General features: G+C 47.9%; 1 long non-coding RNA gene across 1 annotated transcript; it reads left to right on the plus strand.

The window, feature by feature from the left end:
• The first annotated feature begins 1,349 nt into the window (after nt 1-1,349).
• LOC147710042 (uncharacterized) lies at nt 1,350-46,787 on the plus strand. Its single transcript, XR_015295606.1, has 2 exons — nt 1,350-1,383; nt 44,636-46,787. It is a non-coding gene; the product is annotated as an uncharacterized LOC147710042 (long non-coding RNA).
• Nucleotides 46,788-72,089: the final 25,302 nt, after the last annotated feature.

Here is a 72,089-nt window from a genome sequence, read left to right on the forward strand (position 1 = left end):
GTACCCATGGGCAAATCCAGGGGAATATTTACAAAGAAGTGGCTGAGCGTGGCGTTTGGCCTCCTTGGTTTAACGCCGCACTCCACCACTTTTGAAGCGTAGGACTGCACCGTATTTACAATAATACTGTGCAGCCTTGCGTTTCCTCCTGTGCTGGCACTAAATTTAGCTGCCTAACGCCATCGCAGGCAACCTTGCACCATAGTGCAAGGAAGCTTACATAGTGGGAATGATTGTTTATGTGCAGGAAGGTATCCCTTCTTTGGTTTGGGGAAAACTTAAGGTTTGAAGAACACATTAAAAAACTTACCGGAGTATGCTTTGGTACCCTCAAGGCTCTTCGAAGGTTTTTTCCTTTGCTTCCGAGGGAGGCCAAAGAAATGGTTGTGCGTGCCCTCATCCTCTCTCACCTTGACTATGCCAATGCTTTGTTCATTGGCATGCCGGCTTATCTGGTCAGGCGACTCCAGATCATACAGAATGCCATGGCTAGACTCCTATTTAACATCTCGCGGAGATCTAGTGTCCGGCAGTATCTGCGGGATCTGCACTGGCTCCCAGTGGCCCAGCGGGTGCTATTTCAGGCCCTCATTTTATCTCACAGGGCCATTGATGGTCAAGGGCCAATGTATTTGAGGAGACGCTTTGTCTTGTATATGCCGAACCGCCCCCTTCGCTCTGCCACTCAGTGCTGGCTTGTCATCCCTCGGTTTCGAAGGTGCGTTTAGGTGGCCAGTCCATCTCTGTGAAAGCTGCGGCTGCCTGGAACGCCCTTCATGTGGAGCTTCAGCACACTCAGGATTTCAAGCTCTTTAAAAAAGCTCTTAAAACTCACCTCTTCAAAATGGTTAAGTAATTTTTCTTCCTTTCTGCCCACTTTCACACTGTTTGTGCATGCGCCAGGACACTCTTCAGTATTTGAGCGCGCTACAAAACCCTCTATAACATAACATAAAATAACATAACATAACATAAATGGTAATTTGCAACCTCTATGTGTGCTGCTTTGTGCAAATCGTCATTTTTAAAATGATTGTTTATGTGCATATGTGGAGGGGGGTGTACAGGAACCACTTTCCTAGTTTGTGCCTTGGCACACGACCTGAAATCCTTCCCCTGGAGGCAGGCAGTAGGTGAATCTTGAGAGCGCTTGTAGGGAGATCTGATGTTATTGGAAAGGTGAGTGGATCAAGCGTGTGCTCATGAGGCTGTAACACGGAGCAGGCTGAGCATCCCACCCCTCCCTGCTGCAACCTGCTAATATAAAAAAAATCATGTGAGATCACACAGTGAGAGTATAGACTGAGTGACCTCTGTGACCTTAAAACTTATGAGACCTGTTTTATTTTTCAGGAAGCTGTACCTATACTGCGGCAAACCAAGGTGAGTGACCCCTGACTTGTATGTGGTGAGTTTTGCTGGTTCTCTGAGAGCGAGTAAGGGAAGACACAGAAGGTTCTCATGGTTGTTAAATGACAGAATGAAGAAAACATTGGCAGAGAAAAAAGAATATCTTCAGTGAAACCAGAAAGTGTTTCTATTCCAGAAACTGTCTTTGTTGTCAGTAAAATATCCCTGGAGTGAAAGGGCATGGTTTGCAAGTTAAAAGGTGGTTTAAAGAAGGTTTCTCGTCCTACTGGTACCAGAACTAGTTATCGAGGATCACAGAACCTGGGCGTGGGTTCTGTTGCTGACCGCAGAGCCTGCTTCCACAGGTGTTAACCAGACTGGCACATGGCCATGAAGTGCGTCATGGACACAAGTGAACATCACATGAGCCATACACAAACTCAACAGTGTCCTCCTTCCTACCATCAGAACATGCTTCCCTGGCACTTACCACTTCCTGCTCCAAGGCCTCTGCCTCAATTCTGATAGGAATGTTTGCGATTTGCCAGCTCCACCCATGCATCGAAGCTAAGGATCAACACTGCAGGTTTCAGCCATGCCTGTTGTGCCACTGGCTGCTTGTCCCCACTGACCCACATGCCACCAGTGCCCACAGCTTGGATAACACTCACTGACTGCTTGTAGAGCTGACCCACATGCCACCAGTGCCCTCTGCTTGGATAACACTCACTGACTGCTTGTAGAGCTGACCCACATGCCACCAGTGCCCTCTGCTTGGATAACACTCACTGACTGCTTGTAGAGCTGACCCACATGCCACCAGTGCCCTCTGCTTGGATAACACTCACTGACTGCTTGTAGAGCTGACCCACATGCCACCAGTGCCCTCTGCTTGGATAACACTCACTGACTGCTTGTAGAGCTGACCCACATGCCACCAGTGCCCTCTGCTTGGATAACACTCACTGACTGCTTGTAGAGCTGACCCACATGCCACCAGTGCCCTCTGCTTGGATAACACTCACTGACTGCTTGTAGAGCTGACCCACATGCCACCAGTGCCCTCTGCTTGGATAACACTCACTGACTGCTTGTAGAGCTGACCCACATGCCACCAGTGCCCTCTGCTTGGATAACACTCACTGACTGCTTGTAGAGCTGACCCACATGCCACCAGTGCCCTCTGCTTGGATAACACTCACTGACTGCTTGTAGAGCTGACCCACACGCCACCAGTGCCCTCTGCTTGGATAACACTCACTGACTGCTTGCAGAGCTGACCCACATGCCACCAGTGCCCTCTGCTTGGATAACACTCACTGACTGCTTGTAGAGCTGACCCACATGCCACCAGTGCCCTCTGCTTGGATAACACTCACTGACTGCTTGTAGAGCTGACCCACATGCCACCAGTGCCCTCTGCTTGGATAACACTCACTGACTGCTTGTAGAGCTGACCCACATGCCACCAGTGCCCTCTGCTTGGATAACACTCACTGACTGCTTGTAGAGCTGACCCACATGCCACCAGTGCCCTCTGCTTGGATAATACTCACTGACTGCTTAAAGTGCTGACACAAATGCCACCTCTGCCCTCTGCTTGGACACACTCAGTGGAAGCTTGTAGCGCTGACCAACATGCCGCCAGTGCCCTCTGCTTTGATAACACTCACTGACTGCTTGTAGCACTGAACCACATGCCACTAGTGCCCTCTGCTTGGAAAACACTCACTGACTGCTTAAAGTGCTGACCAACATGCCACCAGTGCCCTCTGCTTTGATAACACTCACTTTCAGCGTGTAGCGGTGACCCACATGCCTCCAGTGCCATCTGCTTGGATAACACTCACTGACTGCTTGGAGTGCTGACCCACATGGCACCAGTGCCCTCTGCTTGGATAACACTCACTGAAAGCTGGTAGCACTGACCCACATGCCACCAGTGTCCTCTGCTGGGACACACTCAGTGACTGCTTGTAGTGCTGACCCACATGCCACCAGTGTCCTCTGCTGGGACACACTCAGTGACTGCTTGTAGTGCTGACCCACATGCCACCTATGCCCTCTGCTTGGACACACTCAGTGGCTGCTTGTAGCGCTGACCCACATGCCACTAGTGCCCTCTGCTTGGAAAACACTCACTTTCAGCGTGTAGCGGTGACCTACATGCCTCCAGTGCCATCTGCGTGGATAACACTCACTGACTGCTTGTAGTGCTGACCCACATGCCACTAATGCCCTCTGCTTGGAAAACACTCACTTTCAGCATGTAGCGGTGACCTACATGCCACCAGTGCCGTCTGCTTGGACACACTCAGTGACTGCTTGTAGCGTTGACCCCTTAGTCTTGCTCCGGGGGCCTGGCGCTCAAGCAGCTCAGACGGAGGAGCAGCGAGGAACTGGAACCAGTGGTCAGAGAAGGAAAGTCATCGGTAAGCCACCACTGGGGCCAGAGGAGGCGGTGAATGATGTTGAGACATTTCTTGAGACACCACAGGGGGCAATACATGAGACACTGCCTGTACTATCCCCAGAGTTAAAGGGGGATGAGGGAGTCGTAGGAGAGATAGTTGCTTCAGAAGAAGAAACCCAGGGGAATGCCATAAAGGTTTGCATTGTTGAGCCTGCTATAGGTGAAACTAGTGCTTCTGCGTCTAATGCGCTTCATGTAGGGGGCTCCGGGGGCAGTGAGCCTCAACAGGAGGGACAAATCCATCTTCCCAAGCGGACCCGGCAGGCCTGGGAGATGCCACCAATGAGGGGGAGGCCCCGGGAGTTGACAGGAGGAGCCCAAACGAGCAATCAGGTGGGACTGGGCAACGTCCTAAAGGGCAAGAGTCAAGGATAAAAGGGACTGAGAAAGGGATGGAGAAAGAACCCTTAGGGTCTGCAAGGGTATATAGGATCCTAGGGGAGAAGGACATTGATTCGGAAGCGAACAATTTTCACTCCCTTTCAGATGCCACTTGGTCAGGCCTGGGATCAGATACGGGATCTAATTTATAATCAAGCGAGGAGGACAGTGGCTTTGACAAAGGAATTAGCGGCAGGCAAAACCCTCCAGCTACCCGAAAGACAAGCTCCAGAGCCCCTAGAGTAGAGAATTCTAGACAGAATGAGCTGAGGTGTGTCTTCCCTCAGGGATCAATTGGTGGGGATCCGCAAACAACCAATTAAGAAAGCAGAAGCAACCCAGGCACCCCCTGTAGGAAGGTAGATACCTGACTATGGTTACCCCCAATTTTTTTCCTGGTGTTTTGCTGGTTTTCTGACTTAGTTGACCTGGGGCCCTGCTATTCAGGACCCCAGGACCACTGCTCTCTCTCTAAAATGGATTCCATGTACCTTAGGTACATTTCCAATTGGGACTGGACCACCTTATCAGACCCTGTAACTCAGCGCATAGGTGTACCCAGGGCCTACCAGGGGCTGAAGCATGTATTATGCCACCCCTGGATGGCCATCTAAATCTGACACAACTGGCTGCACGACAGCTGGGGCAAGGTGGTGTAGTCACCCTTTGCTGTAGATATAGTATACCTATATCTAACCCTAAAAATGGACACACAGATTCCTATCAGTCCCTCCTATGGCAGGCCTTGACAATCCTGAAGGCAGAATGCTTGGAATCGTGTGAGATGGTGCTCTGGCATGAGCTGAGCCCGTCTGCAGCTTGCGGAACCAAGTCCTAATAGCTGTTCCATGATAACGCATACCATATACTCTTAAGTGCATTATAATCCTCGCGGTTAAATGCTATCTCTGGTATTGCTTTATCAAAACATGTCGAGTAAGGTGTCATACGAATTGGAATACTAACCCCTCGCCAATTCTGGCGACGGGGTTACGATTCCACCCTTCTAAAGGGACACGACATGTATGTAACTGTGAACCCCGGTTAAAGTTAACTGAAGCCTCAGCTCCACAAAATGGATGCTGCCACCACAGACACGAGTCTGACCTCCTGCTGCTGGGAGTCCTTCCAGCGAGGAGAGCTTGGACAAAGGGTTTCCTGTCAGGGGCGGTGCTAGCACCATCCCAGACAGGGTTTTGTGTATCCTGGGTAGGCAGGGCTTTACAGGAAGGTGACTGCGGAGTGGCACCCCGGTGCTCACTACGCATCTGCCGGCTAGAACCAGTTCCAGGGGCACACCAGCCCCTGACCTGGGGAAAGTCCGGCATGGGAGAGGGGTGTAACCACCCCCCTTCCTGATCCCACCCCTAGGGCAGGACCTAGTCGCGTACCCACCCCTTTCTTTAGGATAAAGGCAGGAGCGGGGACCCTTCCAAATTAGATCATCTTTGAATCAAGAAACTACTTTCTACGAAAGGAACTCTCGACTTCTTCTCAAGATTTCTCCCTTGTGGCTAACGAGTAGTCACCCTGCATCCGCAGGCACCATCTAAGAACTCTGCGGTTTGCTGCACGTCCTTCCTCAGGAATACGACTGACCAGCACGACGAGACCTGGCTTCCCTGGCACCTCTGACCTCTACCTACCTCTACAGCTAAGCTGAGAACCGTAGGTGCGACGAGACCTCGAGGGACCGGCCATCATCAGAACTGCACGACTTCGATCCAGCACGACCGCCGAGGGATCCTCTGGTGAGTGCTTTGGGGTCCGAGAAGCCCCGACCCTGAGCAGCTCCAGCACTGAAGTCCAGCCTCCCAGCATCTCCACGATCTGCGTGGGGCCCTTCTGCTTTTTGCTGCTCACCGCGTTGTTTGGCTACTAGCCCGCTGGCTTGTGGCCTTCTTAACGACGCCCGACGACATCACTGCTGCTGGTCTGGTTGCTCCAGACTGGCCCTTGCTCCCTTCCAAAAGAGGAGCACCCCGGACCCTCCTGGTCCACTCCAGACGCCATTTTAGGTCCACCGCGTGGGCTTGAACTTGCCAAGACTTGTTGCCCCAATCCTGGGTCCAGCGACGTCGACAGCATCATCCATCGTGGGACAGCTCGCACCTCCATCCTGGTCGCCGACAACGCCTCCTGGTCCGTGAGACTGCAGAGCCCAGTGTCGCCCACTCACCTAGTCGAGGTGACTACCATCCGGTGCCCTCCTGGTGCCACCTGACTACTGGCTAGTAGTCACGAACTTGGTCCCCTCTGCTTTCAGGTGTCATCCATCTTCGATCCAGGCGTGGATCACTCGAACAATCTTCACTGGTCACCTGCCAGCAACTTCTTTCTTCAGGCTCCTGGTTAGTCTACGAGGATTCCCGACGACTTTTGAGACCTATGTAGCTGCAGCCCCTGGGCTAGGTAACTTCGGCATTTCGGTGCCCCAGCATAGCCTCACTATCCAAGGGTCAGGAGCCACTTTCGTTTTCGATCTACCTAGTCGGGTTCGCCCGAGAACACTAACTTTGTCTTTACTAGCCACCATAGACTTTGTCCCGCATCCCGCGTGAGAGCGCACACTCTGCACCCGAGTCCCCTAGGCCTCCTATTAGTAATCAGAAGGTTCAGTAGTCAAGTCCTAGCGATTCCAAAGCCTATTAGTCCAGTACTTACCTGCTAGTAATTTCGCATTCCACTTTCAGAGTATATGGTTTTTCGTGCCCCTCGGGCATTTGTGTAAATTGTGCAACTTAAAGTATTTTCGTAAGAGTTTTGTTGTGTGCTTAGTACCCTGTCCTCATAAAGAGTACAGGGCTGTTGTGATCTAAATAAATACACTGTTTATTTTCATAACACTTGTGTGGTGTCCTTTCACTTGGTGTTCAAGGGGTATATGTGATGGTATAACAGCTGGCTTAACACGCCCTCTAGAGTTTAGCCCGAAGACTGCTCGTATCCACGCTACTAGGATAGCTGGTCTATAAGGTTGACTTACAACCAATCATCAATAAGGGTTGTTTGGACTGATACAAAGTGCTCACTAGAATAGTGAACATTATATATCAGGCCAACTTCTCACATTGGTGAGCAGCGGTTGGGATTTGAGCTTGCTGTTGTTTTACCACACGTATCCTAAGAATATCTTGTGAAAGATCACATATGTACTCCAGGTACATATAACTTAGCTTAGAATACTCTGAGTTCTACTGAACCAGCTGTTGTAGCTCCTCAAGGCTTAGCACACCTTGGCTACAACTCTTAGCAAGGGATCAGTAGGCAAACAAATAGTGTAGGTAGGTGCATCACTTACACCACACTAGAATCAGCATGTCAGACAAAGGAGGAAACTCTGAGTCTCCCCTTGTGTCAGTGGACTTTCCACAGGTCACTTCCAGATATGCTGCTCTTAGCTTCCAGGAGATGAGACAAGTGTGTACCTCCAGGAAGCTAAAACAGGGTTCTAACCCTACCATTCCATTTCTGATTGGTCTCTTAGAGACTTATGATGCCAGGAGGTCTGCCAACACAGATCCTTCTCATCCAGATGGGAATATGCCCCCCTTACAGGGTCCCTTTGATAACCATGACTATCCCCTCCAGGAGGCAGATGATGCTGAGGATGAGGATGAGGATGAGTTATCAGGGGAGGAGGCAGACAAGGGACAGGTAAAAGTCAGAAGACTAACCAGGTCCAACTTAAGCAGGCATGAGAATGGTACTAGGAGACCCCTGGGGCCCCTCTCAGGCAGACTTAACATTGGGAGTGGACGAGTTAGGTCTCTGTCTAGAGGCTCTAACAGATCCATTCGAACCAATGGCTCTCAGACCTCTTCTCACAGAGGGATGACATCCCCTCAGAGAAGAGTCTATGAAGCTAAGATGATTGAAGTCAATCTGAGGATTGAAAGGGAAGAACTTGCCCTGGCCAAAGAGAGACTTGCCTTTGCTAGAGAGCAGGAATTGAGTGGGGCAAACCCCACTGGTGGCAGCATTCTCCCAAGAGAAAAAGACAGGAGTTTAGACACTAGACACCTGAGTAAGATAGTGCCCCCCTTTAAACAAGGGGATGATATCCACAAATGGATGACTGCTTTGGAGAGGGCTTGCACTGTACAGTGTGTCCCCCAGAGTCAGTTGGCAGCTATCTTGTGGCTCTCCTTTGAAGGCAAAGGTAGAGATAAGCTCCTCACTACTAGAGCTGAGGATGCTAACAATTACCAAGTCCTGAAAAATACACTGGTTGATGGGTTTGGTTTAACCACTGAACAGTACAGGTTGATGTTCAGAGATACCCAGAAAACTCAGTCTCAGGATTGGACTGACTTTGTTGATTGTGCCACTAAGGCTTTTGAAGGCTGGCTACTGGGAAGTAAGGTTACTGATTTTAAAGGATTGTACAATCTAATTATGAGAGAGCAAATCTTAAGTAATTGTCAGAACCAGTTATTACACCAGCACCCGGTAGACTCTGATCTGACCTCTCCACAGGAATTGGGTAAGAGGGCAGACAAATGGGTCAGAACCAGGGTCAGGCCTAAGAACCAGGGTGGTGACCAAAAGAAGGAATCAACCAAGCCTCAAGAGAAGGGTGGGAATAAATCTTCTGATCAAAGCACAGGGCCCCAAAATTCCTCTGAAAGGGTGGGTCCCAAACTTCTCCCAAAACCCAAAAGAAACCTTATTGTCACACCTACAAACAGGTGGGCCATTATAAAAGTGACAACAGTTGTCCCAAGGCCAACAACAATAAGGAGAACATACCCCCAGGTAATACTCCCAGACCTCCTGTTACCACTAGTGGTAATCCCCCAGGTGGTGGGAGTGCCCCCAAGAATGTGGTGGGCATTACTTTGGGAAACCAGGTGGACTATGGCCTAGCCAGGTCCCCTAACACCACTCTTGTCTGTGAGACTGGCATGGGGTTTGCCAACTTCACTACTGGTTCCCACATTTTGGGAAAGTATAGACAAGAGCCCCTTATCAATGGTCAGAAAGTTGAGGCATACAGAGACACAGGGGCCAGCATCACCATGGTGATTGACCATCTGGTCCTCTCTGCTCAACTGACCCCTGGTTTCACTTATCAGGTGACAGACGTTCATGGAGTGAACAGAAGGCATCCCATGGCAGTAGTCGAGCTCAGCTGGGGTAATGTCACAGGGCCCATGAGAGTGGCAGTGACAGACAACCTACCTGTAGATTGCTTACTGGGGAATGACCTGGAAATCTCAGCATGGGCTGAGGTGGAGCAAGAAACTCACTCCAGAATGATAGGCCTACCCAGAAAGGTTAGTGGGGCAGTAATAGCTACAGCCCCAGTCCAAGCACCATTCCCCCCTGAAAAGGTTGGAAGGGCAGTGGTAGCCACTGCCCAGGCTCAGACAGACTTTCCAGAACAGGATAGGAGGGCTGTGACAGTCACAGCCCAAACACAAACTGAGTACCCTCCTGAAAATGTTGGCAAGGCTGTAATGGTCTCAGCCTCTACTCAAACAGATAGTGAGGTTGTGAAGCCTGAAACAATGGATCACTCCACTCAGACAGAGAGTATTGAGGAGGAAGAGTAATCTCCCTCCCACCAGACTCTAGGAAAGGATCAGCCTCCTCAGGGAACTGATCTGACCCCTTGTGAAGGTACTGCCCCAGAGGCAGTCAGGCCTAGCCTGGCAGAGCCCCTGATGTCAGTGGACCCTTCCAAGGTGGGACCCAGTCTGGAGCAGGTAACCTGCCCCTCTCTACCCTGCCTCAGTCAGCCCAGGGCTGTAGAGGTCAGGGAGGCCAGTGGTGGACCCCAAAGGGCCCCCTGTCCAAAAGAACTCCCCAATCAACAGATTAGGATCACTGAAGCTAGTAGACCTAGCCAAGTGAAAATAAAACAGACTCCTGAGGGATCCCCCTTAAACCTAGTTAGGGAAACCCCACAGCTGGACACTGCTGGGCACAGCCAAACCTGGGGCCTAAAAACCCCAAACCTGACCTGTCCCTCCAGTAAGCCAAACAGAGGGACTCAGCCTCCAGCTTTAGGTAGCCAGAGGTTGACCCTGAGAGCTCATAGCAACTCAGTACTGGAAAGAAAGGCACATATGGTGGATAGTGATTGGAGGAAGTTGAGCCCAACAGCAGTGGAGTCTCACTTCAGTGCTCCATTCCCACACCAGCCTTTTACTTTGCCAAAGCACCCCACAGGTAGTGATTCCCTATGGTGGAGACCCTCAGATACCCTTAGGGTGAGGGATTGCTTAGTGGACCATGATACAGGGGGTAACCATGCCAGTGCATGTACCACCTCATATGGCCACTCAGGCAATATAGGCTTACCTGGACGAGGATAGCCTTATCTCCTTTCGTTTGGGGGGGGGGGGTTGTGTAGGAAGGTAGATCCCTGACTATGGTTACCCCCAACTTTTTTCCTGGTGTTTTGCTGGTTTTCTGACTTAGTTGACCTGGGGCCCTGCTATTCAGGACCCCAGGACCACTGCTCTCTCTCTAAAATGGATTCCATGTACCTTAGGTACATTTCCAATTGGGACTGGACCACCTTATCAGACCCTGTAACTCAGGGCGTAGGTGTACCCAGGGCCTACCAGGGGCTGAAGCATGTATTATGCCACCCCTGGATGGCCATCTAAATCTGACACAACTGGCTGCACGACAGCTGGGGCAAGGTGGTGTAATCACCCTTTGCTGTAGATATAGTATACCTATATCTAACCCTAAAAATGGACACACAGATTCCTATCAGTCACTCCTATGGCAGGCCTTGACAATCCTGCAGGCAGATTGCTTGGAATCGTGTGAGATGGTGCTCTGGCATGAGCTGAGCCCGTCTGCAGCTTGTGGAACCAAGTCCTAATAGCTGTTCCATGATAACGCATACCATATACTCTTAAATGCATTATAATCCTCGCGGTTAAATGCTATCTCTGGTATTGCTTTATCAAAACATGTCGAGTAAGGTATCATACGAATTGGAATACTAACCCCTCGCCAATTCTGGCGACGGGGTTAGCATTCCACCCTTCTAAAGGGACACGACATGTATGTAACTGTGAACCCCGGTTAAAGTTAACTGAAGCCTCAGCTCCACAAAATGGATGCTGCCACCACAGACACGAGTCTGACCTCCTGCTGCTGGGAGTCCTTCCAGCGAGGAGAGCTTGTACAAAGGGTTTCCTGTCAGGGGCGGTGCTAGCACCATCCCAGACAGGGTTTTGTGTATCCTGGGTAGGCAGGGCTTTACAGGAAGGTGACTGCGGAGTGGCATCCCGGTGCTCACTACGCATCTGCCGGCTAGAACCAGTTCCAGGGGCACACCAGCCCCTGACCTGGGGAAAGTCCGGCATGGGAGAGGGGTGTAACCACCCCCCTTCCTGGTCCCACCCCTAGGGCAGGACCTAGTCGCGTACCCACCCCTTTCTTTAGGATAAAGGCAGGAGCGGGGACCCTTTTAAATTAGATCATCTTTGAATCAAGAAACTACTTTCTACGAAAGGAACTCTCGACTTCTTCTCAAGATTTCTCCCTTGTGGCTAAGTAGTAGTCACCCTGCATCCGCAGGCACCATCTAAGAACTCTGCGGTTTGCTGCACGTCCTTCCTCAGGAATCCGACCGACCAGCACGACGAGACCCGGCTTCCCTGGCACCTCTGACCTCTACCTACCTCTACAGCTAAGCTGAGAACCGTAGGTGCGACGAGACCTCGAGGGACAGGCCATCATCAGAACTGCACGACTTCGATCCAGCACGACCGCCGAGGGATCCTCTGGTGAGTGAGTTATAAAATTCAGCCCTATTCATACCCTCTCCGGTATACTTATATACCGTCCGCCAGGACCCCAGGGCCCTTTCCTTTCAAAACTCGCCCCTACAATTGCGGACCTGGTGCTCAGCTCTGCTAACTACACAATCATGGGAGATCTTAACATCCATCTGGATGACCCGACCGACCCCTCTGCCAGAGAACTTACATCAAGCCTACAAGCCTTGGAGCTACATCAACTTGTCCTCGGGCCCACACATCAAAAAGGGCATCTCCTAGATCCCATTTTCAGTAACTGTCCCAACCTTCTTACCAAATACCCCTCCCCACTGCCCTGGTCTGATCATTTCCTCATCCCATTCACTTGGACCCCCCACTACCTCCCTCCTTCAAAACCCCCGACGACTCTGCTATCAAGGAACTGGCAAAAAATCCCCCTACCCGAATGGCAAACCTCTTTACAATGTTCGAAACCCCCTAACTCATCGCACCCTATTCAGGGGAACGATAACTATAACAGGTGGATCACCAACTCCTTAAATCTGGTACTCCCCATGAAAAGTCTTCGTCCCAAGCGGGGCAATCCAACTGCCCCATGGTACACAGACGATCTACGGAAGGCCAAACGCGCCTGTAAGCAGATGGAAAGAAAATGGCGCCTTCACTACTGCCCTGCAGATAAAATCAGTTACAGAGCAGCTATTACAAATTATAAAGCAGACATCCAACAAGCTCAGGCCTCATTCTACGAACAAAAAATAGACAATGCGGCGAATAAACCCAAGGAGATTTACCGTATTGCCAAAACCCTCCTGCGACTTCCTGAGACTCCTAAAGTCCACAACAACACCCAGAACCATTGCGAGGAAATAGCGGAATTCTTCCATCAAAAAATAGAATTGATCAATTCCTCCTTCCCCCATCCCACCTCCCCGCCCAGAGACCCTACCAACATTGACCCTATGGTAGCCCCACCCAGTGTTCTCAACAACTTCCCAGCTCTTGACAAAATCAATCTGGAAAAGTATATGAGAATGGTAAAATCTGGATCCCCAACTGACCCAGCCCCTCCTAGGGTTCTCACCCAAATAACCAGCCAGATTTCACCCACCATCCAAGCTCTGCTCAATTCCTCCCTCAATACTGGCATCGTTCCCCCCCCTATTGAAGAGAGCCATGGTCAAAGCACTGTTAAAGAAACCTACTCTTGACCAATCAAACCCTTCCAACTACCGACCCATCTCCCTTCTACCCTGGCTCAGCAAAATTCTGGAAAAACATGTCAATTCTATTCTGACAGACTTTCTAGAATCCAACAACATACTGGACCCCACCCAGACAGGTTTCAGGCCCCGCCACGGAACTGAGACTGCCCTGATTGCAGTGACGGAGGAGGCAAGAAGGATCCTGGACGGTGGCGGCTCCACGGCCATCGTCCTACTTGACCTGAGTGCCGCCTTCAACACTGTAAATCACAGCATCCTAATCCATCGCCTCAGTAGGATTGGAGTGTCAGGAATGGCGCTCACCTGGCTGGAATCATTCCTCACAGACAGATCCTTCCAGGTATTCGAAAAGGAGTTTACCTCCTCTAGTAAACCTCTTAACTGTGGAGTGCCTCAGGGCTCCTCCCTGAGTCCCACCCTTTTTAATGTTTACCTCCGTCCCCTAGCTGATGTCGTCCGCCCTTTTGGGGTGAAAATTGTCATCTACGCGGACGACACTCAGCTGGTGGTAGCACTGGACCCCCCTCTCAACTCAAACCACAGCCTACACAACTGCCTGGAAGCTGTTGCGTCCTGGATGTCGGTCTCCCATCTAAAACTTAACGGGGACAAGACAGAGGTAATGCTCCTTGGAAACAACATCTCCAAATCCATCGATACCATCTGGCCCCTCTGTTTAGGTAGCCCCCCCCAACCTAAGGATCAAATTAAGAGCCTTGGGATCTGGCTCGGCCGCAATCTCACCTTCAACTACCAAGCCACCAAACTAGCCGCCATCTGCTTTGGGCTGATGAGATTGCTCCGCAAGATTCTCCCCTTCTCCCGTTTCACTCCAGACGAATCATGGTCCAAGGACTAATCCTGTCACGCCTCGACTGCGGTAACGCCCTATACCTAGGCGCCCCACAGTCCACAATGTCCAAACTGCAAGTTGTCCAAAACTGCGCAGCAAGAATCCTCTTGAACCTCCCTCGCCGATCCTCAGTAAAAGCCAGATTGAAGGACCTTCACTGGCTACCCATGAAAGCTAGAATAGAATTCAAGAGCATGTGCATCGCGCACCGCTCCTACTGGGGAACAGGCCCCGCCATAAATCAACATTTGGTTGAAGCATACCATCCTCCTCGAGCCCTCAGATCCGCGACCTCCCACCTAACCTCCGTACCACGTATAAAAAGAGCCAGATGCGGAGGCCGCTCGCTTTCCTACAACTTGGCCAGGATCTGGAACACTCTACCACTCACAATCAGGTCAGAATCCAACCTGCTCACATTTCGAAAACTCCTAAAAACTTGGCTTTTTAATAAATCTCACACTTAACCCACCCTCTGCTCCCCCCACCCCCGCCCTACAGTTCAACCCTTCAGTTTGTCTACAGCGCTGGGACGCCTTTGGGTAGCCATCGCGCTTTACAAATTTTCATTCCATTCCATTCCATTCCATTCCAGTGCTTTGGGGTCCGAGAAGCCCCGACCCTGAGCAGCTCCAGCACCGAAGTCCAGCCTCCCAGCATCTCCACGATCTGCGTGGGGCCCTTCTTCTTTTTGCTGCTCACCGCGTTGTTTGGCTACTAGCCCGCGGGCTTGTGGCCTTCTTAACGACGACCGACGACATCACTGCTGCTGGTCTGGTTGCTCCAGACTGGCCCTTGCTCCCTTCCAAAAGAGGAGCACCCCGGACCCTCCTGGTCCACTCCAGACGCCATTTTAGGTCCACCGCGTGGGCTTGAACTTGCCAAGACTTGTTGCCCCAATCCTGGGTCCAATCCTGGGTCCAGCGACGTCGACAGCATCATCCATCGTGGGACAGCTCGCACCTTCATCCTGGTCGCCGACAACGCCTCCTGGTCCGTGAGACTGCAGAGCCCAGCGTCGCCCACTCACCTAGTCGAGGTGACTACCATCCTCCTGGTGCCACCTGACTACTGGCTAGTAGTCACGAACTTGGTCCCCTCTGCTTTCAGGTAAGCATGGGCGAATTTTGCGGATCTCGCGTTCGCGGATTTTGCGGATTTGCGAACTCGCAATCCGCAAAATCCGCGAATTCTCGCGAATTTGCGGATTTTTTTTTATGTTCGCACGGGTTTCTGCAAGTTTGCGAGGGTTTTGTACAATTTCGCAAATTGCGAAATTGTACAAAACGCGTGCGAACTTGCAGCAACCCGTGCGAACACAATAATATGAAGAGAAAGAAGCTCCTGGTCACAGGAACAGCACAGGGATTGCGCTCATGAAAGTCAAGGATGCAAAGGCCTCTACCCAGCATCACAGCTGACTTTCCACGGTAGATTTGGGAAGAGGCACACCTGTCCAGCCTCGAAGACGCTCATGATTGTTTTTGGGCTAATGAATGAGTCACTGAATTTGAGCATCAACTAGTTCGAGCGACCATGTGTGTGTTACTATGCAATCGCCCCGAAGGGCGCAGGGGTCCCTTGAGTGAGCTGTCCATCATAGTGGGTGAATGGCGGGAAGACGGTGCAAACCGCGAGTGTGTGCGCGGGGCCAAACGTGCGGGGCTTCCATGCGAGTTCACATGCCTCTTGTGTGCATAAAAGGTCAGAGAAAGATCAGTTCAGCAGATGAAGAGAAAAAGCTCCTGGTCACAGGAACAGCACGGGTATTGCGCTCGTGAAAGTCAAGGATGCAAAAGCCTCTATCCAGCATCACAGCTGATTTTCCACGGTAGATTTGGGAAGAAGGCACACCTGCCTCGACGACGAATGAGTCACAGGAAGGGTCACAGGAAGGGCATGTTGTAACTATTTTAGGATGGCGCCGGCAAGCTGCCAGCGCCATCCTAAAATACTTACTAAATTAGCTTCAACAGGAAGTTCTAATAGATAAAATAAAGCAGGTGCGAGCACCTGCTTTATTTTATCTATTAGAGCTTCCTGTTGAAGCTAATTTAGTAAGTATTTTAGGATGGCGCTGGCAGCTTGCCGGCGCCATCCTAAAATAGTTACAACAGGCCAGGCTTGAACTTTTGCCCCCGGAAAAATCCGCCGCTCGCGGATTTTCGGATTTTCGGTAAATTCGCGGGAGTTCGTGGATTGCAAATTTACCGAAAATCCGCAAAATCCGCGAGCGGAACGGATTTTCCACCCATGCTTACTTTCAGGTGTCATCTATCTTCGATCCAGGCTTGGATCACTCGAACAATCTTCACTGGTCGCCTGCCAGCAACTTCTTTCTTCAGGCTCCTGGTTCGTCTACGAGGATTCCCGATGATTTTTGAGACCTATGCAGCTGCAGCCCCTGGGCTAGGTAACTTCGGCATTTCGGTGCCCCAGCATAGCCTCACTATCCAAGGGTCAGGATCCACTTTCGTTTTCGATCTACCTAGTCGGGTTCGCCCGAGAACACTAACTTTGTCTTTACTAGCCACCATAGACTTTGTCCCGCATCCCGCGTGAGAGTGCACACTCTGCACCCGAGTTCCCTAGGCCTCCTATTAGTAATCAGAAGGTTCAGTAGTCAAGTCCTAGCGATTCCAAAGTCTATTAGTCCAGTACTTACCTGCTAGTAATTTCGCATTCCACTTTCAGAGTATATGGTTTTTCGTGCCCCTCGGGCATTTGTGTAAATTGTGCAACTTAAAGTATTTTCGTAAGAGTTTTGTTGTGTGCTTAGTACCCTGTCCTCATAAAGAGTACAGGGCTGTTGTGATCTAAATAAATACACTGTTTATTTTCATAACACTTGTGTGGTGTCCTTTCACTTGGTGTTCAAGGGGTATATGTGATGGTATAACAGCTGGCTTAACACGCCCTCTAGAGTTTAGCCCGAAGACTGCTCGTATCCACGCTACTAGGATAGCTGGTCTATAAGGTTGACTTATAACCAATCATCAATAAGGGTTGTTTGGACTGATACAAAGTGCTCACTAGAATAGTGAACATTATATATCAGGCCAACTTCTCACACCCCCCACATTGGAATCAATTCTGCAGTGCATTGTAGCACACCGTGAGGGAGGCCGAATGGAGAGCAAACGCACACAAAATGTAGCACAGAAACTTCAGGGGGCTGTCAGAAAAATTGGAAGAACTTGTAATAACATCTGCGACCGGAAGGCCGAAGTAGAGTCAAGAACTGCTACGTTGGAGGTGCATCTCGCTAGTTCAAAGGGGCAAGTGGAAGCGCATGAGGCACAACTTGCAGATATTCAAGTAACAACAAAAGAGTGATGTGAACACAGAGTGTAGATAAATTCACACCATCACACCTCAAATGGGGAATCAGTAGAAAACGGACATCAGCCACTAAACCAAGTGAAAGGAACAACAAAAGTTATTCATGAAAAGAACCCTCACTCACCAACCTAGTGGTGACATGCTTCATCATGGGGTTCCCACTGGAAGGACCGAATGTCCTCCCAGTGTGCTACTACGCCTGTTTACAGTGGAGCTGGTTCTTTTGTGTGTTGAGAGAGCGAGAAACCAAAAAGTGTTAAATGTGTGAAAAAATAAAAAAATGCATAGTTGTGACTATCAACCACTTTATTAAGAGTCCAACCTGCATTGGTTAAAAACAAGTGAAATTGGGACTTTTAAGTAGGTTTTGTAATTGAAAACCCCTAGTCCTCTGAACAATCGGTCAACATGTTTCTGCTTATGAGCCAAAGTCGCTCAGCATTCGTCAGGACCTTGATGTTGATCTTCCGACGGTGTGCACACACTAAGGCGCACCCAACCGTGAAGATATTAGTGTGAATTTTTTTTATTAAAACTGTAGTGATTTACTCACGGATTTACCCGTGGGGGCACGCTCAGTATTTACTGGGGCCCGCTATATAATGAGCGTTGTTTTCGCATGTCATGGGCAAACACGGCAGGGGTTTACTTCACGCCGTGCAACTTTTTAGCCGGCGGCTCCCCGTAGGAAACCTATCTTGCTGCACTTCCGTGGCCTGAATCGTTCATTCACAACTATGCATTTTTTTATTTTTTCACACATTTAACACTTTTTGGTTTCTCACTGTCTCAACACACAAAAGAACCAGCTCCGCTGTAAACAGGCGTAGTAGCACACTGGGAGGACATTCGGTCCTTCCAGTGGGAACCCCATGATGAAGCATGTCACCACTAGGTTGGTGAGTGAGGGTTCTTTTCACGAATAACTTTTGTTGTTCCTTTCACTTGGTTTAGTGGCTGATTCCCCATTTGAGGTGTAATGGTGTGAATTTATCTACACTCTGTGTTCACAGCACTCTTTTGTTGTTACTTGAATACTGATATTAGGGGTAAAAGAGTGACTGTCTATACCCTGCCTCTCCTGTTGTTTGAAGTACAACTTGCAGATATCCAATGGAAGCTCGAAGAGAGTGAGAATCGTCAAAGAAGGAACAACTTACGATTCCTCTGGATCCTGGAAGGAAAGGAGGGATCAGTTGCAAGAGAATTTATGGTACTGCTGCTGCAAATTGCCTTCCCAGATCTAGAAGGTTGGAGGTGGTCCCAGGAAATCCAGAGGGCTCACTGAGTTCCATTTAATATTCGTCAGCCAATTTTCCCTGATGCCAAACCTCGGGCAACACTGGTTTACTTCGGGAACTACCTATTGAGGCAAAACGTGTTCGAGAAGGCAGGACCAGATGCACAACAGGCGGTTAATGGGTTTTCTTTCTTCACCAAGCCAGATTTTTGCCACATCACAGTGGAACGAAGATGGCGCTTACGACAAATGATTACTCAGTGCCAGGAAAAGGGGGCACAAGCCTTCTTACTAAATCCGGCCTGGCTGAAAGTTGTATGGAATGATCGTGTTAGAGTCTTCACCTCAGAGATCAAGGCTGAGGAGTTTTTAGACGGCGGGGGCAAATGACTCTCGAGGTGTGCCTCTGATAAGATATGTGTCGGAATGACTGAAGCCAGGGGACAGTATCTAATCAAGACTAATCAGAACTTCACAGGATACCATCTCCTGGTCGCAAGACTGTTCCTTCTCTCTTTTTTTACTGCTGGGTTGTAAAATGTTGACGCAGTGGGGCGTTCTAGTAAATGTACGTGAATAGAATGTGGGGGAATGAGAGAAGTGGGGGGGAAATATCTGTTCTTTTTCTTCATATGCCACCCTAGCAAGGAAACACCCCCAATCATCACCCAGAGACCTAGTCAGGTCTATTGCTTCACGACACAGGGAGGGGAGAGGGGGGAGGGTGGATATGGGAGGTGAAGTGGGAGGGGGGCAGTGAAAAAAAATTTCAGGAAAGTAGAACACTGTTTTATAAATAAGATTTGGGCTTCACGTAATCTGAAGGAATGGCTTAAAAAGCAAAGCAGGCAAAGTAGGTACCAAGGAAAGTGCCGGGATGGGTAAGCTAACTTTTTGCACGATTAACATCGGGGGGCTGAATGATCGAGTGAAGAGAGGTAGGACTGTAGAAGTATTGCGAACTTTGGGTTTCGGATTTTTTATGTCAGCAGGAGACTCACATCCCTTGGCAGAAGACAGGTCTTAATTATATCCCAGGTTATACACAATCAATCTGTTCATCACTGACCTCTAACAGCAGAGGGGTTGCAATTCATATATCTAACCGGCTGCCACCCATCAAACGGACATTATCAGATAAATGGGGTAGGTGGGCAATTGCCAGAATTCCTAGCTTTGGTACACTCTGCACTATTTATGGGTCGAATTTAGATGAAGCAGATCTTCTGGTAGGATTAGAAATTGAGCTTGCCTCCCGGCCAGCCCCATTGATTATCTGTGGGGATTTTAATATTCATATTGATGCAAGCAGGGTGGGTAGGGGTGGGTACCAAGGTAGGAAGCCGCAAGTCTTTCAAGCCTTACAGGCATTAGCTGATAGTCACGGGTTGGTAGACATTTGGCCTATTAAAAAACATAGGAGACCCAGGTTATACTTATTACTCATGCCCACATAGAAAATACGTAAGACTAGATCATTTTTTATCCCCATTTCGTTAGTAAAAATCGCACAGATTAGAAAGCTACCTAAGGTTCTATCGCACCATAGCCCTTTGGTTTTGGATATTGAAATTCCGGGGTATATAAAAGCCACTGTAAAATGGACCTTTGAAAGGAAACTATTAGCTACTAATAGCTTTATCAATCATATTAGGGGCTGGAGTACCAAGTTTTTTTTATGCCAATAGGTATAGTACCTCAAAGGAAAACGTATGGGATGCTTATAAAGCAGGGCTTAGGGGGGAGGTAATTAGCTTTGTAGGATTCCATAGGAAAAAACAGCAAGAGGTAATATGCACACTTTTGCAGGAGCTGAGTAGATACGAGACTGAGCATGCTGTCCCACAAAAACAGACTCAGTTGCAATTGAATGTTGAATTAAATGTAACTAGTGGGAAACAACCGTTACAACGCAACTATTACCACGGACTACTTTTACAACGCAACCACTACAACGCAGGATCCTTTACAACGTATGCCTTTACAATGCATGACATTACATCGCAGATGCTATTACAACGCATGCCATTACATCGTAAGTATAGGTAAGTTTATCTTTTTTTTTTAAAATGTATTTATTTTTTTAAAAAATAATTAATTAATTTAATAAATATTAAAAATAAATTAAATACAATAATTTAAGTAATTTTCAAAAGTAAGTATGAGTATAGGAGTATATGTTTTGGGGTACAGGGGTATTTTTAGGGTTCAGGGCTAGGTTTGGGTTATGGGGTACAGGGGTATTTTTAGGGTTCAGGGCTAGGTTTGTGTTATGGGGTACAGGGGTATTTTTAGGGTTCAGGGCTAGGTTTGGGTTTTGGGGTACAGGGGTATTTTTAGGGTTCAGGGCTAGGTTTGGGTTATGGGTTACAGGGGTATTTTTAGGGTTCAGGGCTAGGTTTGGGTTATGGGGTACAGGGGTATTTTTAGGGTTCAGGGCTAGATTTGGGTTATGGGGTACTGGGGTAGCTTTAGGGTTTAGGGATAGGTTTGGGTTTTGGGGTACAGGGGTATTTTAAGGGTTTTATTTTTTTAAAAGTACTTTAAATAAATTAAATACATTTTAAGTAATTTTAATATTTATAAAAAAAGTTCTTATAAAATAAAATAAAAAGTAATTTTTACCTCTACATTATCCTGCACGTACCCTACTATTACACCCCCCTGAAGTTAGAATATTATTTTTAAACACCTACACTATTTTTTAAAAATATATATATATATATATATTTACAAATACATTAATTTAATAATTAAAATTAATTATTTATTAATTTCATTTGTTAAAAAATTATATACTTACCTATACTTACGTTGTAATGGCATGCGTTGTAATAGCATCTGCGATGTAATGTCTTGCGTTGTTATGGTATTCGTTGTAAAAGATCCTGCGTTGTAAAAATTGCGTTGTAATTGTATGCGTTGTTAAAGTATGCGTGGTAACGTCATACATCCGTAATTAGTACCAAGGCTAAAAAAATGGGGTGTATAATAAAATAATAGCTGAAAGGTTTCAAACTGGTTGGCAAGATCATTATGAATATGGAGAAATGACAGGGAAGCATCTCGCACTTCAGATCAGACAAAGGGCAACCGCAAGTTGTATCACAAAGCTGAAAAGGAAGGATGGTACAATTTCTAATGATCCTCAAGAGATAGTGGAAATATTTCAAGATTTTTATCAAGACCTTTATAATTCTAGGCTTAGAGTCCCAGCAGTAGCGGGCGCTGATATCGGAACATCACCTCTCACTCAAGAACTAGAAGCAGATATTACATTGGAGGAGGTTAATGAGGCATTATTGTCAATGGCTTCAGGGAAGGCGGCAAGCCCAGATGGGTTACCAATGGAGATTTATAAAGTTTTGCACAGGGAACTAGCCCCCCTCTTGTTAGATCTGTTTTTATCAGTTCTGCAGAAAGAAATTCCACCTAAATCATGGCAGGAGACTAGTATAGTCATATTCTTAAAGAAGGGGAATGTTGCGGAACATCCAGCCTCCTATAGACCAATCGCGCTGATAAATTCTGATGAAAAGCTTTACTCTAAAATCCTAGCGCGGAGGCTATCTAAGATAATTGACTCTCTGGTAAGTCCGTGGCAACACGGTTTTATTCCGGGCAGAGGCACGACTGACCATATTCAAAGGGCAATATCATTATTTAATATTGAAGAGATCTCAGGGCAACAGATGTCATTAATATTATTGGACGCCCAAAAAGTGTGTGGGTTTATCTTTGGCAGAACTTAAGGTCAAATGGCTTTGGTCCACGTATTTTAACCGCCCTCAGAACCATGTATATTCAATCACATGCAAAAATACAACTGATGGGGTAGGAGTCGAGGAAGGTTAAGATTGCCAGGGGTACAAGGCAGGACTGCCCATGCTCCCCTATCCTCTTCGCAATATATATAGACCCGTTTATTAGAGCAATATTAAAAGATACGGTAATTAAGCCCGTAGTGGTCAAGGGGTACAGCACTAAGGGTTTAGCTTACGCAGATAGCATCGCGGTGGTCACCCCTGACCCTCAGGTGGCGATAGGAAGTATTGAAAATTTGGCTTGGGAGTTTGGGAAGCAATCTGGGTATGAGCTAAATACCGATAAAACTAAGATTGTTTGCTCTAAGTCGGTTACCTGGCAGGACTCTAGGAGGAGGGAGGTAGCGACCTACTTAGGGATCTCCATTGCAGCAGATGTCAGGACAATCTGGAATATTAATGCAGACCCTCTCATTAGTAAAATAGGGGCTGACTTAAAAAGAATGGATAATCTGCATTTATCTATTAGAGCACTGGAGCACTCTATTAAACACTTAGAGCAGCTTGAAGTGTTTGGCAGAAAACTAGTAAACTGCTAAAAAATTCCGAAAATCCAACGCTACCTGCCACTATGGCGCTCATCAATCTTCTCAGCCTCCCTGTATCAAAAAATTGGTAGCAAGTGGGAGCAGGCGGGAATTAACTATGTCAGAGACATTGTTATTTCAAACGCCATCATGGCATTTGTAGAGATTCAGGATCGATTCGGGATAGATCCCCGATTTTTATTCAAATGTATACAGGTTAGGGAGGCAATTAATTTAGTTACCACACAACTTACTAGCCAGCCCCGTTTCCCACTTTTAGACATTTTAGTTCATAATCAGCCCCAAGTGAAGGAAATGTATGCTTTGATGATGGAAGCTAGTGATGACGATATAGTTAAAATGGAAAGCGGGTGGGCAGTTAAACTAGGAAATCAAGATGTGGCTCTATGTAGGTCTCTAGAACTGTCTAAGAAGGTTATCTTATCTGCCAACCTCAAGGCTCAACATTTTCAAACAATTTTTAGATTATACTTCACACCAGCTAAACTTTGTGCATGGGGGAAAAGGGAGACTAATAAATGCCAAGATGTGGCAAGGTCCGGCCGATATGGCCCATATGTTTGCCGAGTGCTGTAAACTGGGCGCGGTAAAGCAAGGGATTAAAACTTTCTTGTATAAGGTTATAGGGCGAGTGGCCCTATTAACTTCAACTTTAATTGTATTTGGTTTGGGTTTAATCCATCACCGTTCTTTAGCCCACTCTGCCACCCCAGTTCAGACATGGCTATATGCAAATCAGTCTGACCCTGTGCCTCATGGGAACAGTCCAGCCCGAACTGCCAAGCCATGTCTTCCCTGGACCGGAAACAAGCTTCCGAGGACCGGTTTCTGGCATTCCAGTCGTCTTCAGCCCGGCTTGCTTGAATCCAGTGGCAAAGTGAGCAAGGGACTCATGTCTGAGCATACCCTGCCAAACCCAGATCTTCTGACTGGGTGTGAGTGTTTGATTGATTCAGATGCTCCGTCCATCACCACCCCCTTTTGTACCGCTTTTGGCCGCCATAAGTGTGGCAGGGTATGCTCAGACGTGAGTCTGAGCATACCCTGCCACACTTATGGCGGCCAAATCTGCATCAAGAATTCTCTTAAGGGTTTAGTCAGCTCCGTACCTTGGTAATAGAATGTGGGAGGTCTGGTATCTCTTTCCTCAGGACTCGATATCCCAGGAACCCGCAAGGGTAGGCTGGAAACACCGGAGTTGGATTTTCTCGGCTGGAGAAAAAGACAGCGTCTCTCTCAGTGAGTCAAACGGGAGGGGCGGCTTCCTTGGGCTCTCGCATCAGCTGGGCTCTCGGGCAAGTAGATGGCCGCTCTGCTCCAAACCACCGTGTTTTTGCTTAAGGCAACTGTTGGTATTTTATACCTGAAAGGTGCCGGGTTTGACGTAAGGTTGGACATAAGACGTCACTAAGAACTAACAGTTCTTGCTGGACTCCAGGAGTTCTTGTTCAAATCAAAACAATAGCAGGGGGGGGATTTCCTGAGCTGCTGGAGGCTTGGTTTGTTTAAAAAACGTGTTGTGCTTTCTAGGAGTCTAAGGGAGTAGCCGTGCTGTGCTTTGGACTGCATGGGCTATTACTGAATATGGATCTGATTCTTATGCCTTTATCAGGATATTATTGATTATAACCTCACAAGGGCATAAATCGGGAATATCGAATTAGGGTCCTAGACATAAACACGACAACATCAGGACATGCAGAAGTCTCCCTGTACTCATAGTTCACCTTTCCCTACACCCCGTGCTCTTCACCCATTTCTGCCGGTGGCTGCCTGACAAAACCCCACCCGGCCCCCAGACATGGGTGCTGGAGGAAGGCTGAATTGCGTGGGCTGTGACCGGGGTGGGGGCGTGGTATGCACACAGCAGGCTGCCCGCTCGCCACCCGTGCCCCACACCTGATACCCCGTTACCGCCCGTGCCCAGCACTGCTCAGACACCAAGGGTGGGACACAGCAGAGAAACATGTTGCGCTACCAGTGAAGTGTTTCATTGCAGAACGTAAAAGCACTCACTGGCCCAGTACCATTGCACTCGGGATCACCGTTGCTTTGCTTTGCGTTATAGCGCTAGTTCTACCACAGTAACACAAGGAGGCAGGGGTGGGACATGCAACGCGAACTCCCTTCTCCGGAGGAAGGTAGCACTGTTCTTATTGACGCTAGCCTCTAGACATCTGAACCCAGCATGGCAGAGTATGCTACAGGCGAGTGCCTAAGAAAAGAAAGGCAGGGGCGTACAGGAGTTAAAAGCGCTCCCACCCAGAGACGCACTTTTACCGAGACATGTCGCTTATGTATTACCCCAGTTCCCGAAACCACAATGAGCCCGGCGACCGCAAGGATCCCAGAAAAACAGCCCGGGCTGAAACAACGTGTGACTGGAGAAGTCATAGCTGGCTACACATGCCTCCCATATGGAAGCTGTCCCGCCAGTCACCACGCCAGCAGTAGCTCAGTGGGCAAACGGGCGGGTTGGGTTGTTTGGGAGTGGGGGGGGGGGCTCACGACTAAACCTTTCCAAACAAAGTACCCGGTCAGCTAGGTCTCCCCTTCCCTGCAGCAAGAGAGAGGCCACGGTTTAACAATTAAAAGTCCTTGAATCCAGTATATAAAAATAGGTTTGATTTATTGAAGCTTAGTTCCAGGTTAAGTTAATAATAAAGAGATATGTAGATGTAATTGTAACACCACCAGGAGCAGTTCTCCTGTCTTGTGTGTGTACTGGCAGTTGATGGCAGGCAGGCTGAGTGACTAGCTAAGCAACAGGGAAATCTAAGAAAGGGAAATGAAAGACATAAGACAGACATAACACGCAGCGACACCTCTCGGCTGTGACCAGGCTCTGCTAACACTGCGATATCTAACCTGATGCGTGGCCCACGTGAGGCCTCTCCAGGGGTAAACTTGTGGACATTATGGGGCGCGAAGCAGGGGCATTGTGCACCTGAACTTTGTCGCCCTACGCTCACCTACTAGCATGCGATCTGCGGGCCTCTGCACCCCTGATGTCCACCGCTTCAAACCGATCGTGACCAGACGGCGTGTGCGGTGATCAAAAGAGGTCGCCAAAATAGTGGGGGGAGATATATACCCTCCCCCAAGTCCTGGGCACCCAGGAAGTGATGCCACTTGTGCGCCGCAACCAGGCTGGAGAGAGGGGACTCCAACCAGAGTGCCTTGGCCAGCAGCACTCCCTGTAATCTCAGTTAGTGGGGAGCCCAGCAGCAGTATTTCACTATTACCCATCCCCAGACAGACAGACAGACAGACAAGACAGACACACACAGATGAATGGGGTCCAATTAGAGCTAGTTGTCTGCTGCATTTTATCAGCATAATTGTTGGTTGACCCCAGTGTGAACTACTCTAACTTTTCAGTAGCCTGGCTAAAGATGTTCTTTATTGTGCAAGACTGTTTCAATGAAAAAAAATCATAAGAGCTACAGAAAATAAGAACTGAAATGGCGTATATTACGAAGGTAGAAATGGGAGGAAAGGTACATCCTTGTAAGCTGAGTGTAGTCAGTCTGGCCCAGTTGAAGTATCGGTCTCAAGATAGATGGACGTGAGGGGTTTGCAGATCTCGCTTCCACTGATTAATCTTTTGCAAGACATTGACCATGTACAGGCAGGCCTGATATCCAGGCAGAGCCAGACATTTGCCTGGGGTCACACCAGATAAAGGGCTTAAAAATTCTTCTGTCCAAGGACACACACTTTCATCTCAAGACGAAAGCTTTTTATGCGGGGTCTGGTTTGCTAACGAAAGCTTCCCAGGAAATGCATTATGCCCATTGCTTACCAATGGCTTTGTGGGTTGTAACTTACATTTCCTTGCTTTCTATTTGCTATCTCTGCTTGTTTTAGGCTGTCCAGCTTGAGTTCGTCCCTTCGCTGCTCAAACCTTATTTGCTGTATTCTTCCATCAAACCACCAGGTGAATCAATAAGACTAGCACTGGTTCTGAGCTTTGGCAAAGCGCCCAGCACCTCCCTAGAAGTGAAAAAAGTATTGGCATAGTCAATAGGTCTCGCCTTTGGGACCTTATAAGTGTTTAGACATGCTACAGTTGATGTTGTTGCACCAAGGATATAGTGCTGCATAAGTAAATACTTATAATGTCCCAAAAGCGAGACCTATATGCTATGCCAATGCGTGTTCAAGATTGTAGGGTCCTCTCCAGGTTTTTTTAGGAGCAGGATTAAACCACAGCCTACTTAAAGGGGTGAGGGACATTGCTCTGACTCAGGAATAGGTTACGGAGAGAGATAGCTGTATCAGGAAGGACAGAGAACATATTGTTTAGGATCCAAGGGGGGGCAAATGTCTTTTGGGGATCCTGACTTTACTTCGGCCATCAGCTCCATGAGACGGTCTTTGCTGATGTCGTGAAAATGCCGAAAGTGTAATGGGGTTCCGGGCTTCAGGTAGGGTCACATTGGCTAATGATCTGGGGGGATGCTGTCTTTAATCATCTTTATTTTGCCTATAAAATTTAGTTCAGAGCATCACATAGATTTTGGGTGGGAACAACTGGTAAGGTTACTCTGTCCAGATTGGATAATTTTTTAACTATTTCAAAAATATTCTTTGTTTTATTATCTGAATTTAGAAATGTTTTGAAAAAAGATTGATTTAGCCTGCAAGATTATTTTTTTGTAGGCTTTTAAACATTGGACAAAAATGTCCTATTTTCGGGCAGATATGCTTGACAGTTGACAGCTTTCAATGATCTGTCCGAAGACTGCAATGTTATCTTAGCAACCTGGCATCCCTCCACAAGACTGTATTTGCCTGCTGTTGGGGCAAGTTTGTTGCATGGTGTGCAGAGAAACAGGATGGCCCTCTTTCTTCTCCCCACTCTCAGGTCCATCTCTTTATCCTTTCTCTTGCCCAGCTGGGCTCTGCTCTGAGCACTCTAGAGGGCTATCTTTAAGACATCTCAGCCTGTTTGTGGTCACCAGACTAGCCATCCCTCTTCTAATCCCTATTGTAAATAGGTTCTTGAAAGGTTTGCAACACGTTTCCACCTTCGCCCATCATCATGCCTCAGTGGAACCTTAATCTGGTCTTAACTTTTCTAATGTGCACTTCCTTTGGACCATTAAACAGTTGTCCTCTCAGGCTCATCAAGACAGCCTTCCTGGTGGCAATAACATCTGCTTGGAGGGTCAGTGAGCCTCAGGCTTTGTCACCCAAGTCTCCTTACCTGAATATCTACCCAGACAAGCTGGTTCTTCACACTAGAGCTTCCTTTCTACTGAAAGTTGTCACTCCCTTTCATGTAGGCCAGTTCATTACCCTGCCTACATTTTACACTCTGCCACATCCGTCTAAGTGAGTGGAGCGACTTTACCTTCTGGACTCAAAAAGAGCATTGTCGCTGTACCTTGACCGCACAAGAAAGTTCCGGATGGACGACCAACTCTTCGTGGGGTATGTCGTAGTGAAGAAGGGAAAGGTTCTGCAGTAACAGACCATCTCCTGATGGATCATACCCTGCATTAAAATTTGCTATGCATTAGCCAAGATGCAACCCCCAGAGGGCTTGTGTGCTCATTCCACCAGAGCCAAGGCCAAGACCACTGTATTAGCACATGGAGTTCCTGTCCTGGACATCTGCTAGGCAGCAACAAGGGCCTTGCTGCACACTTTTACAAAGCACTACATCCAACACTGTCAAGTTTGTCTGGTCTGGCACTTTGCTCGCTCAGTCCTGCAGGACTTTTTAGAGTGAAACAGCTTCACAGACCCGCCTCCAGGGAGGTATTTCTTTCTTGGGTATCTAGTCTAAGTTAAGGCATCTGCAGCAAGAAGTCTCTATCAGATGAGCAAGTTACTTAAATTCAGTAACACCTTATCTGGTAGAGACTCTATCTGACTGCAGATTCCTTACCGATCCGTCCTGCTCTACAAACGGATTTCTAGGGACAGTGTTGTTCCCCTTCCATGTCCCTAGTTTTCCACACCATTGGTCAGTGTTTTTGTGGCTCTCGCTTCTGGCGTAGAAAGTCACGAAAAGGAGCTGACGTCAGCATGCTCGGCTGGCGCTTGTATAGGCATGGCGCGCGTCACTTCCGGCGTGGACAACACCACATAAACCTGAATGATGCCACCTACCGGCACACAGGGGTACTGCTCATGAAACATTTCTGGATCCATTCTCATGCCTGGAGTTAATTCTAAGGTAAGGAATCTGCAGCTAGATAGAGTCTCTACCAGATTAGGCGTTACCGTAAGTGAGCAACTTGTTCATTTGTGACTATCAAGGTGGATTCACTCTACACATGTAAGTCACGAGGCAAGAAAAGCTCCATCTCTTCCTTTGGTTGATTCCAACTGTCTCGTCTTTACAACGGGGATCTGTGCATATAAAGTTTAATGTCCTGACCTATTAAACATAGTTTCTGTCGTAGTATCTGGGATCTGTGTCTCCTGCAGAAATTAGTCCAGTAAGGCCAGAACTAAGAATGGGTCAGCTGATGTTGGAAGAGTAACTTGTATTAAGTAATAGAACTTACTGCAGGCTGTGAACAAAGAGAGACGCCTGTTCCTGGCGTGTCGCTCACATCTGCGCTATCTAGTTTTCCTTTAGGGAAGGCAATTTTGTATAAGCCCCTGCTTTTCAAAGTTTATTCAAAGTCTGCTCCCGCCTTTCATTCTCTTCCATTGGTAATATAAGATGAACCTTACCAATTTACATAGGTTCTTGAACTGATGTTGTGGAATTGGCTGCATTTGAAGACACCCATGCTAAGGGATGTCCCAATATGTCCCTTCTTTTTTTTCTGCAGAGTTTGATATAGCGAAAACTTGACCCGAATCGGGTATCAGAGCGCTTATATAGCACCAGTTACGTTACATGTGGACACGCATTCCTTTTAGTTAGGCACAGGGAGGTTACGTGATTTGCCCAGAATCACAGGATGTTTACCGTCGTAACCGAGACTAGAACCCAGATCCCCAGGTCCGAGGTTGAGCGCCCTTGCCCTTAGGCCAACTCATCTCCTCTCTTCTCAGTGCCCTTTGTTGTTTCTGTTGAGCTTCTATTTCTAGCGCTAGATCTAAGACGACCCATGGTAGTCATGGAGCAGTTGACCACTGTGGAGCGTCTAAAACCCAGATAGAATGCTGCGGCTGCTTCTGTCCATCCTGCTCAAATTAGTTGAAATTCATGATTTAGTTGATAATATTCAGAGAACCCTGTCTAGGTGGGAACTTTTTGTGACTGTATGATACATTTCTTACAGTTGCTCGACCACAGATACAATTGATATTCAACGACATGGCTTGCAATCTATCACTTTTGTCAGGTGGGACGTGACGAAGCAACCTTGACATTGCCTGACGGAAATTGCTGTTTGTGTGGCCAAGACATTTAACTGGCATTGGACTCAAAAGACTTGATATTATTGAGGTTCACTGGAGTCAATGGGGTGATCTGGGACCGTACAGGTTTCAAAGGGACCATCAGAGATACTATGGATAGACTGATCCTTATAGGACTAAAGGCTGAGAGAACTGCTAAAGCACCGATCCCCGGTGAAGCTTTTGGGGCTAATTGACAGCAAGGCAGAGGTAACGCTTAGCAGCCTGCTATGCTGCGTTAGTACTTTGCTTTATTTGCTTTGGTTTTAAATTCATGAAAACTGTTTTTAATTCACTTTTGACCATTTGTGAACCTTACCGCACTCTCATTTTGCCTCCTCCGTACTCGCCAACGCCCCGGTCTGCCGCAGCAATCCCTATGCTGATTGAGTGGAGGGAGAATACAGAGCTTGAGGTAAAAAAGATTGACCCTCAGTACTTCCTGGTTGGGACATTTATGGGCGGCCATCTTGGCAGGGTGACGCTCTAGCCTCCCATCTGTGCCTGACTATTTCAGGGTTTAATGGCGCCAACGCGCAGCGGACGCGCACAGCTGGCGTGGCACTAGCGCGCTGCTGGTACACCAAAAGCAAGCCCGTCTGCGCCCGTCCGGGGCTGGACACTGGCAAGGGCCAGTGATGCTGCCCAAATCCCCAGGGATTGTCTACATACGTGGAGTTGTGAGGAGATACTTGCCCTCTGACCCCCACCCCCTTGCTGCAACCCACCTTTTGTGGCACCAAGGGGTCCAATACGGAGCTATTCATGCCCTTGTTGTGGGTTTGCCCCTACTACTAGGTGCATCACAAAGCGATGTAAGGTTGACAGACACAATCTTGCTAAACCCCCATGGGTGTGGAGCTAAAAGCTTGCTTGATCAGCTGCAGATCTCTGCCGAAGCACACCTTGGACATACATCAGTCCCTTGTAGATAGCAACTGGGACCGCATGTTCTTGACTGAGATGTGGCTACGGGATGATTTGAATCCCGAGCTGACAGTAGCTAAACCTAGGATTATGGCATCTGTGTCAATAGGCAAAGCAGGTGACCTGGGGGAGGGTTAGCAATCATCCATAAAATAAGATGGCAGATTGCAACCCCCAACTTTGAAGAGATTGACACCATTGAAGGATTGCCCTTCTGTATCAAACTCTACGTATCCACCTCCTGTTCAGAACTCCTGCTTTACAGACCACCTGACTCTAGTCTTAAATCTGCCCCCATCCTTGTGGATTACATTGCCCAAGCCAGTACGCGGTATTCCAACTTTAAATCCGTATTGTAAATCTGTAAATAACTTTACAGTGTTAGGTGACCTTAACTTACATGTTGATGATCCTACCTGCCCGCATAGTACCAACTTCATTTCCACGTTGGCCGGCTGCAACTTAACACAACATGTGCTATTTCCTACACACAAGGCAGGCCATACTTTGGACCTTATCTGCACTAACCTACCCGACATTGTAGTCCACCCTCCTGTACCGGTGATCTGGTCAGATCACTCCCTGATCCCTTTTCAATTACATTTGAAAAGTGAAGGAAGAGCCACCTCCATTCCCAAAGGTTTCAGAAGGAACTGGAGTAGAGTTACCCTGAGTCACTTACTCAACACTTGAAGGACTCCAAGCCCTCTTTATCAAACAACTTAGAGGCTAGCATCACAAATTTAAAAAAAAAGGGTTAGTGAGGCTCTTGATTCAATGGCACCCTTGAGACCGCTAAATTCCTCAAGAACGTCCCCCTCTGCACCTTTGATCTCTGAGGAGATCAGAGCAAAAAAATCTGAATGTAAAAGATTTGAACATAGCTGGAGATTAACCTACTCCAAGGAAAGTAAAATATGTTATCGGGCAATGCTTAAAGATTACCGCAAACTCCTTATTAGGAAAAAAGAGACCTTTTGCCTGAAAGGATTACTAATGCAAAGAATTCATCTAGGGACATTTTTTAATTGTGAAGTCTTTCACTAACCCTCTTGCACTGACTCACGTTCTTCTCCCCTCACAGAAACAAAGTAACAAAATCTCAGATTTCTTCAAGGAAAAAAATCGCTCTGATTTACGCGTCCTTCCCTGTTGGGCCCAGCGTTTCTGGGACGACTAATGCTCATAAACTGGAGCAGACCGCTATGCCAGTTTTTTCAGAGTTTGTGGAGATCTCTATGGAAGCCTCGCTGACAGAGCTTCAGAAGTGTAAATCGGGGTCCCCTGGTGACCCCTGGCCAGCCAAACAATACAGCACCCTAGCAGAGTGTCTTAATACCATTTAAATGCCATCTGGAATACTTCAATCAGATAGGGTGTGTATCCTGCAGCTTGCAATCATGCCTTTCTTGTACCTATACTGAATAAAGCTAATGATGACCTAGAAGTCACTAGCAACTATAGGCCTATCTCGCTGCTCCCCGCACCAGCGAAGGTATTAGAGGAATTGGTTACCATCCTTTTTACATGACCGTAACCAACAGGTCTTGACTCACCCCTTCACCTCACCCACCAAACCTCTTGAATGGGGAGTACCTCAGGGTTCGGCCCTGAGCCTTCTCCTCTTTAATGTTTATTTAACAACCTTGGCGGAGCTTGTGTTCAATATGGGGATTAAAGTAACATCATATGCGAATCTGCCAAAGTGAACGATGTGGGGTCATCTAACTGGTGCACTACAGGGGCAATTCTCGAACTTGGTTTAAACCGAATTACGCTCTACCACCTATAGAGGCATCGTCCTACCTCTAACCAACAAGAAACAATACACTAAATAAGATAGGAGCGTACTATATTAATTTGTAGGAAAATCAAATAAAGTTTATCAATAAAAATCTTTTAGATGAGTCTTGTTTTCTTGAATATTCTTTAATTTCTGTTTCTTGCGTGAAAGTCATAACATAAACAACAGCCGACGCGTTTCGTCCTATGTCTAGGACGTCATCAGGGCTGTGAATACAAAAAGTATAAACAATCACTAATACATTTCTTAACTATACATAATGTTTCAAAGTAGTCACTTTCTTAATAAATAATATCTGGCCACAAGTATCAAAATCATTGCTTAGTTTATCCTCAAATCCAAGATCACAATGTGTATTTACACCTAATAAACAATTGAACCCCCGTTTAAACATATCATACTGCAAAAAAAATATATAAAACACAAATAAGACAAAAATGTATTTCGCATTTCTAAAACATTGAAACCCATTGAGACAACATGGTGTATATTCCATTGGACATTCTACATGTTCATCGTGAATTCCATTGTACAACCTGTGCTCATAAGTGGGGCATTATTATCTGATATGAAGAGAATTATAATTCCATAATGGGGTACTCCAACGGGAAATGTGAACTGAAATTCCCTGATAAAATTGCTATTGCATCCTCTAACTATGTCTATGTCCTAGATAATGTTTATCTACTAGAAAAACCTCAGCTCACCTTATTTTCAAACTGATGCTTCCAACTTGTTACCGATGCTTAAGAATTCTTAGCGCATGGATCTTGAGAGCGATGTGAAAAAATGAATATTCAATCTATAAACATAATAGCCATGCATGAATAATAATGTGAACATACTGATACTGCCTAATAGTTATCCTGAACGATCCTCCTATATAAAAGAGGACAACGCCTGCTAAATTAACTACTATAAGCCAGACCCCCGAATACAGAGAGGCCCACTAAGATCCCAAAAAAACCCACAAATAATTGTCACAACTCGCATCAATAAAGTGTAGCCTTGTTTATCGAACGGTTTCCTTTTTATTAGCGTTCTGTCATCCAAGTTTCTTTAAACAATGTTATTCCACAACCTTCAGCTGAAAAATGAGACCAGAACGACGTCAAAAATCACCCTCTAAATATTATAGCTTGTCCCCATTCACCTTGTCTTTAACACGTCCACCAAAATTATGTACCTTAAGGAAATATACACAATCTTCACAATCGCTATTGTCACAATATAAGTTCCATTAGCACTTCCATATAGTAAACAGGATTGCCGTTTTCATATTTCGATACGCTCTGTACTAAAAGAAAAAAGAGAAAAAAAACGCGAGAACAGTCCCTTATAGGGTGACCAACTGACATGGGTGCAAATTCAGGATGGTGAGTGTAAAAATTCAGGACAAAGGGTCAAAATTCAGGACAGAAATTCAGGACAGGAGGTCAAAATTCAGGACAAAAGGTAAGTTTTACAGACACATCAGAGGAAGTCGCGCAATAGAATATAATTAAGCTCATCCATATCCAAACATATTCAGTCATTTGCAAACCTATCCATCATGTATCCTTCTATCCATCATTTCACTCATCCATCCCTCCATCCACCCTTTCACTCATCCATCCATTATTCATCCATCCATCCATTCACTCATTCATCACGCGCTATATAAATTGCTAATAACATCCAGCCTTTTATTCTTTCACCCATCCAGCCATCCTTTCACTCACTCATCCATCCACCCAGTCACTCATTCTTCCACCCATTCACCCTTTCAGTCATCAATCCATCGTCCCTTTCTCTCTCCATCGACCCTTTCACTTAGCCATCTTTCCTTCCACCCATCCATCTACTCATCCACTCATGATTTCATCCATTGTCCCTATCCGTCATCCATCCACCCTTTCACTCCTTCACTCATCTATCCATCCATTTGTCCATCTACCCTCCCTTTCACTCCCTCATCCATCCTTACATCCACCCGCTCACTCATCTGTCCAGCCATTCACCCTTGTACTTATCAATTTATCAATCCATCAATCATTTCACTCATCGATCCACCCATTACCTCACCCATCACCCACCTGTTCACTCATCCATCCTTTCACTCATCCATCCGCCCTTTTACCCATCGATCTACCCTTCCACCCATACATAGATCTTTTTACCATTTCTCTCATCCGTCATTCCACTCATCCATACATCCTTTCTCTCATTATTCATCCCTTCACCCTTTCATTCATCCATTTACCCTTTCACTAATTTATCCAGCCATCCACCCATCCCTTCATTTACTCACTCGCCCACCTTTTCATATTAATTATGAGCTGAGCCTTTGTCTGCAGAATTGCAGACAGAAGAGACCCATCAAGAATGTAACCCATGTTGTAGTTCCTAAAGCAATGGGTGGGGGTAGGGTTCCCTATGCCCCTGCACATAGGAAATCTGAAAACATGAAATTCATGGGTCATGCATGATGCACAGTGCAAGACCCTGAGGTGACTGTGAGATGGTGTTGTTTCCAGGGCTTTAAGTGGGATGAAAATACCGGGGGGTTCCTCCAGAGGGGGTGTTCGATGTAATTAAGGATGTGGCTTAAAACACGAAAGCTAAAAATCTGTGCTTAATATAGTGTGCTGCCTGACTGGTATTTTGTCTCTTCTGTCATTGTATCCAGATATATAACAAGTAATGTTACACCTGCAACAAGCCAGAACTATTGGCTTTGTCAATGGTTGTTAGTTTGTATAAAATAAAAAAGTAGCAATCTGGATTCCTTGAATATAATATTTGTAATGTTATCGATTCCCCAGCAATGATGACGCTGCAATCTGGTAGTGTTTAACCTTCTTTATTAAAAAACGTCTACCCTTGAAGAGCGCCGCGCCTCAACTGCCGATTAACGGTTATGCGCGCCAAACACTTACGCAGCCTGCGTAGCCTTGCGCGGGCGCGGCACGTCACGCGGCCTACGTGACGTGCATACACTAGAGCGCGCTACTACAATATTGAAAATGCATCAGTTCTAACATGACGAGACTGTGAAAGAACTCCAGCCCCTTCTTTTTAACTTCTTTCACCAGCTCCTTTTGTTGAGCTGGATTCTCATTTAGCAACATTGGCGTTTTTGCACATTTCTTCTGTCTGACAGAATGCCCTGCCCTAGACAAAACCTGGGGGAAACACGTGCTTTACCAGCCTAGACTGGACCATTGTCATTCTGTATGTGACAATCAGCCGCAGACAGAATGACACCGGGCAGGTGGGGCTGCTTTTGTGCTTCGAGGATTTGCCAGAATAACACTATGTTAAAACCTGAATTAATTTTTTTATTTCATTGTGTGTTTTGCTTTTTTGCGTTCATAACTGCATATTAAAGTCCTTAAAGAAGAGTTTGTTCTTCTCAGCCACCTCTTTAACCCTGCCACCCCTCCAAATGACACCAGCCCCCATAGCACGATTTGTATATTTTACACTTCAATGAAAATCGCCAATAAAGAAGGCCACACTTCCAGGCCGTCTTCATTTACACTTCTTAGCTAAGGCATTTGCACCCCCATGGGAATGCAGTCACAGACCTCCAGGGGGGTGCGCCTCACTGTATGAAGACTTGGGGTAGGATGAAGCCCAGCAAATGCTGTATCTATACAGAGGGTCCCATTATCATTATGTGTTTGATAATCAGGCAGACAACAGAATGATAATGGCTGATAGCAATCTGTGCCAAGAGGGGCTGCTGCAGGCCTATCAGTTCACAGCAGGGCGTGCTGGGCCCCTGCAGTGAGAGTTAGAGAACTCTCAGGCTGCTTGCAGGGGGGAGAGCTTGCACCAACGCCCAGAATTACGGACAAAAGGCGTCCGTGAAAGACTTCCTGACGGACAACGGACCCAAATAACGGGCAGTCCGTGAAATTTACGGACGGTTGGCCCTAGTCCCTTAGTACCTCCATGTGAAGCGCAAAACAATCTGCCCTAAACTAGTTTCCCCGGTTCGTGCTCACCGTTAAAGAAGTCCGTCCGTCAGTCAGTCAGTCAGTCAGTCAGTCAGTCAGTCAGTCAGTCAGTCAGTCAGTCAGTCTACACCCATGGCCCGATAAATCCTGAGTGCAAACTCTGCCTCATGTTGCCGTCTATTTAAGGATACTATCCTCCAATCGTAAAAGGCCTCATTGAACATATATAATTTGTGCCACATGCGAGGCCCGAGTGCTCCCTGTCTGGTCCGCCGCTATATCTATTTCCGGTAAAAAAAAAGTACTGCTTCCTGTCTAGAAACCCCTTCATTGGCTTACTAGATGATAACCTCGATAGAAGCCTACACGTTCCCTTTCTAGTCCGCCACCCTCATTTGCGCCGCCGGGGATGACCTGAGTTCCCGTATACTGGTCTCATACTTCTGTCCCCTCTTTTGATTCGCGCTTACGATGTGCAACCTGTTCTGTTTCGTTCTGTGTAAAATCAGTGATGTGCTCTATTTAAAAAGAATACGGACTATAGACATGGAGTTACCCGAGTATACTAATTTCTATTTGCCGTTCCTGTACTACTATTGCATCTTATTGATTAGCGCTGACGAGGTGTACAGTGGTCATTAAACTGCAATGAGCCCGTGTAACGACCGGATTCTCGAACCAGATGGGATCAGCTCCTTAGAGCACCTCCAACCCAGTCGGAACGTAATCACCTCCCTCCTTAGAACGTATTTACAATAGGTATATATATATGTATGTACATCTCGTACCTAAGGATGGGGAAAATAGCAATACACTAATATGGAAGCTTGTTCCTTCATGGAAAGTTACGGCCAGTAACCTGCCGCCCACCAAATTCTTGTACCTCCCCGTACCAAGGACACGTTCCCAGCCAGCCGGCCTGATGTTGTGTCTTCGGAGTGGAGAAAAATACAGTCTTTCGATAAGGGCCAGCCTGAGCCGGTTCTCTCCAAGCGAACAACACTTCGAAACTAAAACATTACACTTGGCCTAGAAGGATCTCAAGCTGCCGGGGCAGAAAGCAAGATGGAGTCTCTCCCGTTTGAGGCCTGCAAGGCCCGAAATAAGCATAACTCCATAGAAGATATACTAACACTCTTGCAAAAGGACGGATTATCACTAATACTAATGAATCTATCCCCAAGCTTAAGTTTATAAGCCCTGATCTAAGGAAAAGGGTACGAAAGTGCATTACTGTGCCTTATGAATAGGCCCTGTTTATAGTTCTAATCCCTGCACTAGAAGGGTAATAGGCTGGAGTCACCTTCAATCATTCTCCCTCAAAAGAGGGCCGAAAAAGTCGGTCAGAACAGCCCGATATCATGGTATCGGCTCATTTGAAGGGATTAATATCACAAGGAACAGACACTTAACGTCAAAGACCACGGATCGGAAAAATAGTTACTGATTTGAATACAAATACACCAATATGGTAAAAGTCCATTAACCTGTACATACCAATTACTAAATACAGCAAATGACTCTATAAAAACCACTACAATTCTCCATGACAATAAAAACCAATTATGCACTTTCTATATGATAAACTTGATGGTGGCCATATCCTACTCTGAGCAACATATGGTTGTATATTGCCGAACAATCCTCGAACCTCTTCATTATTTCTAACAATCTTATTAACACCTGTCCCTAATATTTAATTCTAGGACAAATCAAAACCGGTGTAGTCTATATGTGAGCAAATTTACTGAAGGAATTAGTGAATCTAATATGTCCTGAAATCAGTAAAAACCACGTATCTATAGGTAGATCACCTATCCATAGTGTTAATTTATAAAACATATCAAACCGGTAAAGCCTGAATATTAGCATATTTGCTAAAGGAATTGGTGTATCAGGTTAATGGCCAACAAAAATTGGCTGTATGTGCTTGTTCGTATGGCCATCCCATCACCGGAATTAGTAACTATTAATGGCCAAGGATTCAGATATAAAGTTTTGTATGCCCCACTGATGAAACTCAAGACGCATTTGGAGTAAGTTATGTTAAAAAGTAATGCAATTCAGAATCAGTGTTAAGTCCATGTTTAACTGATCTACATTTACTAATCCATCGAGCCTCCGTTTGTCTGATCCTGAGGTCCCAATCACCCCCTCTTACATGTTGAGCCACTTTTTGTATACCATGAAATTTAAAATTCTTAGTGGTACTGTGCTGGCTCTCCATGTGTACATACAGTGGTGATTTAGTGTCACAATTAACAATAGCACGTCTGTTCTCCTGTGTTCTTATCTTAAGTGATCTTCTCGTGCTGCATATATGTACTTTCGTGCAATCACAGATAATAGCATAAATCACTCCAATGCAGATGATACTCAGTTACTGTTCACTTTTTTTAGCGGTGTTTCAGACTCCACCTTTGACCCGCTAAAAGAATGCCTCAAAAACATCACCGATTGGATGAATCGCAATTTCTTAAAACTTAGGGGCCGATTATGATCGCGGACGGACTTGCGTCCGTCCGCGATCATTGAGGAGGAGGGGACGTCCGCATGGGCTGCGGAGTCCCCTCCTGTGCGATTAGGATGTGACCGCCACCCTGGCGGTCACATCCTCTATTTTTAACATTGCGGCGGGTGCAGCTTCAAGCTGCACCCGCGGCAATGTTAAAAATGCACGCATTGCATTTGCATGCAGAAAGAGGCAGGCACCGCGCGGTGCCTGCCGCTTTCTGCATGCAAATGCAGGGGGGTACCATAGGTACCCCCCATGTGCACCCCCCCACCCCCCCTTCACCTAGGGGGCCCGCAACGGGCCCCCTAGGTGAAGATCCGTATGCTTTTCCACGGCGGAAAACCCACAGCGGAAAAGCACTTTTAAAATCCCATCCTGATATGGCGGACGGTGTCTGAGAGACACCGTCACCATATCAGAGCTTTTCCGCCGCGGTTGTAAGCCAGCCGTGGCGGAAAAGCTGCGGACGGAAACCAGGACCCACCAGCCATCCTAATGTGGCGGTGGGTCCTTGGTCAGTCCGCTGCGGTTTTTCCGCATCCTCGGGGCCGGCGGTGGCTTCCGCCGGCCCCGAGGATGCGGAAAAACCGCAATCCTAATGACCCCCTTAATGTGGACAAGACCGAAGTTTTGATCTTCAATCAACCCACTCCTCCCCTGCCCAATGCATGGTGGCCATCAGAATTGGGCAGCACACCCACTCTAAAGGACTCGGTCAAAAATGTAGGTGTAACAAAGATTTGTCCCTCTTGACTCGACAACAACGCCCACAACAGCAAGGAACTATTCAACATCGTCAAAGAGTTTACCAACCCCACCGCCAGCACCAACGACATCACTTCCTCCCAAGACCTCTGCGACTCTCTAGCCTCGTTCTTCCACAACAAAATCACTGACATACATAACAGCTTTGGAGACCAGTCCACCCCACCCACCTCAGAACTAAAACCCCCCTCCAACAACCTTTGCGCCTGGAACCCAATCACCACTGAAGACACCATCCGCCTGATGAACACCATCCACTCAGGATCACCAATCGACCCATGTCCCCACCACATTTTCAACAAAGCAGACTCCATTATCGCACCCCATCTCCGAGACGTCATCAACTGCTCCCTCAACTCCGCTACCTTCCTGGAAAGCTGGAAACATGCCAAACTCAGCGCCCTCTTGAAGAAACCCACAGCAGACCCCACTGAACTTAAGAACTACCGCCCCATTTCGCTCCTCCCATTCCCTGCCAAAGTCATTGACAAAGCCGTCAACAGTCAACTCGCCGCCTTCCTCGAATCCAACAAATCCCTCGACCCTTCACAATCCGGCTTCCGAGCCAAACACAGCACCGAGACTGCCCTCATCGCAGCAACAGACGACATTCGAACTCTACTAGACAACGGAGAAACAGCTGCCCTCATCCTACTTGACCTCTCCGCAGCCTTCAACACAGTCTGTCATAGCACCCTTATACAACGCCTCAGCAACGTCGGAATACAAGGAAAAGCATTGGACTGGATCATCTCGTTCCTCGCCGGAAGAATCCAGAGAGTCCGCCTCCCCCCTTTTAGATCAGAGGCCACTGAAGTCATCTGCGGCGTACCACAAGGATCTTCACTCAGTCCCACCCTCTTCAACGTATACATGAGTCCCCTTGCATCCATCGCGCGCCAACACAACCTCAACATTATCTCCTACGCAGACGACACCCAGCTTATCCTCTCCCTCACCAAAGACCCAAACACCGCCAAAACCAACCTACACGAAGGGATGAAAGAAGTAGCCGAGTGGATGAAGAACAGTCGTTTAAAACTGAACTCGGAAAAAACGGAAGTCCTCATCTTAGGATCATCCCCCTCCGCCTGGGACGACTCATGGTGGACACCGGCCCTGGGATCCGCACCAATACCAATGGACCACGAACGTAACCTGGGCTTCAACCTGCACTCCTCCCTCTCGATGACCAGGCAAGTCAATGCCGTCTCATCATCTTGCTTCAACATCCTACGTATGCTCAAAAAAATCTTCTGTTGGATGCCCACCGAAACAAGAAAGACGGTGACCCATGCACTGGTCACAAGCCGACTGGACTACGGAAACACCCTTTACGCCGGAACCACAGCCAAACTACAGAACGCATCCAAAACGCCTCAGCCAGACTCATCCTAGACATCCCCCGCCAAGCTCACATTTCCGGTCACCTGAAAGACCTCCACTGGCTCCCAGTCAACAAGAGAATAACGTTCCGTCTCCTCACCCACGCACACAAAGACCTTTACCACCTAGGACCCGAAAACCTCAACACCCTTTCACACCCCCACGCGCCAACTACGATCGTCCAATCAAGCCCTCGCCGCAATTCCACACATCCAAAGATCCACCATGGGAGGAAGATCCTTCTCCTACTTAGCGGCCAAGACCTGGAATTCTCTCCCGACCCACCTCCGCCTTACACAGAACCACCTCTCCTTCAGAAAACAACTAAAAACTTGGATATTCGACAAGTAAAGTTCCCCCCTCCCTCAAGCGCCTTGAGACCCTCTGGGTGAGTAGTGCGCTATACAAATTTAAACTTGACTTGACTTGACTTGACCCATGTTCAAACAGTCTCGGTGGTTTGCTTTGGCAAAATTAAAATTATTCGGAAATGTATAAACTTCCTGCCTGATGCAACCCGCAAAACCGTGGTCCATGCTTTAATCACCTCCCACCTCGATTACGCGAATGGCTGGTACATGGGCCTTCCGCTCAGTTTGATCCACAGATTCCAGATCATTCAAAATGTCGCAGTCCGACTGGTCTGCGGCGTCCCGCTTTGACACCACATCTCTCCTTACCTCAGGCAACTACACTGGCTGCCAATAGCCAAATGGATTGAATTTAAGGCCCTGATGTTTGCCTTTTGAGCAGACAAAGGGAGAGGGACGATTTATCTGAGGAGGAGACTCCGAACTTATCAACAAGCCAGATCCTTAAGGTACAATCACAAATGCTTCCTCTCCACACCGCACTTCGTGAAAGCAAGAATGGGAGGCAGAACATTCGAGGTAGGTACCACCAAATGCTGGAACAAGACTTCTCCACCCCCCAGTTACGCATGACACCATCCGAACAGGAATTCAGAAGGGCCTTGAAGACCTGGCTTTTTTTCGGAATGACTAGTATAGCGCTGTCCTCTGCCTTGATCACTCTCTGTAACAGCGCCGGGACACCCCATTTGGGGTACCTGCGTGCTCTACAATGCCTTTTATCATTGTTATTATTAGGAACTCTGTCTTATGCCTCCCCTTTTATAGATCCTGCTGCATCGCACTTACTGCTCAAGATATAGACTTTACGGGGGACATGTCAGACTAAATAGATAGATCTGACAAACTGTCAGAAACTGTTTGTACCTTTGGTGGAATCCAACCAGGGTGCAGATGAATACTCCACATTTACAGGCGGGCTAAATGCAACAGGACAGAGTTGAAGGGTTGTGAGGGGGAGGTAAAGAAGGAAACAGGGGAGGGAAAGAAGTCTTCTCTTCAGGGAGGGTGTTGGCATCATCAGGACTGGAAGATGCACTCACAACTACTATCCCAAAGTGCACGCTTGAAGGAAGGTGGTAGCTATAATCTATGCAGCAATTTCTAGCAATATGAATGTACAAAAAGGTGACAGCAATACGCCCAACCAGTGGCTGCAACAGAGAGGTACTGACGACACCTCTGGAGAACCCGGATCACTCCTGGATTCTGGACACCAACTGGAAAGAAACTCTGACAGAAGGTAAATGTAGCCACCAAGTGTAAAATGACAAAATAGGGAAACGACTAAACTTTAAAAGGGAAATGTGGGAGAACATAAAGGTGATATGATGCAAAAGGGGAGTGAAATAAACTGACTACAGCTGGAGTCTCAACCAGCATGCATGGTAGGCAGGGAATAGCTCTGTTCTGTGCACTCTTGACAGCGGTGTAGGCCTCACTGTGGGGCCAGCTCCTCCGGTCCTCCCCGCAGCGAGATTGTATCTCAGTCCTTCTCCTGGGCTACTCCACAATCAGCACCATTTTGCTTGCTGTAGAGAAAGCTGTGTTGGCCCCTGCCCTTTCCACCTCAGAGGTGAACACGCTTTCCATGGAAGACCCTGGAGGCAGGTGGTCCACAGTAATGCCAGGCATGGACTGCCAACCACTCTGGGTGCATGAGGATGTTTTAGGCGTCCAGATTCTTTATGTGTTACCAGCTATCTTGCCACATGACAACATCTGATATCATTAAACTAACCCTTGAAGGTAATGAGCTGAAATGTGTTTAACAAAAACTAAATATCACCACACAGTGTTGTGCTGTGCAAGAGAGAAAGCATTTCATTTTGATTTGTATTTTGTTTGCGGAGATGCTGCATTTGTGAATACAAGGATTAAGGGTGGGCGTAAAATCCGTTTCGCGGGCGAATTTGCGGATTTTCCAAAACTCGCAAAATCGCAAAATCGCGGTAAAATCCGCAAATCAGCGGGGACGAATTTTCAGCCAAGCAAGGGTTACAGCAGCAGGCGCAAAAGTTGAACCTAATTTCTTTGTAACCTTTTACAAAAGGGTTACAAACAAATTAACTTCAACTTGGACACCTGCTGCTAATTGCTTCCTGGCGCCTCGTTGCCTACTTGCAACTATTCTCTGACCCTGCTCTGACCCTTGAAGCAGGGTCAGAGAATAGTTACAAGTAGGCAACGAGGCACCTGTCCAAGGAATTAAACCTCATCAGGAAGCACTTACAGATATAAAAAACACCCCCGAACACACAAAAACCCCTGCGAACACGCAAAAAAACAAAAATCCGCAAATTCGCACAAATTCGCGAATTTTGCTGATCGCGAATTCGCAAATCCGCAAATTCGCGGATCGCGAATTCGCAAAATTCGCCCATGCTTAACAAGGATCTATTAAAGTTTGCTACTCTCAGCATCCACCAGGGGCTCTATTCAGAGTAGAACTGGGAGACAGTGTTTTTCCAGTGATGTTCATGTTTGTTCTTCACTGTTACTCCTAATCTGTGCCTGGCCGGGAAAGCAGCTCTGAAGTGTCTGATTCTCTCTCTTTCTTACAGATCCAAGCTCAGGGGGTGAAGATCAGCAAGAAGAGAGCAACCTTTGACAGAGACAAGGAATCCATCTCTGGGGCTCCAGCAGCCTCTGCTAGAGGCACAAGAAGTAACTGCACTGTTTGTTGCTGCTCCAGAATTCCACCTCTGTCGCCCCTTCTAGCTTCCACTAGAGCTTCAGTTTTCGTGTTATTAACTTTGCCATTGGTTACAAAATGATGGGGAGGAAGATTGTAATGGAAATGTCTGAGTGTATTTCTCATATATTTTAATTGTCTGTATATATTTTGAAAATGTTTCTTTTAGATCTTCACAGGGCCAAAGGTCTAGGAGTGGCCCTCTACGGGGCTGAGCTATGGGGGATGGAAAATCTGACGGATCTAACCCTGACTGAAAACACATTTATCAGACCCATCATGAACCTGCCTGTGAATGCACCCCTCCTGCCGTTAAGGCATGATCTTGGTTTAAAACCTATAGACCGCTTCGCTATCCTCAGAGCCCTTTTGTTCTGGATCAAGGTATGGACAAGCAACACACAGGTCCCGTTGAAGGAGGTCATGGGTGAGCTGATTGCCCTGCACAAGCAAACAGGCCGCATTAAGTGGTTCAGCAAGAGCAAGGCCTGGTTTTAAAAAATAGGGTTGGGGCAGCTCTGGGAGGAACCTGGGTCCATCACCAAATCCATGGTCCCGCTCATTAAAAAAGGTTCTGGGAATTAATGGACTCGGAAAGTGTTGAACGCCTAAGCTGGGATTTTGGAATGGTGACTTCCCTTCCATGGCATCTTTCTTTGCCATTCAGCTGACGTCTCATTGAAAAGAAACGGGCACTGTGAGCAGAGGGGAGAGATGTGTACAAAGAAACAGGCACTGTTAGCAGCGAGGAGAGATGTGTACAAAGAAACGGGCACTGTGCGCAGCGTGGGGAGATGTGTACTAAGAAACGGGCACTGTGCACAGCGGGGAGAGATGTGTACAAAGAAATGGGCACTGTGCGCAGTGGGAGAGATGTGTACAAAGAAACAGGCACTGTGCGCAGTGGGGAGAGATGTGTACTAAGAAACGGGCACCATGCACAGCGGGGAGAGATGTGTACTAAGAAAAAGGCAGTGTGAGCAGCAGGGAGAGATGTGCACAAAGAAACTGGCACTGTGAGCAGCGGGGAGAGATGTGTACAAAGAAACGGGCACTGTGCGCAGCGTGGAGAGATGTGTACTAAGAAACGGGCACTGTGCGCAGCGGGGAGAGATGTGTACAAAGTAACGGGCACTGTGCGCAGTGGGAGAGATGTGTACAAAGAAACAGGCACTGTGCGCAGCGGGGAGAGATGTGTACTAAGAAACGGGCACTGTGCGCAGTGGGGAGAGATGTGTACTAAGACACAGGCACTGTGCGTAGCGGGGAGAGATGTATACAAAGAAATGGGCACTCTACGCAGTGGGAGACATTTGTACAAAGAAACAGGCACTGTGTGCAGTGGGGAGAACTGTTGCCATGGGGCTGAGCCATGCCTTTACACAGTGTTAAGTTGACATAAGCTTATTAGAAGTTTATTCAGCATTTTTCCTTTCTGCTGCCTTTTGCACACAGCACACATTGTTATAAATGTTTAGAGTTAGCAGAGTGTTTTGCTTCACACGAGAATAATATGTTTTTCTATACTATCAGCCTTGCTTGGTAAGCTATGTTGAACAGTGAGTGCCGAGGCCCTCGAGGTTACTTCAACACAGTGGTTGTTGTTCGGGCTGATCAGCGTACGTTCTAGACATAACATATATGCAGCTGTGGCCACCTCTGATTTTGGCGCGTTTAATAATGCACTGCGTAGGCATGATCACACAGACTTGGAGAACATTCGCATGCTGTGAGCTGTTGCAGAATCTGATGTGATCCATTTCTGCTAGTCCAGAGGTATGGGGCAGCCCTTGTAATCCCAAGAGACCTTCTGTAGATTTAAAATAACCTACTAGCAAGGGAGGGTGAGATATATGTGTATTTTAACCTCTTTCCATTTAGCATTGTAACATGCTTTCTCCCTTAGTATTTTATGAAATAATAACTATGCTGTTAATCTTGTTGCTTATAGTATGTTTGCTTCTATTAGCTAAGATACTTCGCATGAGAACACAACATTAGAAATAAATATTTAAAACTTGCACGTGTCTTCATTTACTCCCTGTTTTGGACTGGTACGAGAGTATAACAAAAGAATATTCATGTGTTCCACATTGCCTTGAGGTAATCTAAGTTCCATGTTCTGGGTTGTCTAATCTTTGGGGGTATGGAAGACCCAATGAGACACTGATTGCTAGACTGGTAGGGGGTTTGGGTACTAAGGTGGGTTTTGGTAAACCCTAATTCACTGAGGTTCCAAGTCTCCCTGCACAGTTCTGTGTAGGAGCAGAATCCCTGCAACACGGCCCCCTAATGATGGTGGTCTTATTACATGACGCTTGAGTAGTGCTTCAATCCGTCCTTAACCCCTTCACTATTGTTTCCGGATAATAGTAGTGTCGGACAAACCTACCTATAGTTACATAGGTCTTTTCAAGCTTGAATCTTTCAAAACGGTTTCTTTTTGAATTACTACCCAGTTGTGCTACTTCATTTTACATTGTACTTAGTCTTTTCTGTTTCTCTATGGCTAACGTTGATATACCCAACATAGTCACATTGCGGTTCGCAATTATTTGCAAGCTTATAACATTGGTTTGGAAGGCATGGCAGTTATTTTGGTGGTGAGTGCTGAGATTGCTTACCCGTTTGAGATTTTACACTCTTGGGTGATGTTTCCTGCGGTGGATGCGGCTACGCAGGTTTTTCACACTTACACTCACTCAGCCTTGCCCGTGGAATACGTTCCTTATAGGACACAGGCGATTCCGATTTCTGCATGGCAGCACCGTGTTTGGTTTGATGGCGCCCTTCCCCACAGTGTAACGGCGATTAGGCTGGGTCCATTGTCCATTCCAGGCGCATCATGGCCAGTTTTGGCTGGATTCACCCTGCATCCTCGTGCGGGTCTAGTCCTCGTTGCTGAATTACGGACCCTTTATAACTCTGATATCAGCGTTTTTCGGGCCCTAGTTCAATATATTACCTGTAATTTCCCAGGCGGGGCCCCTGGTGTGCGGCTCTTCCAGCTGGGCCGAGTGGAGTGAAGCTTAGTCCCGTGATGGTCAATGCAGTAATGGGCAAGCGTCCCCAAGATAAGGATGATATGCCTTTTTGGCTTGCATAGAAGTTTGACCAGCTGGAAGCAGTTTTTCCTAATTCGACCCCCGTAGAAAAACACAGGATTCTTACAATTAGTTTACCCAAGGACTTGGTGTCAGAAGCCAGTGACTACGAGTAATGGGGTAGGATTTTTGCGGCAGTGTACACAAGGTGCTTTGGCACTCCATCAATGGCTGTCCTCCCGACGGTCATTAAGCGTGTTCTGGACGAACACGGACCGGAGGCTGCAGTTGAGTTGGGAATGAGACTCATAGGCTCATTTGATGTAGTTTCCGGTCTGGTCCTTTCTAATATAAAGGGAGATGCGGTGAACTTTCAAGTGGCTAATACCTTACGCAAGGTCCCTGACGCCACCAAACCCCAACAGTTACAAGAATTATTACGGCGGCTTATAAAACCATTGGCCGCAATAGTTTAGGTGTCAAGCCCTTTTCCTCTAAAGATAAAAAACAAACTCAGGGTGCGAAGTCTGAAATGGACGTTCAACCCACAGCTCCAAAGAAAAATTGGAACAGAAATAAAAAACAGGGGAAACAACAACAGAAACAGGAGTCCTGTCCCCCATCCTCAGTGCCTGCGTCTACTGGGCTCGTTTATGATTTGCGCGACCACAGTACGATTAAGTTGCCTGATAGATTTCAGGTTCCTGATCAACGCTCTCCTTGTTCTTTACAGGACACATCGGCCTCTTCGCCCGGTGGTGGAAGAGGCGGAAGAGGTAGGGGTGGCCAGCAGAGTTGCGAACAGCCCCGCCCGAAAGACGGAATAGGCAAGCAGGACGATTCTTCATAGAAAAGACCCCAGTTTCAGAAAAAGAAAGTTGCCGCTTTGACAGCGAGATATGCCACAGATAGTGAGAACGCAACTTCGGAATCAGACATGGGTGCTGACGTTGTTGGACAGCGCGGCGGAGTTTACCATAGTGCGAGAGGCCCTGTGTCCACTAGTGAAGGTGACAGCGACTGACCGATATGTTGTTGTAGAGACAGCTGATACCAGAGTATCTCCCCCTCATAGGCTTTATGAAATTGTCCTTTAAATTAAAGGTGATATACAACGTACCATAAAAGGGGTATTTTGGGAAAATCTTACAACCACCTATGACATTTTGTTAGCGGAGGCTGACTGGCCCCCACCTTTTGTTCTTGCAGCTCCGAGAGGGGAGGAGGTAATCCTCCCTAGTTTCGCACAAACAGTGTCTAAGGAGCATGCGCTGAATTTTGCAGAAGAGTGGGCTAAGGCCCTTCCGCCGGCTCTGTACCGTACACACTGTGGTTGGGATAAATTTTCCCCACACCACGAGATTCCCTTACGGTCTATGCCACTGCCTCAACCTCAATATCCCATCCGGCATGAAGCTAAAGCTTCCGTTGCGGAAATCCTTGAAAAATTTGAATATCAAGGAGATTTTGAAACTTGTGTGTCACCGATGAATAACCCACTTTTTACAGTGACCAAGCCTGACGGTTCGTACTGTTTGGTATTGGATTACCACCATTTAAACTCGCATTGCTGTACCTGTGCAGTACAAAATACTCAGGGCTCTGCTTTAGTGGATGGTCTTGTGCGAAAACGGTTTAAAACCACACTTGACATATCCAACGTTTTTTTTTTGCCCACAATTTATCTGGTCTAAGTTCCCAATGGACCAGTTTCACCAGTGGCAGGAAAAAATGCCAATTTAAACGCCTGGCCATGGGCTATAAGAATAGTCCGGGTGTGTTTGCTGCCCGCATTGTCTCTCTCTTGGAGAGAGTAGACCCAGATGCATGTTCGTATGTGGATGACATCTATCTCACAGACGACGAAATTTGGGCACATCTGTGCCGCGTTGACCGCATTATTTGTAACTTTGCGAACTTCGGTTACAAATTTAACTTTGCTAAGTCTCACATTGAAGAGTACACAGTGTTGCTCCTCGGCTACGAGCTCAATATTGAAGGTCGAGGATTTGCTCCTCACTTCTTGGAGAAATGCTCACAACTGCACGCCCCTACAACACTGAAAAAAATTACAGTCCTTGCTGTTTTTTTTAAATTTTGAGCCTACTTACATTCCCAAATATGCCCAGCGTATCAAGCCATTGTATGCTTTGATACAACCTACTTTTACCAAATCGTGCTGGCTGCCTGAACATTCAGCCATTTTGCAATCTTTGCAGGCTGATCTTCCAGAATCTAAATTCTTACTGACTCGTGATAACCACACCAACCTGGTGATAACAATCATGCCCTTGGGCGGTGGGTTTCACTTACCTTACTTTTAACGAAGGTGACACAGTACCTATTGCTTACAAGACACACTTGTACACTTCGGCTGAAATGCGATTTTCCACTGTGGAAAAAGTTTTGAAAGCACTGCAAATGGCGATTCTTAAGGAACGTGCACTGTCGCAGGGAAAACACATGTTGGTTGTTAGCCCGTATCCTGCACTAGAGGTAGTGACGAAAGCCAATGTACCCAATTCTAAGGCTTTGCACCCACGGTGGATACAATGTGCTGCATCATTGACATCTCCGGATATCACATTTATTTTTGAGTTTTTGCAGTATGAGTTTGTTCATCCTGCGTGTTAGAAATGGGGTCGCCAATTCTACAGGGGGTAGCATGAAGCAGAGCGGGCAGGCCAAACTCCTGAGGACATGTGTGAAGCTTCCTTGCAGTACCCACAGATGACCCACCAGGCACACTACAAAAGAGACACAACACCGCTTCTGGTTGGAAATAGAATACGTTTTGTATTAGGTCCAACCTGCAAAGGTAAAACAGTAAAGCACAGTAAACACAATGGGGCGCCAACTGGCGCCGGGGTGAAGTACCAGGGGGATTATTCACAAGGAAAATTGGAAAGGCAAGAACAGGTAAGTAAGTCCATTAGTGTCCAGAGCTGAAAATAAAAAGAATGTTATCCAATACATGAAACACAGGGTCAATATTGCAGGGCCAACATCTGTTTTAATCCTCGGCAGCAGGCATTCAACTTAACATAACACATTTGGTATGGCGACCCAGCATACCTTGCATCAGCATCCCCTGCGAAAAGAACCCCACGCACCTAGCACGAACACCTGGCATAGGGCGGAGCAGGCCAAAATCATGGGGCAGGGAACACTTTACGCATAAAAGCACTTTTATCCAACATGGACCTGTTGGCATCGACATTAGCCTAAATGCATTTAACATGGGGCATGAAACTTTTAGCAGGATATTCAGCATACGATAAACATTAGGCGCAAGAGCGCATCATGCCTGAACAGGTAGCATGAAAACACTAGGCCCGGGACCTGCATGGGCATGAACACACCACCGAAAGACCTTAGGCATAACGGCATCCCCTATACAGAACCACCATGGCACGCATCAGAGTAGGCATACTGGCGCAGGGGCAACATTACCATGACTGGGCACAGCTAACAAACTGGAGCGTCAGCAAAATCAGTGGAACAGCATACCATTAACCTCCACCCAGCTTCCTGCTAAGGGCGGCCTACCAAGGACAATCCCCTAACCAGGGGTTACTCTACTACCCCAACCAGTCATCCAACTCTCACCGGGGATCTTGCCCAGTCCGGGGGTCTTCTGTAGGCAACCAGGGCAGACGGGGCCCAATGACAGTGTCCAAACGATGGGGGGCGAGCACCGACAGTGTGCCCCGTTGCCATCTCCACCCCCTAGCTGAGCCCCACTCACCGGGACTTTTCCGCGCTCTTCTGGTGGGTCCTCAGGGGCTTTCAGTGGTGGGGTAGGCTCCTGGTGTCCTGGCAGGCAGGGGGGTCACCGGCAATGTGCCCCGGCTGTCCCTGCCCGCTCCTCTCCTCACAAGGGGGCTAGGCAGGGCTCGCAATGACGTCCTCTTGCTTCATCCAGGCCTCTCCTCTCTCTCACGGGGACCCAGGGCTTCTGTCGGCCTGCTCGGGCTGCCCGGGCAGCAGCCAATCAATGCGCGGCGGGCTTGGGGCGTGGCTGGTGACGTCACTGGCGCCCGAGCCACGTGACATCGCCCTTCCCGGCTTCACCAGGCCGGCGCGGCCCTCCTCAACTTTGGGGCAGCCCTCCCCAGGCTCCGGGGGCTGCCGCAATGATGCCACCAGCAGCGGGGGACTCCTCAATGTAGCACCGGGCCCGGGTGGAATGTTTTGGCGGCAATCTGCCGGGTGGGCACCCGCTTCGTTTTAAATATGCATCAGGGCGCCCCAAATCACGGCACTCTCCTTTTTCTGGGCCCGGGCGGCGGCGGTGATTCCCCAATAGCGCTTTGAAGCCACAGCGCTTCCCCAGGTACCAGGCTGCGACGGTGAGTCGGGCAGCACTTCCTCAGTACAGCGCTTAGATAACGCAGCGCTCTGGCCACAGAAGCAGCTCTGGCAGCGGCGCTTTGGAAGCCCAGAGCCTCGGGGGCAACAACAATCTCTGGAGCCACACAGCGCTTCTGCAGCACAGCGCTTCCAAGGGGGCACACAGCGCTTTAGGATTGTGGCGCTTAGGGGGCAGACAGCTTCTTGCAGTCCCAGGCAGTATAGCGCTTGGCAGGGGCACAGTGCTTCCAGCAAAACTGCTCTTTCAGGCCAGGCAGCGCTTCTGCAGCACAGCGCAGGGGGGCGGACAGTCCCAGCAGCAAGCCCCAGGGTAACACTCCTCACCTCCTGGGGGTGGGTCCAAGGTGCTACTTCCCTTCTAGGCGCTTCTTTGCGCAGCGCTAGCGTGGCGCAGGGACCCAGCAGCTTCAGGCACCTAGGGGGGCCCTCCTTCTTCAGGGGCCCGGGGGACAGTGCAGTAGGCACTACTGGGCCAGGTCAGCAGTTAGTGGGGGCATCATCAAAACAGGGCGGTAGGCTTTCACCATCCCCACTGTAGCGTGGCCCTCCTCCTGAACAGCAGCCTGAACTCCTGAAGTGGGGCTCCACTAGCCCTGGGGACAGTAGAGGGGTGATGGATGGGTGCAGGGTCCAGCACACAGGCCCAAGTTGTGGTATCCCCTGGCAGCAGGTCCCCTCATGTTCCTGTTCCAGCTCTGTCTCAGCACATGAAGGCACATCCCCTTTATTTATACCCTCCTCACCCCTCCTCCCAGAAAGTGCCAGCAGCTTCTGGAATTCTCTGCGGAACTGGTTTAAACTGGCTCAGGGGGAGGAGTAGAGCACCCTGGGTGCCAGGCTTTCCCTCCAAAAGCAGGGGTGGCTGGGTACCTAACAACTAGACTGCTAACATACTGCAGTCAGGTGGCACAACGTACAGCCATGGCATCCATTTTAAAAAAAGCACTTCACCAGGGTAACATTTTACACCATGGGGGAAAATAAGTGTACACACCATTGCATGACAATACACAATACACAGGGCATGTCATACCTCACATGGCCTATACAACTTTATTTACCATGGGGGAGACATTCTAAAATAGGGGGGTAAAAGCGAAAAAAATTTGGGGAAAAGGGCCAAGTCCAACACTGCGCCATTGACTATGTGGCCTTTGGAGAATTTCCATTGTATCATTTACATTGATGGTTCAGCGCAAGTTGCGCATGGGTCTAAGCACACATATGTCTCAGCTTGAGCCATTGTGGTTGGTACCATGGTGAATGATGAATTCAAGTCCGAAGTCGTACATACACAGACATTAGGGGACTATACCGCACAATTGGCAGAGTTCCGTGCTCTGATGTTTGCATTGGAGTACTCTGATCCTAGTGTGACTACTCTTATTGTGAGTGACTCCTACTACCTGTGTCCAGTCTTACATGAAAACCTGTTCTTTTAGGTTCAGAATGATTTTTGTGATTCCAAAGGTAGCACGATAAAACATGAAATGATCTGGGTTCGAGTGGCAGAGCTTAAAGAGCAGTTGCCACTCGTGTATGTAATTCATACTCTTGGTCATCAACGTGTAGGAGTTCACGCTGTTGGCAATAGTTTGGCCGATGAGGCCGCAAAAACAGCAGAATCGATATATTTGGTTGCAGCAGCTATGTGTTCCAAAAGTAAGATTGATGATGACATCTTGGCGGCTGTTGCCGCTACTGATAAAGGAAATAAATATCCTAAGGGGTTCCCTTCAAAGTATTCTTATCACTTAAGTCCTGATAAAGTTCCTTATGTGAAAATACCGGACGTTGGTGAAAGATTGATTCCCAACGTGGACCGCAGGTCCACACTGATTACAGCTGCCCATGAGGGTGTTGCGTCTGTGCATGCGGGCATCTCGGCTACTGTATCTCAATTACAACAACGTTTCTCGTGGCGGAGACTGTACAAACAGACGCGTGATTATGTCCTTCAATGTGACATTTGCCAGCAAATTAAGCCTTCAACTGCTACACGTCTGCCCCAGACACGGTTGTACATTTCTAATAGACCACTTTGTTGTGTTTATTTAGATCACTGCGGTCCTTTTTCTTCTGATACTGCGTATAAGTACATCTTAGTTGCAGTTGATTCTTCACATGCTTTGTGTGGGTGTGGCCACACCGCAGCACTGATTCGCGAACTGTCATGAGAGACATGCGTAACTTTGTAGGGATTTTTGCCTGTGGCACCTTCCATTCGGATCAGGGTCCTGCTTTCGCCTCTAAGGCGTGTAAGGATGCTATTACTTCATTGGGGGTCCAAGTCAAGTTTTCGTCTCCATACAAACCTGAGGGTAATAGTGTTGTGGAACGAATGAACCGAGATTTAAAGCAGTCTTTGACAGCTAGAGTTATAGGCACTGGCAGGAACTGGATGGCCCATCTCAATAGCGTACGACGAGCCCTTAACAATCTCCCTAGAAGGTCTCTGAGTGGGTGGACCCCATACGAAATGCTCCTTGTTATCAAAATGTTCGTCCCGGACCTTGACGGTCTAGACCAAGCGGCGGTTGCTGCCTCCTTTGATGTAGATGAACATTATCATGTTTTACAGGATCTGCAAGAGACGAGAGACAGTCTTGCAAAGGAACACTTGCCCTCAACATATGATGCTGCATTGCAGATTCCAGTAGTTGGCTGGCTACCCCAAGTTGGAGAACTGGTTCGAGAGAAGCTCAAAAACAAGAAAGAATGTGGTCCCTCATATCCTATGCTTGGCATGAAGGGCACAAGAACAGTCATTTTACCACCACCTCCAGGTCGTAAAGACAAAAGGTACATCTCAATTGACAATGTCAAACTACACAGAGTGGCCGATTCTTCTTAGTATGACACCTGCGGTCTCATGTCCATCGATTTTGAGAAATTCTGTTTTGGCCCCGGCTCCTAACCGCAGGCCTGATATTGCCCTCAAGATACCTGCCGTTTCCAGTCCTTTGTTAAGTTCTCCACCTGATACTCACCTTGATGAAGCTGAATATACATACCCCACTGACTTATCGATGCCTGATTTGCAAATTTGTTTGGCTACGGAGTCCAGATTTTCATTTGACACTGACTCTCACACATCGAAGACCCCTTCAAAGATTTCTGTTTTTGCATCATGGTTTAAAAAACATTTTTTGATTCCTCGTTGGACCTACATTTGGTTGGTGCTTTTTTCAATTTACTTGTTCATGTCTATTGGATTTGTGGTGTCTTTTTTTTCCGCCTTTTAAACGGGCATTATGTTGAAGAGTGAACATGCATTCGACATATTAATGGAACATTGGCTCCCCATTCCTCATCCCACAGATTGAAGAGGGGCCTGGCTTTTGTTAACATCACTGCTTGGCCCGTCTTAGATGGGATTGTGTGGGATGCTATTAGATTTCAAATCCACGGGCCCACAGAGGTTATTAATGTCCCAAATGTCCTAAGGGTTTCTATGGGGGATGTGATTAAACAAAATATATGTTCTGATGATTGGGATGTTCGGGCCATAGAAGCTTTGTTTTCTGATTTGAAATATTATGCTGCCTTTGATGCTGACGATTTGTATTTATATTCTGTAAATTATGGTGATTTGTTTTGTTACCAACACTTTGGCAATCACTACCTGCATAAGGCAAACACCAGGAGAAATATGATCAATTATACACAATGGGAACATTGTCCCGCTCCTGTACAAGGCAGTTCCACTTCTCTTTTAAAGAGGTTCTGTTAGACCTGGCACCTTGGCGTGGGTCTCCCTTCCATTTTTGTTTTACAGTGCCTCATGTGTTTTGCTGGTGTTAGCTGCTAACAGCACTGTGCCACTGCCAATCAGTACCACAGTGCAAGTGCCCCTGTATAAAATATGTATGTTGATTGGATTCCATGATTGGCTTATTTTGTTTACTGTTAGACCCCAGTACAGTGCACCATGAGTGCCCAGAGCTTGTAAATCCAAATGCTGCTAGTGGGCTTGCAGCACTGGTTGTGCCACCCACACATGCGGCTCGGTAAAAGGTGTCTAAGGTCTGCCGTTGCAGAACCTGCGTGCAGCCACGCGCTGTCATGCTGACTGGGCAAGTGCACCCACTTGCCAGTCCCTAAACCGTCCCTTTTTCTTCATATCAGTCACCCTTATGGTAGGCCCACGGGCAGGGTGCATTGTAAGTATAAGGTAGGACAAGCCCTGATGTGTGTGGCTTGTCCTAATAGTGAATTACAGCCATTTTCGTTTTTCACTATTGCAAGGCTACCTGTTCTCAAAGGCCAGAATGGGCTGTTGGAATTGTTACATTCTATGGTCCTAACAGACTCAGGAAACATGGTGGAAATTCGAGTTTAGTATGGCTTAACTCAGAATAATAAAATACATCTTTTAGTAAAGTTTATTATAATGTTCTGTGTTTGCAAGCACCACTTTTAGAAAGTAGGTATTTGCTTGCATAACCATTTCAGCCCGCCTCTGCTAGGATGTGTATCTGCTGTCTCGGCTCTGTGAGTGACAGGGCTGGGGGATTCCAGAGGGCAGGGCTAGGTAGCCTGGTGGTGAATAGAAAGACTTACATCCCGATGGGTGGGAGGAGTACACCTGGACTCTGAATAGGACTGTTCTCTGCCACCACAATGCTGGCTCCACCTCCTGTGGAGCGTCTGATGTCTCTAGCCTGCTCCCTGAATGAAAAGTCCGAGTCATGTCAACAGAGTGCTCAAGAACTGGTTTTGGCTAGGGCACAGGCCCCTCTACCTCAGAAGAACAAAGGATTTAGGGGTGTAAGTATTGGGACCCTGCACCCAAGAAATTAGATCCTGCTTTAACAAGAAGAAACCTCTGCTCAACGAGAAGGAACTGGGAAAGCTGTAAGGAGGAATACTGTCCCTGACCTCGGGGATTGGCCTGCAGTGGTTGCCTTGCTGCTGAAAGAGAGGAGAAAGACTACAAAAGACTTTATTTTCTAACTTGTGCAAATGATCTCCAAGGGCCTGTAAGTGAGCTTGCCCCCTGAACAAAGTCCCAGGACCAGTGGACTTCATCAGCCTCGCAATCTTCTGCTGGAAACACTGTTTTAAGTATTTGCCGAGGCTGGGAGGTGTGTACGCCTCGTACAACCAAATCGTGTCCAGCAACACACCGTACGGCGCCTGTCCGCCTCAATCAACGCGACCAACGAACCGTAGATCGCACCGTGACGGGCCGACCTCGCCGCGTACAAACGCTTTGCCTCATCGAGCCATCCTGGTTGGTACGACCCGCACACTGCCGCCGAAGTACTAAGCTGCCCATCGCATCTGAAAGGGGAGTACGCTCCGTACGTCCGCCTCACACCACAGCCAAGACTAAACGCCGCGGCTCCCGTAGTACAGCTCGTACGCCGAATCGTAAGCTGAACGTCTCGCATCCAGCACCGTCCGCCTCGCTCCACGCGGCCCTCCGCTCTACGCCTCGCACCAACGACAGCAACAACCCGGGGCTCGCACCGTGAGAGTCGACAATGCTTCGCATCACCTTCTTTTTACAGCGCCTCGTCCGTGCCGGACTCATCGTATCAAGGTACTGTGAACGACCGGGGAGTCCGCTGCGCCTGTTTGACTCATTCTGGGCATTTTCATCACCATGAGAGCCAGACAAAGGGTACGAATCGCACAGAACTCTAAAACCAAGCATTTTAACAAGAACTCTTCCTAGCTGATAGTATTGTGGATTATTTTTGTCGTTATTTGGTCTTGTGCTAAGCCTTTATATAAAGATCAACTATTTTTTATATAAATCTAGTGTGGTGTCCATTTGTGGTGTTACTGAGTTACTGTATGTGTTTACAAATGCTTAACCTATTATGCCTCTGAAATAATTCTTGTCTGCTCGCGCCAAGCTACCTAGAGGGTGAGCAGGGTTTATTTTAAAAGGGTAATCCCCTTATCCTGACTAGAGGAGAGGGTCCCTGCTTGTCACAAGTACCTACCTGTGCCAACCAGAGACCCCCAATTCTAACATTGGTGGTCAACGGTGAGGATCCTGAATTTGCATTTGTGATTCATGTACAGTGATTGATGAACACTACTTAGGGAGTTCAGACCATAACACAGCCACGTACTTTTAGATTCTTGTTTTGCTAAGAGAGCTCCATTTTTAAAAGTCATGCCTGGGTCAGCCATTGTGGAGAAACCAGCCTCTGTAGTCTCTGACAACGATGAAGTAGAATGGGAAGAAGAGAGGCTAGAGAGCTACACAGTACAACAGATGAAAGGCATCTGCAAAAAGTTTGGAGTTCCCCAGTCTGGATGTAGAACTAAGGCCAGCTACCAAAAGGCTCTGAGGGCCTGGATTGAGTCAAGGAGGGCACCTGAGGATGTGGTGGAAATTGAGCAGGCAGAAATAATCAATGGTTTTGGCAGAGTCCTATCGCCAGAGGAGTTGGCAGACAGTAAGGAAACCCAAGCACATGAAATGTTTTGTTATGTTATGTTATGTTATTTTTATTTGTACCGCGCACAGCTGCCCCAGCAAAGGGGCGTCCTGGTGCTTTGAGGAGGTAAACACAACACAGCATTAATAGCGGGCAGCAAAAAGAGAAAAGACCTAAGATGAGCTAAACAAATAAAAAGGTCTTGATAGCCCGTCTAAACTGAAAGAGCTCATCGATGGCCCGGATTTGTGGAGGGTGAGAGTTCCACCAGCTCGCCGCCAGGACTCGAAACGAACGGCCACCAACTCTACTCAGCTTAAACCGCGGGACCACTGCTTAGTTCTGGCCTAAGGATCTAAGAGTGCGGGAGGGGACATAGGGAATCAACAATTTCTCCAAGATTTGTGGAGATGTCCCCTTGAGGATTTTGAATGCAAGGCAAAGAACCTTGAATTTAACCCTCTGCTGCACAGGGAGCCAGTGGAGAGAGCGCAGAGTATTGGACACCGAGCACCGCCTAGGCAGGCCTGTCACCAGTCGGGCCGCAGCGTTTTGAACCCGCTGGAGCCGCAAGAGTTCTGACTGGTTAACCCCCACCAGTAGGGAGCTGGCATAGTCCAGCCTGGACAGCACGGATGCTTGGACCACCAGTTGTCTTGTGGGGGCATCAAAAAATTTGAGGATGGGTCGAAGTCCTCTAATAATGCCATAGCAAGAAGCCGCCACCTTCTTGGTATGGCAGATGAAATTCAGAGAGGGATCAAGCCACACCCCAGATTTTTTTATCTCTGCCGCTGGGAGGGGAGTCACACCCAAATCCGAAGGCCACCATTTATCGCCCTACAAAGCCACCTGTTTACCAACCACCATAATCTCCGTCTTCTTGGTGTTTAACTGGAGACAGTTGGCATTCATCCAGTTTGCCACTTCCCGCAGACCCTCACAGAACCTGGGAGCCTCCAAATCTGAGTCCCCACTCAGTGTGACCGCCAGCTGCGTGTCGTCTGCGTAGGAGACCATAGTCAGACCCCACCGTTTGACGACCGCAGCCAACGGTCTCACATACAGATTGAAAAGGGTGGGACTCAGTGATGACCCCTGTGGGACTCCCTGGTCTAACGGGTAGGATGACGACTTGCCGGGCGGGATCGCCACCTGGAATGATCTATCCGTAAGGAAAGATCGAAACCAGCACAAGGCGGAGCCAGAGACGCCCACCTCCTCAAGACGCCGAAGCAGAATCCCGGGTGAGACCGTGTCGAAGGCGGCACTGAGATCTATTAACAATAGTGCCGCCGTCCGAAGGGGACCAACACGGAACGCAAATGCTCGACCATCGAGAGAAGGGCCGTCTCCGTGCTGTGACCCGCACGGAACCCGTTCTGAGTAGGGTCAAGAATGTTGAGCCTACCAAGATGGTCAGAAAGAGTGGCATTCACATGGGCCTCCGCTATTTTCGTGGCCCAAGGGAGAAGGGAGATAGGGCGGTAGTTTTCAGGTTTAAGGGGGTCGAGGGTCGCCTTCTTCAGGATTGGCGTGACTACTGCCTGCTTCCATCTGACGGGAACCACTCCAGAAGAGAGGGACAGGTTGATCAAGGACAGCACCGGGGTGCGGCAAACCGGCGCCAGGGTCTTAAGTTGGGCCGGTTTCAGCGGGTCAGCCGGAGATCCAGACTTGATTTTGGCGCTGAGAGAGTCAAACACCTCCAAGGATAAGGGGGGTAAGATAGAAAGACAATCCCCCTCACCTAAGGTGCGACCAACCTGCTCTAGCGTCAGAGAACCCGTTGGAAAAGTGCGATAGATGGCTTGCACTTTATCATGGAAGAAAGAGGCCAAACCCTCACAATGTGCGTCCGAGCATATTTCCACTGCAGTTGCTCTCTTCGCCATCAGGTCCTTTAATACTTTAAAAATAAGTTTTGATGGGTTGGCAGAATCCTGGAACTGTTGAGCATAAAAGGAAGCGCGAGTTTGACACACTCCCCTGTGATAGATCTTGACCTTGGCCAGATAACAGATCTTCAAATCTGGGTCATACGACTTCCTCCATAATCTTTCAGCCTGTCTACAAGCCCTCTTAAGAGATGCCAAGGTACTGTCATACCAAGGACTCGGCTCCTTCCGATGACACTTAGACCAACACATAGGAATCAGAGAATCGAGGGCACCAGATAACCACTCACAAAAGGAGTCGTAACCACGATCCACCTCAGTGAGTGGACCTAAAGGGGCCTCCTCGAGCAGATGGTAAAAATCCTCCAGTCTTAATTTGTTCCAGTGTCGTTTAAGAACAAGTCTGTCCTGTGATAGAAAAGGAGAGTCAGACAAGGAACATGCCGTTTTCACCCGCATGTGGTCTGTCCAGACCACCTGGGAGGAACCAAGAACTCTGAGTCCTTCTAGATTTGTAAAGAAAAGGTCAAGAATATGACCACCTCTATGAGTTGGGAAAGTAATCATCTGCGAGAGCTGTAGCGCTTCCAGATCCGCCAGAAAGCTCCTAATAGAGGGTAAAGAGGGGCAGTCCAGATGGAGATTGAGATCTCCCATAACATTAAAATTTGCACAGCCTAGTGCCTCTGTACTAATATACTCAGGAAGAGCAGCCCTAAAAACAGAATAGCCGCTGGAGGCCGGTAAATTAATAAACCAGAAAAGGTAAATTGGTGAAATGGAGATGGCAAAACTTAAATTAAACGGGCAACTGGAGCTGGAAAGTAAAAAGATGGCTCTGGAAGAGAGAAGAATCCAAATGGAGCATGAAATGAAGTTGAGGGAGATGGAGCTAAAGGCTAAAAGTTTGGAGCTTTCTCTCTCTGGTGGCAGCACACCGACGGTGCAGGTAGAATCAAGGGTATACATACCAAAGGAGGTGGTTAAAGAACTTTTTTTAAATGATGACATGGGGCAGTGGTTCAAGGCCTATGAGGTAGCCATGTCTTCCCACCGCGTCCCTGAGAGAGATTGGGGGCGGGGTTGTGGGGACGGTTCCTGAGTGAGGGGCGGGACACACTGCTAGATTTGCCCTGAGAGGTTCATAATTCTTACCCACACGTGAAGGGTGCTTTGATGACCAGGTATTGGTTAACTCCAGAGTTGTAGAGACAAAGGTTCAGGGGTTACACTAAGATTCCTGATAGTACGTATGTTGAGTATTTAACTTTTTTTGCAGAGCACTGGATGGTTGGGTGAAGGGTAGCAAAGTTAATGATTTTCAAGGGCTTCTTGATTTAATGGCATGGGAGCACTTGTCCAGTAATTGTTTTCCTGAGCTACGCCAGCACCTGATTGATAGCAAGCTGACTAACCCTAGGAAGCTTGCTGAGGAGGCGCACCGCTGGACCAGTACCAGGGTCCACAAGGGTCATGTGGGAGACTCCTCTAATGGTGGGCAGGGTCCCCAGCAGAAGAGTGGGGGGACAAGGGAAAACAGAGGGAGTTCCAAAGAAGGACCCAAAGTACTCCCCATGGGAACCAAGGGAAAGGTTCTCAGCCTCCCCCACACCAGAAAACAACCAGGGCCCCGACAGGTCCCCCTGTTCAAAGTGGCCCCCAAGGTGTTACAGGTGTGGTGAACTGGGTCATATTCCCAATGATTCAAAGAGTCGCCAGTTTGGTAAACCTGCACCCCCGGCATATGGCTAGTGTAGCCCTGGGTAAGGAATGGGTTGTCCAAGGAGGGGGAGGTCCCGCAGAGATGTCCCTTGTCTTATTAGGAGACTGTGATATGGTCCAAGAGAACCAACACTAAGAAATATGGGCAGCGGGTGACCATTAATGGCAAGAAGGTTGGGGCTCTTAGAGACAGGAGCCAGTATGACAGCTGTTGTAGGAAGGTGGCTACCTGACTATTGTTACCCAAGATTTTTTGCCTTGTGTTTAGCTGGTTTTCGACTTAGTTGGCCTGGTTCCCTGCTAATCAGGGCCCCAGGCTATCTGCTCTCTCTGTAAAATTGATTCCATGTACCCTAGGTGCATAACTAGATTGGCTTGGGTCACCTTATCAGTCCCTGTACAGAGCACTATAGGTGCCCAGGGCATAGGTGCATCCAAGGCCTATCAGGGGCTGCAGCATACCTTTTGCCACCCCTGGCTGGCTATCTAACATTGACACAACTGGCTGATCACTCAGCTGGGGCAAGGTGGTGTAACCACCCCTTGCTTAGATATAGTATGCCTATATCCAAACCTATCTGGACACATATATACCTATCAGTCACTTCTATGGCAGGCCTTAACAATCCTGGAGGCAGAGTGCTTGGTTTTATGTGAGATGGAGCTCTAGCATGAGCTGAGCCTGTCTGCAGCTGCCAAGACCAATTCCCTAAGCTGTTCCGGGATAATGCCATACCATATACTATTAAGTGCCTTATAATCCTCGTGGTTATAAAGCAACTTTGGTTTGGCTTTATCAAAACATGTTGTGTAAGGTGTCATACGATTTGGAATACTACCCCCTCACCAGTCCTGGCGACGGGGGTAGCATTCCACCCCTCTAGAGGGAGACGACATGTTACTTTGCTAAAACGCGGCTGATTTTAAAAGAGCCTCAGATCCACAAAATGGATGCTTCTGCCACAGACACAAGTCTGACCTCCTGCTGCTGACCGAAACTCAGCAGAGGAGGCCTGGACAAAGGCTTTCCTGTCGCAGGGAGGTGTTACACCACCCCAGACAGGAGATAGTGGATTGTAGCAGGGAGGTTTTAAAGAAACCAGACACTGCCTGGGGAGCACAAGGCTGCCCCTTGCATAATCCGGCCAAACCGGTTCTGGGGCACACCAGCCCCTGTCCCAACGTGGCCTGGATCAAAGGGAAAGGGGTGTATCCACCCCCTTCCTGGGTCTCACCCATAGGAGGGGACCTAGCAGGTAATCCAGCCCCCTAGATTGGTATAAGAATGGGAGCAGTGCCAACGCACTCAGATTATCCTGATGAAACATTTGAAACAAAACTCTGGACCCTTTGATATCCTACTCGATGTAGAAGACTGAAGAATCTCCCTTGTGGTCAAGGAGTGACTACCCTGTGCAAACAGGCACCATCCAGCACCCCGACGTCTGCTTTGTTGCAGTTCCCGCCGGAACTCAAGCAACAGAGATCGACGAGATCAAGCTTGCCTGCCTTCTTACAGCCCGATCCACAGTCCCTGCAGAGCTGAGACCCGTGGAGGCGACCGGAAGCGTGGGGCACGCCATCTTAAAAAGACAACGAGACGCTGACTGTGCAGCCCACGAGTGACCCTCGAAGCTGTACACCGGGGTTTGAGAAGCCCCAGCCCTGAGCCACTTTTGCTCCAAAGCTCACCCCTCTACACTCACCGAGTGCTGCGTGGGGCCCTTCTGCTTCTTTTGGCTCAACGCGTTGGCCCGGTTACTTGCCAGCTGGCTTGTGGCCCCTGTGCCGAAGAAACTTGAAATACGACTTGTGATTCTGGTTGCTCCAGACTTGCACCCGCTCCACTGGAAAGGAGCACCCGCTCTAACCCTCCTGGTCCGAGTGAGAAGCAATCTTCCAATCCCGCGTGGATTGCTCTTGCCAAGTGTTGTTTGCTCCGATCTTAAAGCCGACAGTGCCGACGGTGAGAGCCTGCGTGGGACAGCTTGTGATCTGCTCCTGGACATCGCAGATGCCCCAGAGCCCACGTGGCAGTGGAGAGAAGCTCCTCGACAACCACCTGATTGCGCCCGACATTGCCTGGTTCCGTCCTGGTTCCACCCTGGTCACTGCTGAGTGACCCAGACTCTGTTCCCTATGCTTTCAGGTACTTTACTACTCTGATCCACCCTTGGATCACACCGGTCACTTCTCCTTCACATCGCCTGCAGCATCTTCAGCTTCAAGCACCATCAACCTGCGTGACGAAACCCGACGCCACTTCGACCCTATGCACCCGCTTCCTGTGGGTGAGGTAACTCAGCAACGCCGGTGTTCCCACACTGGTACACACCTCTAGGGTCTGTGTCTAAAGTTTTGTCCATCTTGGTTGAGCGGAAGTGTCCTTAAACTCTAACTTTATAACTTTTACGCACCATTGACTTTACATTGGTGCATGCGTGTGCTTTAAGCGCTGCACCCGAATCCCGCGGGCTTTTCCCAACTTCAGCATTGCTAGTCCCGACTGCTCCCAGCGATTCCCTAGGCCCTAGGCCTAACCACTGTTTGATTGGTATCTCTTATACCACTTTCTTAATATATGGTTTGAGTGGCCACCCGCCCTCATCCATAATTGTGCAACTTTCATATGTTATACTGTGCTTTTGTTTAACGCTTGTGCCCCTTTGCTTTATAATATATACTTGTGTGGTGTCCTTTCATTTGATATTACAGGATTGTGATTGGTAAAACAGCTCGCTTAACACGACCTCTTGAGTTAAGCCTTTAAGGCTGCTTAGTCCATGCTACCACTAGGATAGCTTGTCTAATAAGGTTGACTTACAACCAGACACCATAAGGGATTGTTTGGACTGATACAAGGTGGTTCCAGAATTGGAAACATCATATATCAAGCCAACTTCTCACATTTGGTGTCAGAAGTGGGATTTGAGCTTGCTGTTGTTTTACCATTGCAATCTTTTTTATCAAATTGAAAGATCACATCAAGTACCTTAGGTACATATAAATCAAAAGCTTAGCATATTTAAGTTCTACTGAACTTAGTAGTTGTAGATTAAAGGGATTAGCACACCCTGACTACAACTCACTAGCAAGGTACAGTAGGAAAACACTTAGTGTAGGTAAGTGCACCACTTACACCTCACTTGCAGCCATGTCTGACACAGGAAGAGCTTCAGGCTCTGCCCCTGTGGCAGTTGACCCTACCAAGGCAACTTCCAGCTATGACAAATTTAGCCACAAAGACTTGGGTGCCTTCTGCATTGCAAGGGGGCTAAAAAGGGGTAGAACCCCCACCATTCCTTCCCTGATAGCCATCCTGGAAATGGATGACTTAGATAAGGCGAGTGCAGCTCCCTTAGATGCAGGAGATGGAGTGAACACCCCTGAGAATGAGAAAACTCCAGATGAGGAAGAAGAAGAGGAGGAGGATGGCTCAGTAGTAGAGGAACCTGATCAGGATCAGAGGGTTAACCAGGTTATATTTGGCAGGCTTAACCAGACCAACTTAGACCTACATGGTAATGGAGAGGGTCAGCACCTCCCCAGATCCTATAACCTAGTTCCCACAGGCAATAGAAGGGTGAGATCTCCCTCAGTGGATTCTCACATTTCTAGTGCCTCCAGAAACTCTCAAAAGGGAATGACTTCCCCCCAGAGAAGAGAGCATAAGGCCAGGATGAGAGCTGTAGAACTCCAGATAGAGAGGGAAGAGTTAGCCCTGGCCCAAGCTAAACTTGCTTTAGCAAGAGAACAGAAAATGTGTGGCTTAGATGCCACTGGTGGCAGCAACAATATTCCTAGAGAGAAAGACAGGTCCTATAATACTAGAAACCTGACAAAGATTGTGCCCCCCTACACAGAAGGGGATGACATCCACAAGTGGATAACTGCTCTTGAGAGAGCCTGCATGGTACAGCACGTTCCTGAGGAACAGTGGGCAGCAATCTTATGGTACTCCTTTTCTGAGAAAGGGAGGGATAAGCTCCTCACTGTCAGACATGAGGATGCTAAAAACTATAAAGTCCTGAAGAGTTCTCTAATAGATGGGTTTGGCTTAACCACTGAACAGTACAGGTTGAAGTTCAGAGACACCCAGAAGGCACAGGCACAGGACTGGACTGATTTTGTAGATTGTGCTACTAAGGCTCTGGGGGGTTGGCTACATGGCAGCAAAGTACATGACTTCACAGGATTGTATAATTTGATTATGAGGGAGCAGAGCCTAAGTAATTGTCAGAACCAGCTCCTACACCAGCACCTGGTGGACTCAGATTTGACCTCTCCCCAAGAATTGGGAAAGAGGGCAGATAAATGGGTCAGAACCAGGATTAGGCCTAAGAATCAGGACAATAACCAGAAGAAGGAGTCTACCAAGCCTCAAGATAAGAGTGGGGATAAAAGTAAAGAAAAGACTTCCCCAGGGCCCCAAAACTCCAAGGATGGGGGTGGGTCCCAAGACACTTCATCTACCCAGAAGAAGCCATACTGTCATGTCTGTAAACAGACTGGCCATTGGAAATCAGGCAGCTGTTGTCCAAAGAATGGCAATTAAGAAAATATACCTCCAAAGCCAGCTCCAACACCTCCTGTTACTGTCAGCAGTAATCCCCCAGGAAGTCGGAGCACACACAGGAATCTGGGTGGGTTTACTTTTGGAGCACAGGTGGACCCTGGCCTATCAAGGTCCCCATCACCAAATGATCTTGTTTATGAGACTGGCATGGGGTTTGCCAACTTCTCTGATTGCCCAAATACCTTGAGCAAATATAGACAAGAACCCACCATCAATGGTTTGAAAGTTGAAGCCTTTAGAGACACAGGGGCTAGCATCACCATGGTGGCTGACTGTATAGTCCCCTCTAAGCAACTTTTACCTGGTGTCACATACCAAGTAACAAACATTGATGGAATACAAACCAATCATCCCATGGCAGTAGTAAGTATCAGCTGGGGAGGTGTCACTGGCCCAAAGAGAGTGGCAGTGTCACCAAACTTGCCTGTAGACTGTATACTAGGTAATGATTTGGAAATCTCAGCCTGGGCTAAGGTTGAACAGGAAACCCATTCTAGAATGGTAAATGCCAATGGAAAGGTTAGTGGGGCTGTACTGGCTACAGCCCCAACCCAAGATGTCCTTCCTGAAAAGGTTGGTAGGGCTGTGCAAGACTCAGCCCCATCTTTAGCAGAAGCTCTTCCTAAACAGAATAGCAAAGCTGTTATGATAACAGCAAAAACCCAAACTGAGTCTCCTCCTGAAAAGGTTGGTGGGGCTGTGATGGCCACAGCTTAAACTCAAACAGATATGTGTGTTGTGAAGCCTGAAATGAGGGATTACTCCACCCAAACTGAGAGCATGGAGGAGGAAGAGAAATCTACCCCTAACCAGACATTAGGACAAGGCCAGCCTCCTCAGGGAACTGATCTTACCCCTGATGAAGGAACTGCCCCAGAGGTTGTTTGGCTTGGCCTGACAGAGCCTCTGATGGCAGTGGGCCCTTCTCAGGTGGGACCCAGTCTGGAACAGGTAACCTGCCCCTCTCTACCTTGCCTTAGTCAGCCCAGGGCTGCAGAGGACAAGAAGGACAGTGAGACCCAGAGGGCCCCCTGTCAAATAAAGCACCCCCATCAACAGATTAGGGGCACCAAAACTAGTAGCCCTAGTAAGGTGAAAACTTTAAAAACTCCTGAGGTAGCCCCCTTAAAAGTAGTTAGGGACTTCCCACAGATGGATACTGTTGGGCACAGCCAAACCTGGGACCCAAAGGGCCCAAACCTGAACTGTCCCTCCAGCAAGCCAAACAGAGGGACCCAGCCTCCAGCTTTAGGTAGCCAGAGGCTGACCCTGAGAGCACAGTGCAACTCAGTTGAAGAAAGAAAGGCACACATGGTGGAAGATAATTAGAGGAAGCTGAGCCCTAAATTAGTGGAGCCTCACTTCAATACTCCATGTCAAAACCAGCCTTTTTCCCTGCATAAACACACCCAAGGTAGTGATTCCCTATGGTGGAGACCCTCTAATACCCCAGTGGTGAGGGACTGCTTAGTGGACTATGAGACAGGGGGTACCCATGCTAGTGCAGGTACTTCCTTATATGGACACTCAGGCAATATAGGCTTACCTGGACAAGGATAGCCTATATTGCCTGAGTGGGGGGGGGGGGTTGTGTAGGAAGGTGGCTACCTGACTATGGTTACCCCAGATTTTTTGCCTTGTGTTTAGCTGGTTTTCGACTTCGTTGGCCTGGTTCCCTGCTAATCAGGGCCCCAGGCTATCTGCTCTCTCTGTAAAATGGATTCCATGTACCCTAGGTGCATAACTAGATTGGCTTGGGTCACCTTATCAGCCCCTGTACAGAGCACTATAGGTGCCCAGGGCATAGGTGCATCCAAGGCCTACCAGGGGCTGAAGCATACTTTTTGCCACCCCTGGCTGGCTATCTAAAATTGACAAAACTGGCTGATCACTCAGCTGGGGCAAGGTGGTGTAACCACCCCTTGCTTAGATATAGTATGCCTATATCTAAACCTTTCTGGACACATATATACCTATCAGTCACTCCTATGGCAGGCCTTAACAATCCTGGAGGCAGAGTGCTTGGTTTTATGTGAGATGGAGCTCTAGCATGAGCTGAGCCTGTCTGCAGCTGTCGGGACCAATTCCCTAAGCTGTTCCGGGATAATGCCATACCATATACTATTAAGTGCCTTATAATCCTCGCGGTTATATCGCAACTTTGGTTTGGCTTTATCAAAACATGTCGTGTAAGGTGTCATACGATTCGGAATACTACCCCCTCGCCAGCCCTGGCGACGGGGGTAGCATTCCACCCCTCTAGAGGGAGACAACATGTTACTTTGCTAAAACGCAGTTGATTTTAAAAGAGCCTCAGATCCACAAAATGGATGCTTCTGGCACAGACACGAGTCTGACCTCCTGCTGCTGACCGAAACTCAGCAGAGGAGGCCTGGACAAAGGCTTTCCTGTCGCAGGGAGGTGTTACACCACCCCAGACTGGAGATAGTGGATTGTAGCAGGGAGGTTTCAAAGAAACCAGACACTGCCTGGGGAGCACAAGGCTGCCCCTTGCATAATCCGGCCAAACCGGTTCTGGGGCATCCCAGCCCCTGTCCCAGCGCGGCCTGGGTCAAAGGGAAAGGGGTGTATCCACCCCCTTCCTGGGTCCCACCCATAGGAGGGGACCTAGCAGGTAATCCAGCCCCCTCGATTGGTATAAGAATGGGAGCAGTGCCAACGCACTCAGATTATCCTGATGAAACATTTGAAATGGAACTCTGGACCCTTTGATATCCTACTCGACGTAGAAGACTGAAGAATCTCCCTTGTGGTCAAGGAGTGACCACCCTGTGCAAACAGTAGGATATGATGTAAATAATCCAAACAATAATTACACAAACAATAAATGAATCCACATTGTTTTATTCACAAATGGACTAGGTATACTGAATATACAGATGAACAAATCAATAATTGCAATTGGTTGTACAGTGCCCCAGGGGAAAAATAGGGGGAGAGGAGGTGATAGGTGATCAGGTGAGGATAAGGTGATGGAAAGGAATACGTGACAGTAAAATCAATGAATTAAAGACACTGTATTAATGAATCATATACAGTACAGTGGACCTATGGTTCAAAACATTGAATCAGGGTATCATACTTCACATAGAACAATGAATGAAACAAATAGTGGCGTGAAGTTGATGGTCAAATAGGTAGTTGTCGACGTTTCGTAGTTAACATGAGGCATGTCCCACTATTCTGAAATTTAATTCTATATTTTATACACCGAATTAGGTTGCCTGCCCCCCTTTTCTGTCCTGATGAAGACCCCACAGCAAGGGCACAACTAATCCCTGCAATATTTAGAGGGTCGAAACGTCGACAACTACCTATTTGACCATCAACTTCACGCCACTATTTGTTTCATTCATTGTTCTATGTGAAGTATGATCCCCTGATTCAATGTTTTGAACCATAGGTCCACTGTACTGTATATGATTCATTAATACAGTGTCTTTAATTCATTGATTTTACTGTCACGTATTCCTTTCCATCACCTTATCCTCACCTGATCACCTATCACCTCCTCTCCCCCTATTTTCCCCCTGGGGCACTGTACAAACAATTGCAATTATTGATTTGTTCATCTGTATATTCAGTATACCTAGTCCCATTGTGAATAAAACAATGTGGATTCATTTATTGTTTGTGTAATTAATTGTTAGGATTCTTTACATCATATCACACTTACGCTGGGACCCCTCCCTCTCAGTACTTATTGAACCCAGGTCCCAGTGACTATGTTTGGGTAAACCCCCCTATCTATACCCCACCCTGTGCAAACAGGCACCATCCAGCACCTCGACATCTGCTTTGTTGCAGTTCCCGCCGGAACTCGAGTGACAGAGATCGACGAGATCAAGCTTGCCTGCATTCTTCCAGCCCGATCCACAGTCCCTGCAGAGCTGAGACCCGTGGAGGCGACCCGAAGCGTGGGGCACGCCACCTTGAAAAGACCATGAGACGCTGACCGTGCAACCCACGAGTGACCCTCGAAGCTGTACACCGGGGTTTGAGAATCCCCACCCCTGAGCCACTTTTGCACCGAAGCTCACCTCTCTACACTCACCGAGTGCTGCGTGGGGCCCTTCTGCTTCTTTTGGCTCAACGCGTTGGCCCGGTCACTTGCCAGCTGGCTTGTGGCCCCTGTGCCTACGAAACTTGAAATACGACTTGTGATTCTGGTTGCTCCAGACTTGCACCCGCTCCTCTGAAAAGGAGCACCCGCTCTGACCCTCATGGTCCGAGTGAGAAGCAATCTTCTAATCCCGCGTGGATTATTCTTGCCAAGTGTTGTTTACTCTGATCTTGAAGCAGACAGCACCGACGGTGAGAGCCTGCGTGGGACAGCTCGTGATCCGCTCCTGGACATCGCATATGCCCCAGAGCCCACGTGGCAGCGGAGAGAAGCTCCGCGACAACCACCTGATTGCGCCCGACATTGCCTGGTTCTGTCCTGGTTCCACCCTGGTCACTGCTGAGTGACTTAGACTCTGTACCCTCTGCTTTCAGGTACTTTACTACTCTGATCCACCCTTGGATCACACCAGACACTTCTCCTTCACATCGCCTGCAGCATCTATAGCTTCAAGCACCATCAACTTGCGTGACGAAACCCGACGCCACTTCGACCCTATGCACCCGCTTCCTGTGGGTGAGGTAACTCAGCAACGCCGGTGTTCCCACACTGGTACACACCTCTAGGGTCTGTGTCTAATGTTTTGTCCATCTAGGTTGAGCGTAAGTGTCCTTAAACTCTAACTTTATAACTTTTACGCACCCTTGACTTTACATTGATGCATGCGTGTGCTTTGAGCGCTGCACCCGAATCCCGCGGGCTTTTCCCGACTTCAGCATTGCTAGTCCCGACTGCTCCCAGTGATTCCCTAGGCCCTAGGCCTAACCGCTGTTCGATTGGTATCTCTTATACCACTTTCTTAATATATGGTTTGAGTGGCCACCCGCCCTCATCCATAATTGTGCAACTTTCATATTTTATACTGTGCTTTTGTTTAACGCTTGTGCCCCTTTGCTCATAAAGAGTAATGGGGATTATTCTAGTAATAAATACATATATTTTTATAATATATACTTGTGTGGTGTCCTTTCATTTGATATTACAGGATTGTGATTGGTAAAACAGCTCGCTTAACACAACTTCTTGAGTTAAGCCTTTAAGGCTGCTTAGGCCATGCTACCACTAGGATAGCTTGTCTAATAAGGTTGACTTACAACCAGACACCATAAGGGATTGTTTGGACTGATACAAGGTGGTTCCAGAATTCGAAACATCATAAATCAG

The sequence above is a fragment of the Lissotriton vulgaris genome, chromosome 5 (assembly GCF_964263255.1).
Source record: "Lissotriton vulgaris chromosome 5, aLisVul1.2, whole genome shotgun sequence".
In the NCBI taxonomy this organism is placed as follows: Eukaryota; Metazoa; Chordata; class Amphibia; order Caudata; family Salamandridae; genus Lissotriton; species Lissotriton vulgaris.